The 72089-nt window shown below is 41.6% G+C and overlaps 1 protein-coding gene across 1 annotated transcript; it reads left to right on the top strand.

The window, feature by feature from the left end:
* The first annotated feature begins 5898 nt into the window (after window positions 1–5898).
* Window positions 5899–55222, top strand: ADAMTS5 (ADAM metallopeptidase with thrombospondin type 1 motif 5). The gene is made up of 8 exons (XM_054218014.1): window positions 5899–7701; window positions 19332–19464; window positions 34356–34523; window positions 40530–40813; window positions 42051–42234; window positions 42670–42845; window positions 43692–43867; window positions 47387–55222. The coding sequence occupies exons 1-8, from the start codon at window positions 6772–6774 to the stop codon at window positions 47961–47963; spliced, it is 2628 nt and encodes an 875-aa protein (XP_054073989.1). The 5' UTR covers window positions 5899–6771; the 3' UTR covers window positions 47964–55222.
* Window positions 55223–72089: the final 16867 nt, after the last annotated feature.

Raw genomic sequence — 72089 nt, forward strand, 5'->3', positions numbered from 1 at the left:
TAGATGTGGCTCATGAAAAATTCTAAGGCACATTGCTGGCTGAAAGGTAGATTCACAAATGGAGCTTGGAGGACAGGGAGAAGATAAACATACAAATCTTTGGAAAAATATTTAAAGAAATAATGATAAAAAGCAGTAAGGTTTGGAGGGGTACAAGAATACTTGGATTTATTCAAGTTCTGTTTTTCTACTACAGATGTTCTGCTAACTAGAGCAGAGATGTTCCGAGACCACATATTGGCTGTAAAATTCTAGGACTGAGATTAATTAAATGTCTGCTGCTCCTCATACAAACTAGACTCCAGAGTTTTTCAGGTCTTCTAGTCTTCTGAAAGAACAGCTGTAGAATACATCATGTGCATATCTTGTACTCTTAAAATGTATTTTTATAACAAGTGTCATTTTTTTATAAGGAAAGTTTAACATCTTACCCTTCCTCTGATTATCTTGCTGCTGTTCAGGAAAAAAGAAAAGGATAAGGGTCTGACACTTACTATACTAACATCTGATACTTCCTACAGAGCACTGCCTCCACCCAACACATGTTTTTAAATAAAATTCATAGTAGGTTCAATGGTCGCAGTCATTCACTTGTATTGTGGTTTATGTGAGTTCATTTCTTGCATCACTTGTAGGAAGGTGAAGACCCCATTCCGGTCTGTTCTCTAGGTCAATACCCAGGCAATATAATTTGTCATTTGTGTCTCCTTTTCCTCCTCACTGGACAGTGCCATAGCTTCTTTTGATCAGTGAACTCACCCCTCCTCTGGATCCTGCTGTGCCAGCAAGAGGTATACTTTTATTATATGATATATTTTTATATATGATTAATCTTGCAGAAATCTCTTTTCCTCCTCCATAAGTGGATACCCTAGCAACTTGATTTCTAGCCAGGCCTCAGACAGTTTCCTATTTTCATTTGATACGGTACCCACAAATTCACAATATTCTTGTGTTGTTACACTAAAACAATACAGCTATTTAAACAGTGCCCAGCCCAGCTTTAACACTATACCCCTTATGGCTGCCTCCTTAGCCCTTCTAGAAAAATGAAGCTGATGTCAAATGTAAAATTTTCAGCCTGCTGGAACTGTTATATACTTGATACATTACTTACACATGCCACTTATAAAAACATAAACCCCAAGCCAAAGGCGTCTCCTTCGCTCCCACATGGCTGTAGTTGAAGACGATGTCATTGACCATAAAGAAGCAAGTAAAACATTTTGCCTTAAAGCTACAGTGCTTAACACCAAAAATACATTTCTTACCAAATATAACTGCTTTAAATTCATGATTTTATTGTAACTGAAGACATTTTTATTCTAACACGGGCCAATTGCAGAAACTACAGCTGGTGGTCATCTGCAGTGGTGGCTTGTGAGGGGCACAAAGGTACAACGTGACGAATGTCACCCAGGAACTCGCGCACTGAGGAACACCAGCCCGTGTCTTCATTGTGAAAACACTTTTTAATTGTTTGGCATTCCTCAGGTAAACATTACTTGACCTTTAAATAAATAATTTAGGGTCTATAAAAACCTTGGACTGGACTCCTTAGAAATGCCAGCCGTGTGTAGAGAAAATGTCAGCCGTGGAAATGAGAGAACGTGCAGCCCACAGCAAGCTTCCCGCTACTGCCTTTGCCACATGCAACGTGAGAAGGATGAAGTTAGCTCAGTCTCCAGAAGCACTCAGTTCCCCACACATCTGGTAAGACTGGCAGGAAGGATACACCAATAATGGTGATGTTGGCTTATTTATCAACCACAAACCTATTTCAATATCAACAAGCATGTTAGATGCAGTCAAAACAACTGCCAGGAGGTCTCCATCTGAATGGGTTTTCATAGCATTCAAGCCACGTAAAGACACAGAGTCCAAATAAGGGACAATGTTGACTATGCCGCTGTCCTAGGGTGGGGGTCAAAGGCTGCGTAACTTATTCCAAATGCCAGTATACCTAGTCCTTTCCAGAACACTAACGAAAAATATTCATCTTTAAGAGTTCTTTGTAAAATTACTTATAATGAGTATTTTATTTAATAATGAATGCTTTAGAAATAAATGTCTTCAGTGGTTTTAATGCATCACCGTAGGAAAGCTTTAAAACGAATAGACATGAACATTATAATTATAATGTTTGGATTGTTAAAACTGCTGACAAGACCAATAAACCAGAGCAGATTTGAAAGGCAGCAAAGTATCACTGATAGATTTCTGTGGGATAAAGATGCAAATAGCCTCCTGTTGCAGGCAAGCTTGATCTTGCTGATATGCATATTAAAAATGTCCCAGGAAGGCTTTCAAGGCTTGCAGTTCTCAGGAGGTACAAAGCTGTCCCATGTTAAGGCACGTGTTGCTACAGGTAGATTCTTGGGTAGGAACTTACGCAAACCTGGGTCCAGTTCCCAGCTACAGGCGTCTGTTGACCACACACAAGTTTATCAAATGTTCTTTGTTTGATATCACTTTAGAACACGTTGAGCAGGCACTTTGGTTGGATCTTCCTATAATTCTATAGACAAAACTAGTATCTCCCATAGTAATTGCTATCTCCCCTGTGGAATTACATAGAAATGTCAGACACTCCTAACACCAGAACAATAAAAGCTGAACAGAATTATTTTTTTTTTCATTCCCAAGGAGAAAGATCTAAGCTAATGGTGAAAAACGGGTGGTGTTGGGTAGGACATCTCTGCTAGGCCTCGACCAGGGGCTGTAGGCAGACACAGGACTAATTTGTTGACACTTTGGATTCATGGTTTTCTACCCCTAGTAAAGGGACTGAGAATTGAAAAAGAGGTGATGTAAAATGGGACCCTCCTATAAGACAGTTTGAAGGACACGTGGATAAAATGATTAGCAACTTTCTCAGTATCTCCATGTGTCTCAAGCTATTCCTTCATATAAGTGTTTATAATGCTTAAGGCAATATTTCTGATGTTATCAGGAATCCCCCGCTACTGAGGCTGTTACTCAAAGGATCAATCCTAAAGGGTTTCATGGACAAACCCAAAGGGTGAAATACAACCTTAATGAAAGCAGCTTGCAGCTCCCAGAGACTCAAGAGGACTGCTTCTTTTTACATCAGGATTGAATTTGGCCCAAAGTGTACAAAACTTGCATTGTGCCTTAAAGCTACTTGAGGATTTGCAGCTCTGTATCACTTGTCTGGGAAAGGTCAGCTTTGAGATTTCCAGGTCAGAACTGTTTGACAAGGATTTAGTGTCATCCACAACTTGGGACACGCTAACGGGCTTTCTTGTTCAAAGGCAATGCTGTAACTGTAAAAAAGAGGCTAAGAGGGCAAAACTGGGAGGAAAAAGAAGATGACTCGTTTAAGTGATTTATCCTTACACTTCAAGACTCTCAGAGCAGAAGAGGGTTCCTCCTGTTGAATGAGGCATGACTGACCTGTCTTTCCATGATTGCACTGCTGAGTTACTACAGTTTTGAAATGTAAATAGGAAAGACTTCATAATCTATGGGGTAATCTGCCTGCGCTAATTTGTACCTTCCCGGAAAGCCTGGTTCCTTGCTCAGTGAGACAGGGCATTGCGGAGGCTTAGCCAACTTTTCCTGTCATTTGGGAAATCAAAGAAAACACAAGAGATGAGCAGTGAGATGCACCATTTAATTACCGCTAACCCTTCTAAGCATTCCTGTTTTTCCTAGGCTGGACAGTTGGAATTATGCTGTAGCATGGGAGAACATTACACTGGCCTCTTGTGCACCATATGCCTTTTCACTGACAAACTAACACTTTTTTAATGGGAGTTTCTGAGGTTGTTATCCAAACTACATTCCTTATCCCAGATCTCATCTGTAGCCCCTCTCCCAGAGGTATCTGGGAGTTTGGACCCAGGCATATATGCAAATACAGAGCTTGATCAGGTCCCAGTGAAGACAATAAAAACATTGTTGGTGCTAAACAGATATCTACTAGCCTCAAATGAAAAGTAAATGCCATCCAAGACAAAGTGGGAGACAAATTACAGGTTCTTTTTTTAATCAAAATATGCCTTCTTCTTCTCTCTCCCTCCCTTTGAAATTTTTTCAACTGTCTTAACTTTATAACTAAAGTAACTGAGGAAATGTTTAAATTTTAAAATGTTGAATAGTCCTGGACCAATGCCCAAAAAACGTCATGTGACCTTCCTGATATATAACTCTTAATTTTGGAACTTACTGACTCCAGTCAAGAATTTTTGATGATGACGAAATATTGAAATGTAGAAAAAGAAATACCAGGAGGTTGAAAAAAAAGGAACTTGTGTTCGCAGGTAGGTATCACCATTTCCGGAAAAAATGGAAAAAGAAGAAAGCACACCTGCAAAACTTTGGTGCGTTACATATTTCATAGGCATAACCTCAGGGTTATGTTAATGTAATCATTTACATGGGAATATTAATTTTTGAAACATTTGTGGCATTAGTTAACCTGTTCTTTACAGAAGTGTTAGACTCTCGAAGCAGCTTCTGGAAGCTACAGAGGCGGCTGCTGCCCTGCCACTCTCTGCACATCCCGCCACCACGGTCCTCATCCCACGAGGTATTACAGATGTGCACATCGTTCCCTTGCAGACAGAGCGGTCAGGCTGAGATGCTGCTGGCAGGCCAGGAGGAGACTGGAGAGCTGCATCCCCCTTGGAGTCCTGCAGCAAGAGAGCACCTGCTCCTGCCACCCGTCTGGGGACGTGGAGAGGGAACAGGAGATAATAAGCACTTTTGTTTCCCCGTGTGTCTGACTCACTGCAAGACAAGGCACCTGGTGATGCCGGGCCACGTACCTCTGCAGGAGGGAAGCCAGCACAAGTCAGACTCCTCCGGGGTCCCGCTCCTCTCCCCTTCCCGGAGCCCAGGCTGCCTTCCAGCCCTTGATCTCGGCAGACAGCGAGCTGTTTGCCAATCTCCTCTCACTCTCCGGGCAGCGTTAAGGTGGAAAAGGCGGATGAAAGAGTAAATGCAGACATCTGCCCTTTGGGGTGTCCCTGTCGGAGCGCGAAACCGAGGGGACAGGGTGAGTGGATGCGTGTGTCAGTCAGCGGGGGGGATGATCTAAGTATCTGAAGTCATTCGAAAGGTCAAAGCCAGCATTAACTCTTCCCCGCCCTCTCTCCTCCTCGGGGGCTCGGGGGAAATCACAGCCCGCCCAAACTAGATGACAGCTTGCCGGGACTTAATGACAGGCTGGGTGCAGACGAGCCGCGGCCGCCCAAACAAAGGGAGGAAGTTTGGTGCTACCGCTGACCCCAGAAAGGGGCAGGGGCAGGGGACGAGCCGGGACACCGCGGGGCAGGGGCAGGGTCGGGGGCGCGACCCCCAGCCCGGGCAACCGCTCCGCTCCCCCCGGCCGCCCCAAGGGCGCTCTCGGAAAAGCCCCGGCCTGTTCCCTCCCCTCCGAGAGCCAGGAGTAAACCTGCCTCCTCCTCCTCCTTCCTCCTCCTCCTCCTCCTCCCATTGCAAAATGAACGGCAGCGGCGGGCAGGAGATAGGGGGAAGCGGGCAGGAGGCGAGGTAAGCGCAGCTCCACCGCCCCCGGCCCGCGGCGACAGCTCGAACACCGGGTGACTCTGTGGCTTTAAGCGTTTCGAGGGGAAATCTTGCGTTTTTCATACACCAACTTTTTTTTTTTTCTCTGCCGGTCTCTCTCTCCTCCCCGGCTTCCTCCCTCTCTTTCCCCTCTCCTGCCGCCCTCTCTCCCGCTCCCTCTCCCTCCTTTTCTCCTCCCCCCGCAACCCCCCCCCTTCTCTCTTTCCCCCTCCCCTCAAGTTTCTCCCTCTGTCTGATTAAATGAGAAGGAAGTGTGGGAGTGGTGGTTTTGAAGCTCTCCCTTTAAGAGGCAGCCTGCAGTGACGAATTGTTGAAATTGCCATTGCAGGATGGCATTCCGCTATAAATTCATTGTTCCACCTCCTCTCATCTTCACATTTCTCTCCCTTCTCCTCTTGTTCACATCGTCAGACTGGGGATAACAACAACAACAACAGAAAAGATACAGGGAGGGGGCTTTTACAAAAATCCGGGACGTTTTCCGCTTCTTGCGCCTTTTTTTTTTTTACCTTTTTTTTTTTTTTTTTTTAATATATTCCTTTTTAACCATCTCACCGGAGACGATCGAGGCGGTTTTCTGGTGCCTGAATTTCTTCTCTCCCTTTCTCCTCCTTCTCGTCAAAACAAAAGGGGGCAAAAGAAGGAAAGGGAGCCCACCGGAGTCCGAGAAAGTGCCGAGCCGCAGCAGACCTGCCCCCTGCCCCTGCTGCTGCTGGTGATGATCCGGTGACTACAGCAGAGAAGTGGAAGAGGAGTGGGAAGTGCTCAAACTTCTCTACTTGCCGGGTCCGAGCCTCCTCTCCACCTTTTTCTCTCATCTTCCCCCTCCTTTGCCTCCCCAGCAGCAGTGATTTGGGATTTTTTTTTTTTTTTTTTTTTTTGCGTCTCTCTCTCCTTCCATGTGCTCCCGGCTCTTCCCGGCAGAGAAACACAAAGTTCACACGCGAGCGGCTTTTGTTGACATTTTTTTCTCTCCCACTCACACTTGACTCGAGTTTGGGAGGGAGAACTTTTTCTTTTTTCTTTTCCTTTTTTTTTCCCCCCTCCTTTTTTTTCCCCTCCTTCCTTCCTTCCCTTCCTTTAACTCCCTTACCGCACTCCGCCGGCCGGCTCTTTCCACCACCACTCCCTCCCCAACTCTTGTTGTTATTATTATTATTATTACTACTATTAATTATCACCACGTCCGTGTCCGCTCCTGCCGGCGAGGCAGGCATGCTCCCGACGCTGCTCTCCCTGCTGCTGGCCGCCCAGCTCCACCTCGCTCTGCCCCAGCCGCCGGCACCTGCCGACGACGGAGCCCCGCCGCCCCCCGCCGCCGCCGCCCGGCCGCCGCCACCCCGTCCCCGTCCCGGCCCTCCCCCGGGGCCGTCCCGCGGGGCCAGCGGCATCGTGCGGCGCCTCGACCCGACCTACGCGGGGGGCGGCAAGGCGGGCTACGTCCTCTACGCCGGGGGCCAGCGCTTCCTCCTCGACCTGGAGCGGGACGAGGCGGCGGGGCAGGCGGCCGGAGGGCCGCCGCGCTGCTACTACCGCGGCAGGGTGGACGGCAGCCCCCGCTCCCTGGCCGTCTTCAACCTCTGCGGCGGCCTCGACGGCTTCTTCGCCGTCGGACGCTCCCGCTACACCCTCAGGCCGGCGCGGCGCGGCGGGGTGGCGGCCGACCCGCGGATCTACGGGGAGGGCCCGGCCCGCTCCCCCCACCTCTTCCGCAGGGACGCCTTCAGCTTCCAGACGGTGCCGGCCCGCACCAGCTGCGAGACCCGCGACCCGGCCGGGCCGCCGGCGGCGGGGGACGGCCGGCGGCGGCGGCGGCGGCGTCGCTCCGTCTCCCGGGCCCGGCAGGTGGAGCTGCTGCTGGTGGCCGACGCCTCCATGGTCCGCAAGTACGGGAAGGGGCTGCAGCACTACCTGCTCACCTTGGCCTCCATCGCCTCCCGGCTCTATGCCCACGCCAGCCTGGAGAACCACGTCCGGCTGGCCGTGGTGAAGGTGGTTGCCCTGGGGGAGAAGGAGAAAGGGCTGGAGGTCAACAGGAACGCCGCCACCACCCTCAAGAACTTCTGCAAGTGGCAGCACCAGCACAACCGCCTCGACGACGACCACGACGAGCACTACGATGCCGCCATCCTCTTCACCCGCGAGGTAGGCATCGCCCCCACCGACGACCACTTGCTGTCCCTCCAGCGATGTGTGGTGGGGTGACCGGGCTGCGACGTGGCAGCCCTTCAGCCCAGTGGTTGCCTCTTTGTTCACCCCTTCATCCTTTCCTTCGGGTTGCGCTGCGCCACGGGGACCAGCAGCCATGCACGTAGTGGACGGGGATGGAAGAGGGGCTGAAAACCCACAAATTGTGTATGTGTGTGTACCCCCTCCCCTGCGAGGTCACCCCCCCGGTGCAGGTACGCAGTCGTTCCTGCCAGTGCGGTGCTGGGATGCCTGCCAAGGCAGAGAGGTGGTCATGTGCCTGACTGGGGGACTCGGCTGAGGTGGCATCTTATCTTTCCCAGTGAGATGTTTCACGCACGGTCCCTCTCTCTCTCTCTCTGGGGAGGTGGTCCAGGCAAAGGGCTGATAGCCCTCGCTAGCCTAAATTAGTCCCCCGACAAAGCTGCTTGGGAAAAATGGTGGAGAACACCTTAAAAGTCCACGCGACTTCCTTGTTGAGCGCGTTGAGATGCTATTTCCAGCAAGAACAGCTCCACCACACTGGGAGCCGGCAGCGCTTGTGGTTCAAGGGTAGGACGTAAATGCAAACCGCAGGTAAACAGAGCTGCAGAAGTTGAGGGAGTCGGGCTGGTGGCAAGGGGATGCAGTCTCTTTCCCATTCTTCAAGTGATCAACAGCGGGTCGGATCCGGCCGGTCTTACCCATGCAGAGCTGTGCCTTGCTCCCTGCCCAGTTGTTAATTAATTGCATTGCCAGAGGTCGTTAAGGGACATTGCTCTAGTAGACATGTGGCCGAGTTTATGCAATGAAGTTCTTCTGTAAGAATATCCCTTCAGCGGTTTGGGTTTGGTGTTTTCTTTTTTTCCTTTCCCCAAGTACGAAAAAAATAACTGCATGACTTTCCGTTCGTTTGAGTTCGCCTGCTTTTCTACATCATAGGAGCCTGCCAAAAAGGATGCTTTGGATGGTTTGTGGAAGGAGTTGCTCCAGAAGGAGGAAAAAAAGCGCCTGGCTTGCTTTTAAAGCTGTAAATAGTTGAAACATTAGGTTCTGTGTCAGTCAGGCATCACTTGTACAGCAGGAGCCTTTTTTAGCAGTTTAAAGCCCATCGGTCCGATTTGCAGGCTTTCCTTTTTTTATCATTATAATCTGAATGGAAGCAGGCTACCTAGGCTGGGTCAGACTGCTCTTGCTTTTCGCTATAAACATCCTTTCTAATGGCTTATTAATTAAGCCTGGGCCAGAATCCATCACTTTTCACTAAGGAGCCTTTTTCTCTGCCAGCATTCCCATTCGTTCCCCTGGGATTTATTACAATTCAGAAACTCTTAGGGTGGCAGACTGTGAATCTTAAAGTCAATTATTAAGTTAATTTGGTTTGAGATAGGATGTGAATTTAAAGTGCACTTGCTTTACAGATGCTTATCTGTAATTCTTTGCATGGATGCCCTCCTGCCAGAATAAGAGTGTGCTGCTAATCACTAATCCACTTTCAAAGGCTGAGCAATACATCTTCCATGCGTAGAGTTACTTCTTTTGGATGTAAGTAGTACCTAAACTAAACAAAATGTCACAGTTCCCATGGTCTCCTTCCACTCTTAAGATGCAAATACTGCTTGCACTGTTACTTAGGGATGTAAATGCTTTGCAAGAAAAAAGCACAGGCTTCCGTTTTCTTGGTTTACATTTTAACACGTTTAGCTATGGGATTAGCTCCTCAATGCAATTTAGTATAACTTAATCTGCTTTAGTGATTTGCTTGTGTGCACACGCAGATTGTTTGACATTACATTTCAGTATTTGACTCAATAAGCACAAGACTGTAGTTTCTTGCTACATGTGTTCATGATGTTCTTTGCAGGGAGTATGTGTGAGTCCACACGATTTTTATATGCTTACACTTGAAATGTCAACATGAATCTATTTGCTCCTCTTGGAATGTAAACACGAAAAGGGTTAAAGGATGAAAAAGCAGTAGAGATGTTTCCCGGAGAAAATAGCCCCACTTTGAACTACAGAGAGATTTTTTCCAGTTTAGCTTTTCGATGAGAGTGGCAGCAATTGGCAGGAGCATCCAACTTTTACAACTATGTTTTGAATGTATGAAGTAGGTTGCTTAGCTACTAGACGCCAAGCCATGGCTGCATGTTTTGATGGGCTCCAAATACCGTCATGCTAATTTTTGAACATCCAGATGTCTTCTTCTAAATGGCTTATTTTTTAGGCATGGGGTAAATGTGTGAGGTACATTTTCCGTCTTTGTTTACTAACTGGGACCACCTTGAACTTTGTGTCTCTGCGTCAACAAAATAATATTTGCAAATCGTTTGTCAGCTGAATGCATGTCCTCAGCTGTATGTAACTGTTTATGTGTAGCCAGAATCTAAATTATGCGTGCCTGCCACCATACAAGTCTCTAATAATTATCATCCTTCTGGAGTGACATTTACTTGGATGTTATTTTTGACACCAAAAGAGTCCCTCTGAAAAGATAGCAGCTTTACTCGAGTTCCTTAGAAAGAAAGAATCCCATCAAAATTCAGCACCATCGCTTCCTCCTCTTCTGTTGTCATTACCTGTTTAGAGATAAATTAACAACCATTCATCGACTGAGAGCGTGCTAGCAGCTCTCCATTATTATATCATTAGTACTGGCGGTTCAAATTATTAACATCATCATTCATACTAGGAAGTCCTTCCCATGCAAAAAAAATTTTAGAAGGAGATTTACTGATTCCGGATTAAAACATTCACTCACCTTTGGTCATAATCTGTATTTAGTTTGATAAAGGCTTTAAAGCAATGGTGCTGCAGAGCACAGTAAATAGTAAATAAATATGAACATCGGTTCAGTTCACAGGCAGATGGTGTTAAAACTATTTTAAGGCTTATCAGTGGTGGCAAGAACCATATAACTATCCATTAGCTGCAGTGAATCTGTTTACCCTGTAACTGCAAGGAAGACTACAGCAACGTGTTTGGTCATTGTTATCACCTGTGTAGAAGATTGTAAAAACCCTCAATGGGAACATAAATATTGCAGAAACATAGTTGGGTTCCACAGTGACTACTGAAGTTCCCCAAATCTAATAAGGAGAATTATATTTTCCCAGTAGTTTCAATCTGTTGTTTTGACCCATGATGGCCAGTATCAAGCCCGACAGAGGTCTGATTTGTCACTACCAAAAGGTGATAATTTTCTAATAAATCCTCAGAGAGCTCTCGCTAAAGCCGTTTGGCCTTAACAACCTTAGAGAATAAATGGGTCCCCCGCTGTTCGACTACTTTGTGGCTGAGTCCTTCACAGCAGCTGTAAATTTCTGGGCCGCATGCATCCTCAGAGCATCCTCTGCAGAATACGGTGATGCAAGGATTCGATCGTCTGGTGGCCAGGTGAGTCCTCCACCCCGTGTGGTGGTAGAGAAGCGGCTGTGTGGTGAGGAGGAGGAAGAGCTTGTAAAGCCCTCTTCCCCTGGAGATTAGCTCGCAATGGCTGTGAAGTCAGAGGCAAAGTTAGAATTTAGTCCGTTTTTAGGCTTTTTTATCGCGGACAGTTCTCAGAATCTGGAAACAGGTTATCTTCAGTCTTCAGGTTTTTATGGGTGCAACGAAATACTGGCCAGATTATATGTCATGGTATAAAAAACATATTAGACGTGACTTGCAGACTGCACTTGAACTCAGACTGTTCTTTTCCAAGGTCTAGCCTGCTTTGCAATTGTCCTCTAGAATTCATCCAATCTATTTCATTAGTGACCCTTAGTTAAATTTCATGTGAACTACTGAATGCTTTTGGATGAAATCCAGTTCTCTTCTTCTCCTTTCACCCCAATTCTGAATCATGTGAAAAGTAAAATAGATATTTCTCACAGTAGATACAGGCAGCAAGAGCAAGAAGAAATACTTTCCTGAGTGCTTGTTAGCATCATCTGTGATAGTACCATCATGCCTGGCTCTGACAAAAAGTTCGTGCTAGAGCCAAAGGCCGCTGTCCTGCCTTTTTCTACACAGTAATTATATGGGTCTTGGGTGTGTGATTTAGTTTAACTGTCAATCTGACAGTGCTGTTGAAATTTAACAGTGAGTTTTGGATTATCTCAGCTCTATAGATGATAATTTCATTGCATGGAGCACATGCTTTCTTTGGCTCCAGCTCTTTCTTCTTTTCTTTTCTATATTATCATCTTCCCACAATCATTATCGCATATTAGTAAAGCAGGTCACCGTACCAATGGTCAATAGAATATAGTTCATTAATGTTTATTATTATTACTCTGAAGAAATTATAATGTGATGTGTCTACCAGTTTCGTACTGTTTTCACCAATTTTGTTGCAAATCTAATACATTTAGATAATGTCCCTGGGGAAAATAAAGTGGGACATAGTCTGTGTGGGAGAACTAGCATGATTCACACTAATCTAGAGATGGTGTGGAATTTCCCCACAGAGGAACGATGGGTTAGGCAAGTTAAATGACACATTTTTCCTTGTTCACCAGTCACTGGTTTCATAACTGAAACTTGGTTTTGCTCTTCCCCTCCCCATGCAGAGTCCAAAAGCTTTATGTGCGTTGTGTCAATTTTTTTAAATAATCTGTCATTTACGTAACGCTGATGTATTTTCTTGATATACTTCAGGAAAAAAAGAAGCTTTGTTAATCCATATATTCAGAGTGTAAAAGCTTAATCCAGTTTAGGCTCTATTTCTAATACTTTGTTGCAGAGTGTCCTGGGCTGACGAGTGCCTATGGCCCCCGTACCATGCAAGGACAGAGTAAGAACATGCCTAAATATTGAGTCTGGTGAGGAGGTAGTTTCTGAAGCCATCATACGTAGCATGCACGTACTAAAGTTAGCCCAACAGGATATCACCCCTACATTGGGTTTTCTTGTGTTTCACCTTACCTAGAATTCAGAAAGACAGCTCTGTACATTTGAGATTCAAATGCCCAAAACTTAGTCCTGAATTTAGCTTATTAACCTGAAAGGAAGATGACCTCTATTTTAAGTTCAACTACTGGAGGAAAAGATGTGATTTTTTGTTTTGGTCAGTATGGGAGGTATCACCACTCCTATTTTCCTCGAAAGGTAACTGGACTTCAATCTTTCTTCTCAAAATATGGCCATGGGAGGACCAGCAGTATCTCAGGTATCTCAGTGAGTCTGACAGGAGTCCTTCCTCGCTTCACAGCGATAGCCAGACCCTCTCCCTGGTGCCCTAACCTGGTCATCCGCATAAGCAAGACCTACCAGTGTCTCAGGAAGAGGACTTTTCACAGCAGCCTTCCTCCAGGGCAGCCTTCCACCATTTTGGCTTGTGAAGTCTCTCTTTTTAAGTGTCATAGTATCATTTGAGGGGTAAAATAGACGATTCCCTGACTACTTTGTTCACCAGTTAGCCCTTATTTTCAATAGCTTTGGTGGTCTTTTGTCTTAGGTCTGTGCTTCTTTGACTTGCAGACATAATGCGCTCCTTGGGTGATAACCGTAATACTTTCTATTTGCCTGAACCTTACTTTCCTCCGCATGTGCCGTTCTGCGTTGCTGTGACATTAATAAACTTCCACCCACTTTCCAGAGGAGGGTGGATGTGTGGGTCCCGAACACCGCCTGGCCCTACTCTCTCTTTACAGGCCTGCGGTGGGAACGCTGCTGCAGGAAGTCGGAAAGTCGTATTTAATTCCTTCCTCTGCTTGAGGGATTTTAGGTCTGTATCGCCCACCTCCCAGGAGAGGTCCTTAACCGGTAGGTTGTAAGCTGTTCCAGGTGTTAAGGAAACTTTCCACCCCTCTGACCAAAGCTATGTCAGTGTTTAGCAAGTAATTCAAGATTCATATGGTGAGAAGGAGAGAAATCGTGACCTGAAGCCGCTGACTGGAGCCCACCACTTAGAGCAAGGCGGCCTGTGTTCCCAAAGCACGGAGAGAAGGCTGTTTCTGTAATTTACCGAGGGACTTTTCCTTGTAAAATACAGAAGCAAGATGAGGAACAGGCACAAAATATGAAGTCCCTTCACCAAGCGCCCTAAGCACTAACTGCAGTCAGGGCTAGGGAAACCTTTTGTGCATGGTCTGCTACAGGAGGAGCCACAGATCCCTGCATGTATGTATAGGTGAAGACCTTCACTGTAGACCATAGCCTAGTGTAGACCATAGAGCACTGTCCTAAGAAATGTGCTTCTAAGTATCCTCATCCCTCAAAGGAATTTGAAGCACCTTCTTATTGGGCAAAGGCTTTGACTGATGAGCCATTGGAAAGAAATCAGGAAAGCAAGCGGACAAACACACAGAGATGTAAAAGCTGTGCTTTAAAAGAAGATGATGTGCAGCTGTGCCCAACAGGAAGCCTCATCCTGTTGGTTTCTCATACATCTGATCTGAGAATGTCTGTAGGCTTGAGTTCCCTCAGGGGCAAAGACTGAGAAACATTAAGCGTCACAAACCTAATCGAGCTTTAGTATAAGCTAAGCTGCTCAGGTGAGGTGCTAAGTGCTAAGCTGCCTTTCTGAATTCTAGGTAAGGTGAAACACAAGAAAACCCAATGTAGGGGTGATATCCTGTTGGGCTAACTTTAGTACGTGCATGCTACGTATGATGGCTTCAGAAACTACCTCCTCACCAGACTCAATATTTAGGCATGTTCTTACTCTGTCCTTGCATGGTACGGGGGCCATAGGCACTCGTCATCCCAGGACACTGAAATATATTATTTCACCACTGTAAAAGTGTGGACCTATAAGGCCTTTATATACATATATATATATAAAAAAGGCACTTTGAGGCCTATAAGGTCACAAACTGCAAGCCCTGCAAAGGGTAGATAACTCAAAGACATATGAGCCAGTTTTGTTCTTCTGCCCTTGCATTCCACCAAACTGTCTGCATTGGTGCTTAAATCCTGTTTTGGATCCGGTCCACGGGCTCTGGCCTAATATCAGGTTTCACTAAACAGTTTATTCTTGCTTTTAAGCCTACTGCACAAATCAAAGAACTTCAGGTAAAATAAATTAACTGCTCCAACAGGGAGCCACGACAGTTATCTTCATTCACAACAATGCCACGTATACATGGCAGACAGCCAGCTGCTCTTGATGTTCTTACAAATGCCAAGAAAACTTGGCCTTTAATAAGCTGTCTAATTAACTACTAGTCTTATGATGTACAGCTCACTTTTCGTAAGTCATTCCTTTGCCAAAGCTTAAGTCTTAACATCTATGGCCTCCTGTGTAGCAAATGTATTTCCTTGTCATTCTTTTATTTTGAAACTACTGTAATGCAGATTAAGGGCCAGACTCTGCAATCCTTCTTTAGAAATATCAAGAAACACTTATTCTTCGACGCTTCTGCTGCTATTTGGAGACAATTAAATGAATAGACAGATCTGAGTATGCGATTAACTTTTTAAATAGAAACTACACACCAGAGTGAAATAATCATTGGAAACTAGTTTTAAGTATCTTGTGAGTCCCCTCTTTCTTAGTGCTTTAGCTGGAGTATGAAAAGTTGAGGAGACCCACACAGATTTTTTAGATTGCATCATTACATCAGGGTCTGTTTTTAACAAAAAATTATTTTCAAGGGAAATAAAAACTTTTAATGTACTTCCAGAAACTTTATTTCATAAAAGTCTGAGACTGCTTTCCAAGACTGCCCAAGAAAACTAAAAATTTGGCTATTGATGCTGGTAACAAATAATCCATGTCCAGTACAGCTACAGGAAATGTAAGTCAAAAGAAATTTTGCCATAAAGATTTAAACCAGTGGAAGTGTAACCAGGTGCGATTTTCAATAACATCATTCGAAATCATGCTTTTGGAAAAGGCCATGTATCTGGGGAATGGTGAGTTGACCTGATAGCAAAATTTTCAGAATATTTGTCTCAGAGATGCCACTTGATAGTCTTCGATTATGCGTACGTTATATACTGTGTAAAGTTGAAATCATGCAGAGGCAAGAGAAACAGAGAATAAATGAGAATATGAGTTGAGAACATAATGGAGCTGAGTCTTCAGTATTCTGCCTAAGTGATTATTGATAATGTCAGCAATTAACTTAAAAAATGCATCCTCGTGCAGTCGCTGAGGACTGAAGTCTGTAGCGAAAACCAGAAGGCTGAGCACATGCTCTCTGTTCAAAGCATAGGCAACGCGTGCCCTGCTCTAGCAGCAGATGGGCAACCCATAGATGTCCCTCAAAGCAGCTAAGGACAGAAAATATTTCCAAAACCCTTTAGAAGCGTCCTCCACCACTGCCCAGCTAGGGTTTGGGAGCCTCCTTGCTGAGCCTGCCGGGGAGGCAGCATGGAGGTGGTCACTCCGCCGGCTGAAGGGGATGGGGCTTGACTCTGTCACTCTCCACCGCCTTCTGACCACAGGGTAGTTGCTCTCCTCTCTTCTCCTTTATGGGGATCGTTGGTCCCACGCCACCTGCGGACAGCTGTTTTCCAGCTGTCCCTGGAGTGTTGGAGGAGCTAGGTAATTTTACAGATAAGCAGTTTTCAGAATCGCTTATCTTCTGCTGTGGGATTTCCTAGGAACAACCTTTAACTAATACAGCCCTTCAAGAAAAGCATTTTATCTGACCCAAAATCAAGGTATTTCATAAAGAAAGCATAAAGCTTGCTTTGTTTTGTCTACCCAACTGTTAAACAGATGAGCACTGCCTTGAAAGTTGCTAGTGGCATGTTGAGATGTGTGGATATGTGTCATACTTTCTGGGAAATGATGGAAATAGAGGAACAGTGGTTTGATGAAGTGACTGGAGTTCTGAGGAAGACCCAGGCATGCAGTGTGGTGAAATGTCAGTAACACGTAACGTATGAAAAGTAACCAAACATTGCTATGTCCTTTAGTGCTCGTATATGTACATAGCTTTTTTTTTTTTTTTTTATAATGTCTAATGAAGGTGGCATAATGCAATCCTGTGCATAGCTTTGGAAATGTTGAGGTTAGGATTACTAACCAGCCAGGAGTCAGAAGGGCTGCTTACGGTTAACGTCCCTGTCATAATTTTCCATACTCTACACATCCCATAAGAAGTAACTCTAAGGAAGTTTATGAGATTGCCTGCTTAGAAAGATTATATTTTTTTAATTATAATTGTGTCGTCAGATCTGGAGAATCATAGTGAGGTCTGCTTGCATCTGCTAGTATAGCTTCATACCATATCACTGGCATAGCTTCTTCTTGTATGCAAATGGAAATAAATCATGCACTGGCATAAGACATCTGGGGGCTGATATAATTGTGCCCATACTGGGAATAGTACTGATGCAAGTATCTACGTAATAATGACACCCAAATACAAGAAAAGACCAAATGACACAGAATCTGCATGCAGAGACAAGGCCTGAATTAACTAATGTATTCCTTGGCACTATCAACCTCAGCATAATTTAGACCTCTTCCAGTAAGCTGCTTTCTGTCTGATTTAGGTGCTTTTTGGTACTTGTGTAAGAATTTCAGTTCAACTGCTTGTGTGGATTTAGTTCCAATTGCCCTAGTATAAAAGTATCTTACTTCCTATACAGCTTACACTCATTTATTTAGACCGATTGTATCACCCCGAAAAGGTATTTTTATTGGTACTATGCACATAGGTTTTTTTCTGGGTTTTGTTACTCATGCTGCTCTAGGTAAACCAGTTACAGTTACATTTACATAGAGTGTGCTCTGTGTAAAACATACACTGAGACTGAAAGGGCCAGATTCAGAAGTAAAGGGCTAAATGGACATGAACCTAAGCAAAAGTAATAGGAGTTTAAGGATTGCATCTTCCTTGTATATGCCCCAGATGATAGACGCTATAGTGACACGGTCTCGCTTAGAGCCTCTTCCAGCATTGGTCCAGAGGTGCTGCAAATGATTAGTTTATTTGCCCCCCAAAAAAATGGAAAAAAAAATGCATTCCTTTTAAAGTACTTGAAACAGGGCATCCTTCTTCTGTACCTTCCCATAACTCATGCAGGGCCAGAAGCAAAATCTGGGGAGCTAATTGGATGTCAAGGGTGGGAGCCCGGGGGGTTAGAGAGAAAATTCCCTGCATATTATGTGCATTACTACAGAATGGAAGTTTTTCTTAAACTATGGATTATACCTGTGAACATTTGGGAACTGAAACACTTTTGAACTTTATTCCTTCTCTTCTCTGTGGGACTGTTTTGTCCATTGGTACTGCAACATCTAAATCTTGACATTAAGTAGTACCAAGAGTGCACTTACCAAGAAGAGTTCCCAGACACCTGGAAGCCAGAAGAGCTGATCCTGAATTCTTACTCCATATATGTAATGTTGCTATGTAATTTTAGCTTGACAATTTCTTAATTTCAACGTGGGGGGGAAATTACAGGGTTTTTTGTAAAGAAATGCTCTGTCGTAGTATCTGTGAACTCAGTGTGTTTTTCTTTGGCTTCAGTGGGATTTGAATCCTGTGCATTTTCAGGTTTGCCTAAATTTGAAACTCATATTTAGTGAAGGTTGTTGACCTGGAGCCTCATACAGGATATCTGTTATTCAGATGGATTAATTATGAAAGGCTTCATGAAAGGAAGTCATTATAAAAGGAGATCTCAAGGGAAGAAGAGAATCTTAAAAATTAAGGGGAAAAGGTACTCTTTGATCATTTTGATAATAACATTTGTTAATACTGTCATGTCTTGAAAGTGACATTTTCATTCAACCACAATGAAATGTCTAGGAGTGTTCCAAATGGCACGGTACCTGTTTTTCCTTCTCAACCAAAAAAGCATATATATGTACATTCAGGCTAGTATTCTTCCCTCTGCTTCATTAGAAGCACTGAAAAGTTATTACTGATGATTAAAACATTGTATGTCTGACCAAGGCTGCCTTCATCATTATCACTATCATCCTGGAATGAAAAGGAAAAACCTAATGCTACCTGTATGGTTTTTGGAAACATCCCATATCTACAAGTAGGACTCATGTGATCGAGTTGTTGTGCTAGTGAGACTAGGAATCAAGGGATTTTATGCGCTGTCATATTACTGACTCTTTAAGCAGCCTTTGAGAATTGTTTAAATATTTGGTATATTGGGTAATACATTATTAATCATTATCCTACTTGACAGGTGTGACATGAGGTTTAATATATAATAATCTCATTCCTTGAAGTGCAAGTATAAGGCTTGCCTTTTGAAAAGAAAGGTGATGTCTGGTTCAAGGACTGATCAGGAATCTGAAGCTTTCTCTCTGGGTCTTGGTTCACCTTCTGTAAATAAAGAGAATATTTCTTCTGTTTTTATCGTCAATGAAGAAATGCTTTTACAGCATGTATTTTGAGTACCTGACTCAATGCAAGTTTGAGCTTCTGTATGCGTTGTAGAAATACAAACCAAGAATAATTAATTACAGAAAGTATCCAAATCCTGTTAAAGTCAATGAAACTATTATCACTGACTCTTTACCTGAGATGGTATTGGGTCGTCATGCTTTTAAGCTGCATTGACGTCTTTAGATGGAAGCATATATTGATGTTTTTAATCCAGGTTCTGCTGTTTGCAAAGGGTTGGTGACTTTAACCTGTTGTTACCTATGGGTGTAAAAATCTATTTTAATGATTTATTTTTTTTTCTTCCTTCCTGGGCAGGATTTATGTGGGCATCATTCATGTGATACTCTGGGAATGGCAGACGTTGGGACCATATGCTCTCCTGAGCGCAGCTGTGCAGTGATTGAAGATGACGGCCTCCATGCAGCTTTTACAGTGGCTCACGAAATTGGTATGCAGTGCCTTTTCTGTTCGCTTGCCAAATCAAACACTTGTAACAGCTGCATTAGTAACCAAAATACTTCGCAATTAATTCCAGATTTCCCCTGGTCCAGATACTCACTTGGGGATTAAGGCTGTATACATATGCACTTCAGGGTTAACTAATAAGGGATCAGAAGGCAAGTGAAGGCGCACAGTAGGTGTTTCCTTTCTGACAGTGTCGTTTCTAAGCAGTAGTTGAAGTGAAAATTCAAAGGCTGCTGCTACTGTCCAAAGATGTCAGTACGTGTCCCCCCTGAGAAAGCCCATCTATTGTAATTCACTTGCATTTACTGCATGAACTTTGGAAAATAATTCACGTTTTTGAACTACTTGCATGCTCTACTGTTAATGAAACTTTTTCTTGGGATGTTGTACTACCTGCAGAGAAGGCTTTTGGAAAAAAAAAAAAAAACACAACAGGATTCTAATCTTTTTCTAAGTGTATGGAAATTCCACTTTCATGGTAAAATATGGTACTAATGTGACTCCTGAAATAAGTGAAATAGTATTTAGGTGATAAATGTTTGGTCAAAAAAACTTTCTTTCAGTCTCCACCTCAGTGGACGGCAATTTAATGTAGGAAGAAAGTTCATGTTCTGGGACATTACGTCTGTCATGATATATTCCTTGAGAGACACTGCTTGCCATCTTGGTTATTTTGAATTTACTAATGTTTTCTGAGCTGTGTTCACTGGAAATACATTTGGTATGAGGGCTATTCACTTTGGTGAGTGAACAGCAATTTAGAAGTGGAGAACATTTTCTATTTTTTTTTAAACATTCTTGGAAGGAAATAACAAGGAAAGGAGAACTTTCAGAGAGAGCCAATTTCTGAATTGCCTTGTACCTCATGCCAAACCAAAGTAAAGTTTGCTTTGGGAGTATCATTGCAGTAGTTCAGTTTTCAAGTAGCTAGCAGGTAGAGCCCAAGAGTTGTGTGCCTTATATATACCTGGCTCAGCAACCGGAGGTTACCAAGTATGAAAAAGCAGCTGGCATGTCAGTGACTTGACCCTTCAACAATTAGTGAACCTAACCCTGCTGCTTTTACGGTGTCTCAAAGAAATGAAATCGGTAGTGGCTGGAGAAGGATCATATGTTGCATGAAAACATAAAATATTGTGTCAGAATGAGTCCCCAGGACAGAAAGGCAACGAAGCTGGTGAGGGGTCTGGAGAACAAGTCTTATGAGGAGCGGCTGAGGGAGCTGGGGTTGTTTAGCCTCTAGGAAAGGACTCTGAGGGGAGACCTTATTGCTCTCTACAACTAACTGAAAGGAGGTTGTAGAGAGGTGAAGGTCGGTCTCTTCTCCTAAGTAACAGGTGATAGGACAAGAGGAAATGGCCTCAAGTTGCGCCAGGGGAGGTTTAGACTGGATATTAGGAAAAATTTTTACTCTGAAAGGGTTATTAAGCATTGGAACAGGCTGCCCAGGGAAGGGGTTGAGGCACTATCCCTGGAGGTATTTAAAAGACGGGTAGACATAGTGCCTCATAGGTTTAGTGATGGCTTTTGTCAGTGTTAGGTTGATGGTTGGACTAGATGATCTGAAAGGTCCCTTCCAACCTAGACAATTCTATGGTTCTGTGGTTTGGTAGTAAAAGAAAAAGCCCTCTGGAATCACTAATTCCGAGCATTTGGAGATAAGTACAGCAATACATCAAATACAACTTCACATCAGATGAGTTTAGTGGCATTAAACCTGGATGGTGTGTAGCTAATACCCGTCATGAGCTAACGACCCATCTCACTCTACAAGTGGGGCAAGTAGATTGTCAAACCTAGTCTGTCACTGAAAGGCCAGGCTGCTAGAGGGACTGCTCATATCCTCTCGCGTCCAGAAATAATGCTTACTGCCGAAGGTTAGTGGGCACTGGGGAGGTTGGATGAGCAATCTTCTTGGGATGCCAGTGTTGATATGTCTGATGTGTAAGAGGTGGGTAGTGCATCTTGACTACCATTTTATTGGCAATAAATACATGTTTAGATAAACTAAAAAGGAAAGAACATAGATCAATAAAGGGATGAGCAGTAAATACACATATTGGGACCTTGAATTCCACACAAAGAAAATGTAAACACAAGTGAATTATTTTTGGTGATCTAGAAGCACGTTTTTGAAAAAGAGCCATTTTCATACCTAGAAGTTTACAGGAATCTGTAAAAGCTATAATTTTAATGTAAAAAAGGCATGAATTGAAATGGATAAATAAGTACCGTAATGGACAAAAAAACTCTAGTCTGAGGTTGTTTAAAATAACATCCTTTTTTCTCCTCACCATAAGATTTTAAGAAAGGAGGGGTGTCAAGTCACAGAATGATCTTTGTGTGTGTGGCCTAAAGTGGGAGAAGTTGAGAAGAAAACACAGCTAAAATTGCTTGAGTACTTACATTAAATTAAAGGTCAAAAAAGGATGAAAAATAAAAGTGTGGCATGGATACCCTTTAGTTAAGCACTTTGGGGAAAACCCTGCTTTATTTTATTTGGAGACCAGATTTCTTCCTACAGTTCAGAAGTCTTAAAGTTCCCCCTGTTCTGTGGGTAGGGTGTAGCTTTAATTTTACAGCAGCTTAGTTATTCAGTGGAGTTCACCTGCCAGCATAGGACATGCCCTGCAAGACCGAGGGGATGCTAAGGGCTCTAAGTCAAAGATGCTCCTTTCTGTCAGTAGGAAGAGCGAGGTGAGCTGCTAGGTGAATCAGAGTCACCGTCTCCATTTTTTTAAATAACCCTGCTGTGTGTGCATGTGTAGCAGATGCAGCATCATTAACCTGGACTTGATCCGGAGAATGGCTGTGTGTCCTTGCTTTGATTTCAAGGGGATCTGAATGCTCTTGCTTCCGCTCTGAAGGATTCAAGAGCATTTGTGAGGATCGTATTCTTTCTCTGGAAGGCAACCAAAGTAAATGGGACTGCAGCTCAACTAAACAGGATGATGCACGGACCAGGGGCTCAGATTGGTTACGTGCATAGGAAGCCAAAAAGCAGCCCGCTGTAGAATAAAGGTACTGCCGCTTCTGTTGTCAGGTTGTCTACCACATTATGTGTTAGATGTTTATTTTGTTTCTTTCAGGTAAAATAGATGGATTTTGACCAGTGGTTTTTGAGGGGGAGAGTATGAATAAGCAGCAATAACAGGCAAAATCTCCAAAGAGCACAGAAAGAAATAGATGCAATGAAATTCTTAGTACAATAGACTAGCTGACAGTAAGAGATGGAGATCCATATGTAAAGATTGACGAGGTAGGACCTGAATCTTATGTATGAAAAACAGGAATAATTTGTGTCCAGTGTCAAATGCAGAAAATCAGGGTAATGCAGCAAAACATAGGAGACCTTGTAACTTTGAACATGATAATCCAGTTTCTCCTCAGAATAAAGGGAAGCAGTGCTATGGAATGCTAGGAAGCAATGCTAATGGCATAAACATTATTTTTAAATCACAGCCTGTCAAGACATCTAGCCACTAATGGTAAATCCATATATGGTTATTTTCTAGTGGGGGACATGCTGCTGTCAGTTTGGACAGCAGTAGCTTTGCTGTCACAAAAAATAGTCTTCTGGATTCTTGCCTGAAATCATCAGTTCAGCTCCATGTCGCGGCATATGGAAGCCTTTTTTGACTTCAGGCAACTCCTTCAGCTATGCCTCCATAGGTTTGGAGGGATGTCTTAGCTAGCTTAGGCAAAGTATGTAGACATTCTCCAAGCCTTTGCTTTCATCACCCTATTGTTCGTACAAAAAAAAAGGTGTTTCCTTATTTCATGCACATCCCTGCTTCACAGAGACATCTGGAGAAAAACATTAAAGAACCCATGGTTGCTTGTAATCTCAACATTTATTTAATGTTTTTCATAGCTCAGCACTAGCATATTGCTTCTCCGTATATCCCTTATTAAAATAACCATCAGGAAACAAAAATAACTAGATTCTCACTCTAATACTCTGGACTTCTGGGTTGGAGATTTGTTGCTTTACCATGTTGAGTTACAAGCCATCCTGTGAAGATAAGCATGATCCAACATCACCAACAGACACAGCCAATCAATTTGAAGTTCAGTTTAACATCTCTTGCAATGGGATATATCCAGTACCTGGCAATTCCTTGTTTAGTAGCCTGGTGTTGTGTTTTGCGATGCAGTCACAGTCAGAAGTTTCTGATGACTTTGGCTTCTCCTATGCTGGAGTCCCACATACTTCAGTACAGACAGCCCACCGTTCTAAAGCGTTTGTTTTCTACAAAAACAGAATGAGAAGAGTTCAAGAGAAAATAAGTGAAGCTACTGCTTGTTTTATCAATAGGTAATTTTCTAAAATCACGAAGTCTCAAGGAAAGCCAAGTATTAAACTTGTCTCTTGAGTTTCCATCTAGCCCTTAAATACAAAAGCATCCTTCCTGCAGTCTTTAAGCAGGCAAAGCTCCAGTTTAGCTCAGTGAGAGTTTCAAGTGTCCAATAACTTAAATTATATGTATCTTTATTCTTTCCATCAATCTTAAAGAACTTTTCTTTTTCTTTTTTTTTTAAGAGGAGATACAGAGAAAGCGCTGCCTTTTTGCTGAGTGGTAATGTTCATTTGACCTTTTGCAAAGTTCCTGTTTCTCTGTTATGCAACCACGCTGGCATGCCATTACTCCTTCTATCCTCCTGAGTGATATGGTTTACTGATGTTCTTTCCAAGTGTTTTATTTTTAGAATATAGCTTTAAAATTGCTACATGGAACTAATTAAACCTCTGTTCATTAGTTTTCTTTTATCTTTTACATGTGACTTTAGAGAAGGGAAGGCCAAAGGGGAGGCATTAAAACAGTCTTCAAATATATTAAAAAAATCATTGCAAAAATTTATGTAATAAATCATTCTCCATGTCCACCTGGGACAGCACAAGGGGTAATGGCCTTAAATTGCAGCAAGGGAGATTTACTTTAAGCATTAGCCAAAATCATCTAACCAGAAGGACAGTTAAAGGCAGGAATGAATTGCTTGGGGAGGCTGTGAAATCTTGGTTACTGGAGGTTCACAGGAGCCGGCTGGCTGAAACAGCTGTGGCTTAAGGGACGCTGATCCTACCCTAGGGCGGAGGGATGCACAAGATGGCTTTTCAAGGTCTCCTCTCAGCCTCACTTGCCGTGGTCAGGTGAAGTTATCACAGCTTCCTCCACAGCCCTACTGTATAACACCTAAAATCAAGGAACTGTACAGAAACTAAAACTAGAAAATACCATGCTTAATACCAAATCTTTTTCAGCGTGCCTTCATTCTGTGGCATCTGACACCTCTGAGGACAAAAATGCCACGAGTGCTGTCAGTGAAGTGTAGTGCTTTATTAGAGAGCATAATTTTATGTAAGGAAGCCGTTTTAGAAGTGAGGTGTTACTCCTGGGGTCCCTGTGTAGGTGGTTCATTGAAATACATCCAAATACCATTTTGCTGAATTCTGAGTGGATTGAAAGTATTTATTCAGAGCCCTGAGCCTGTATTTGAGTTGTAGGCCTCTCTAGAAAGAAGGCCATGTCAACCACGTCTAACCTATGTAACCTTTATAGCAAACAAATTCTGACCCTTCTTCAGAAAAAAATGAAACCAAGAACTATGTCTGTGATATTTAAACGGTAATCTTGTTTTTGGTGTCCATAGAAGAGTCAAAAAAATACTCCCTTTCCATATTTTCCCACATGTGCTCATTTTGTATACACTCAAAAAGTAACTAAATACGGTCATCTTTTCTTTTCCACTGTTGAACATGTAGCCCTTTGATTTCAAGGCTGTCAAGATAAAGCAGATAAAGACAAGCTTCAGACTTGACAGGTACAAATCTTTTGTAGCCTTTCATTTCAAGGAAGATACGTTGCCAAGGGCACAGAATCTCATAGGCGCATGAAAAAATGGTGAAGGTTGTCTGACTTTTGTATTATGTTTCCTTCATGACAGACAAAGTTTAGGCAAATATCCAGGTAACCATAATTAGGCAGATTTGCTTTCTTAAAACAACAAAAAAGAGAGAGTTCACTCATCCAAGTCTTCTCTGATGACATACATCAGGAAAATTGCTTGATTCCTTCTCTTTGAACCTTTTTCAAAGTTCTATCTAAACTTCTGCTTGCAAAAGCTGTTGAATTAAGCTCTCATGAACATACTTCCTTTGGTTAGGAGGAAACATGGGCAGCCAAAGCTAAGCCTTCACAAGAGGTGAATGAAGAGTGGGGCAAAAAATTTAACTGATGCTTCAGAAAAACCCCATCAACTGTACAAAAGGTCGCTGGTTAAAATTTTGGGTAAAAATTCTTGCGTTGCCCAACAATGTTTGGATTAACTTATATGTAACAGATAATTTTTCCACCTGCAGCACACATGGTGCTTAAAACAAACTCTTTTTTAGTGAAGCTGACACAGTTGTATGGAAAAGTGGAGAGAATGAGGAGGGAAATTGGTATGATGTAGAAAAAATGAATCCTTGGGTTCTGAATATGCTTGAGCTTCTCTTTATCTACCATGTACATTCAAGTCTGAGTACGTTGGGGGTCTTTGCCTTCTTAACGTCTGTGAAGCGATTCAGACAGAGCAGTGAGGAGATGGAAAGACAAGTTCTTAACCAGAGACTTCAGGAAGCAACTCGGACACAGCACTAATGTTGCCCGAGTTTTTTGAGGTTTTTATGGAGTTTTGCTGATCTTTGTGTATGTGTAACCTCATGAAAAATTAGATTAAACAAGTGCTATGCTTTCAAAAGCTGCTACAGATCCTGAAACATCATAACTTAAAGCCAAACATATAGAGTGAAATATCAGTATCTCTGCAACCATAAGGGAATTGAGAATGAAATGGTGTTTTGCCTAGTGTTTCAGAACAATCATTATCAAAAGTTATTTTAGGGGCATGGTTTAGTGGTGAACTTGGCAGCATTAGGTTTGTGGTTGGACTCAATGATCTTAAGAGTCTTTTCCAACGTAAATGATTCTATGATTCTGAAAGAAGTCCGTGTGTGCCTGAATCCCCAGTCTTCCAGATTTTAGGGTAAAGTAGGGATTACTTTCCTCCTTGGCGTGTAGATGCTACTGGTATGATCACATAGTTTTTGTGCGGAAAGTACTTCTGGTACAGAGGGGAAGGCAGAATTACCCAGCAAACAGTCAGCAGGCAATGCAATTTTTGCATTCTTGTAGTATCTGCTCTCCCAGAGTTCATTCATTTACCATCAGCTAACCATGAATTGTATTATTTGTCAGTTACTCTGAGTTGGACAGATGTGAAATGGGTGTCACCATCTCCCACTTTTTCATTAAAATTATCTTCTACATGCCCCATTAATTAGCATAGCAGATGTAGCATGGACCTCCAAGACCACATCCTTTTAATGATTATATGCATCTGTGTGGACACAGTGGTTTCTGATTGCCTACTCTGCATCGCCTGGACAGAATCTTGCCTGCAAGTTGTCTGTCTGACGGGAGTGATGTATCTGTGATCTCCCACAGAAGTCTGTTATAACAAGCCGTTTCAGCAGAAGTTTGTTTTGTGTAAAGTCTGCAGGACTGGTGTATGAATGTCTGATTGTGGCTTTTTTTTATGTCTGCTCCTGAAAAGAAGCTGCACTTCAGACTGTTGTTTCATTCAGTCTGAAGAACTCTTTTAAGCCAGAAATATTAAAAACTGCCTCTGGGTTGGAGACTTAAAAGAGAGAGTGATTTTTTTTTTTCTTTTTTCTTTCATCAGTGATGGATAGCAGTCAAAGAAAAGAAAATTGAAAGGAAAGTTCAAGTATGAAGAAAGAGGAATAGCCAGTTTTCTATTCTATGCATGTTTTTTGTAAGCTGGCGTAATTCAAAACACTCTGTTTTATAAAAAAACCCAACTTTATTAATTGTTATTGCTTAGGTCCATCATTTTTTATGCAAAATTCCTATGACTTCAAGAGGATTTCTGAGTGGTATCAGTATGCAGTTCTTAACGAGGAGTCAGGTACTCACAGAAGTTAGAAAAACAGTACGTGCAGAAAAAAATGGCTTTATTTTAAAAGAGTTACGGCATGCAATCTTTGTTTAGAAAAGGAGAGAACGAGAGGCTCATGCAGAAGGCATTGGCTGGTGATTAGACCAAGGAATGTTGAGCCAGGAGCTTCCTGAATCCTGATCCCGTGAGAGCCAGTGACTCACTGGGTAACCTTGGGCAAATCACTTGACCTTCTTTTGCACCCCAGTCATCCCCACGGAAAATTAGGTGAAAGGCATGACCTCACTGAAAAACACATGCTTCATCGGAGCTGAGCTTTTCTAAGAAAACAAATTATAATGCCTGCAGCATTTTTTAGCGTGCTGTGTCACTTTGCATGTGTCTTGTGGTCAAATTCAGTGCAAGAGCTGTACTTTGACATGCTGTTCAGTTCAAGCACTAGGGATCTGTGTATGTCCATAAACAAGGTTGTTGGGTTTTTTCCCAGCAGACCCATGATGATTTGTGTTTTAGCAAAAGCTGGGTATTACTTGCTGGACATTGGGGGATGCTTTTTGTTTTCTTTATTCCTATGCTTGAGATACGAGTGGAACATAAATCAGATTAGAGAAATTTTGGCATGCTGTTCACTCAGAGAACCTCTACAGATAGTCTGGCAACATATTTTAAGAAAATTTAGAAATATCCAAACTTCAGGTTTTCTTCCCAGTGCTCCTGAGAAGAAAATAGCTGCAGTGCGATGTGCTTCACCACGTATCCAACATAGCTCTGATGCGCTCCTCATTTGCCTGCAGAGTTCTTTGTGTCCTGGTATTTAGAGAAGATGTAAGTTTTATCTGACTTGTCATAATTGCTTTGGAGTATTCCCACCTTATACTAGAAATGTACACCCCATTCCTACAAGGTGTAGGAATTCTTTTTTAACCCATTGGGGGTATTATTTCCTGTTGGGCTGTAACAGGCATTGGCTTTCAGTAGTTGTTGGGATAGGGAAGCTTGTGCAGTGCAAGGTCCACTATCAGAGATGCAGACAGTGCCGGTGAGCTGGGATCCGTGGGCTGATGACTGCTGTTGACTCCTTCATTTCTTGCTTCAGATTCCCAACGGACTGAGTTGTGCCAAGAGCCCTTTGCAGAGATGTTCCAAAATATGCTAGGGTCTAAAGTCTGCAGGTTGCTTTCATACTACCTGCAACAGTTGACCGACGTAGACACACTTTGTCTCGCCTCACGGGGAGAAGGAAGGCTGCGAGGGAAGGCTGTCAGTCCACGTAGGTTGTTGGTCTTTTTGCTGTTTGGGAAGGAAACAATTTACAAGAAGGTTAGCTCCTCTTCACTTGCACGAGGGTAAACCCTGCCTCCTCGCCATCTGTTTCTTTTACCATTTTGTGCATTCCTACAGCATAACTTAACTAAACACCATCCTGCTGGTAAAATTATATTATGTCATTTTCACTCAGTGGGAACTGTCAACACCAGTAAGATGCTTCATTAAGTAGAAAACATCAGATGATCTACTAGCCCATTCTCAATCAGTCATCATTTTACACAGCTGCTGGGAGCCTTTTTTTTTCTTTTTTTTTCAATAGCCTAGTTTGAAGTTGATAGTAGTACAAAATGGTGTGATGCTGGCATTGTTTTTCAAAGCCTTCTTAATAAGGTTCATGTTCCTTAAGTCTTTGCTTTTGCCCAAAGCTTTCTCTGGATTTATGCTTACATACACAATCACTTGAAGGATCACCTGTAACCTTTTCACTTTGGTTCTTATAAAAGGAAGCACCCCACCAGTAAATTCCAGAAACCACCCTAATGTCCTGAGCAATATGTTTTAATACCAGCATGTTCATACCTGCGAGGGGTGGGGGAGACTTTTCAGGTAGGAAGGGAAGTGTCGCTTCTTTAATTCTTGGATGCAAAAGGACAAAGGCTGCAGGTGTAGAAGTACTTTGTTCTCACTTCTGTGCTAAAAAAGGCATACCCTGGCTAGGCAGTATTTTGAATTTTGATTATTTTTCATGAAATGCAAAAACAGTTTTAAGAGTCATTGGAAATTTGCCATATGCTTTAATCTGCTTTAAGTCTGGTCAGAATGCCTTAAAAGGCAAAGTTAAGATGGTGCAAGATTTAGGTTGTGATAAGATTTAGGAATTTTAGTTCCATAGAATTCTTTGAAAGTTGCATTCATGGTGGTTTTAAGCATGCACACAAAGTTAACTGGCAAATCAGTGTAACTGGCAAATCAGTATGATGGAGAGCTAAAATCCATATATTTAATGCTATAAACAGCTATTGTCCTTACTAACATCACTGGTGGCTAATTTAGAGGCTCAACTACAGACAATCAGAATAATTTATTCTGGAAATTATTCGCTACTTACTACTTCTTTCCTTGTCATGATTTTTTAAAATAATTTCTAAAAAAATTTAAAAATAACAAGAGAGAGTTACAAATACTTCGGGATGCTTCTCCTCAAAAAGCTCAAGTCTGCCAAGTAAGTGACTTAGTTCTCGTCATGCATTAGAACAATGGTCTGATTTAATATGACAAAGTAGACACTGTTAATGAGGTATGTCCTCAGTTCACCCCATTTATCACTGTAAAGTAGAGAAGTTATGCTGTACTCTAATTAAAGGTGAAGTCAGTAGCTTGACACTTTCCAGAAGATGACCCTGTTTCAGTTTCCTGTGCTTTTGCCCGATCATTTGGGATGAAATTTTCTGTGCTGAGTAGTCGCTTGAGAAGCATTTCATTTTATTTTTTTTACTCTGAACAACTCCACAGAGACTGTCTGGCCATTTATGAGAGGGAGACTAGTTTGCAATCATTTTATGCAAAAAATTTCAGTCTCTTTGCTCAAAGTGAAGAGCTTGAAATTTGGCTGCAAGCTTTCTTATATCTGAAGGATGATTTTTTTTTTGTCTATATGAAGGAGGAAAAAGGAAGGACAACTTCAGTCCACAGTCCAGCGGTTACATTCTCTGCAGAGCCAGCACGCCTCGGAGTAGAGAGGGAAGGAAACTACACCAGCTTTAGGCAGGGAAGCCAGGAGCAAGCTGAAGCACAATGTGCTCCCTGGCCTGCTCCAGGGACATGCACATTGCTTGGCTCTAGGATTTCCGTAGTTTGATGTGGTGTGACCACGTTGCTCTGGCAGTAGGTAGTCTAAGCTGAGGTTGCTTACAAATTGCACTGCTGGAGGAGCCGGGGTTGAAAAACACATGTAGGAAAGACAAAGAGGTCTTTCCAAAACCAGGGATGATGAAGTGGGTGCAAGGAGGAACTTACACACACAAAAACTGTGTTAAAAGAATGTCATAGGTAGCAGAAAAACACAGAGATGTCCAAGTTGCACATTCAGAAGCATCATTGTTGGCCAGGCCTGTGCGTATCTGCCCTGTATTAAGCCTTTTATCATGTGCTTATGTGGGTTGTCTGTCACGTAAGATGAACCAAGTTAGGAAAGGTGAAGCACGGTTATGCAAGAAAGGGATTTGTACAGAGAGCAAAGTTGTATCTTAAATGAGTGGACTGTTGCAGAGTGGTGTCAGAGGATGTTAAGGTTAAGAAACTTGAATTCTGCCCTACAAGACTGAATCCTTCACATCACAGAGTTTGGGATAGTTCTGAATGGTGCTATAAAATGTTGAGCGCTCTGAAAAATTAAGTTCTCAGATTGCTGGTTTGCACCCAACTATTATCCCCGTCCTACACTGAATGTGCATTGTGTGCCACGTGGTGTTATTCAGCCAAGCTTCTTAAAGCAATTCTCCAGCTTTTGTTGTTCGCCCAGAGCTGTTTAGTACCAAGCCCAATGGCTTTGAAATGAGACTCCGTTTTCACTGACAGAACCTCATTACCTTATTTCACAAGCATGCTGCAGTGAAGTAATTTCTTGCAGTGTTACAACTACTAGCAGTCTTGGGACATTAAATATTAGAGCATTCTTCCTGCAACCTTTAAGCATACAAGTTGTCTCAGAGGAGATTGCTATAGTGAGGCTTAGATCTAACCAGGATGCTGTTTTATTGCTCGCTGGGCTAATTTTTTGCAAATATTTCTGTGTAATTGATGGGTAGTATATGCATATTCAAGTGCACGGATTCAAGTAAAATACGAGGAACTGGCTGAAACCCCTGAACAGTTCTGCAAAGCAGAGCGTGTGCCCTCCTGATTTAAATGGGGAGCTGCGCCGCATCTTGAGGGATCCGTCAGCAAAAGCTTGAGGACAGGCCTAAAGCCCTCTCTAGTAAATGTTTGCTTAAGTTAGTGAAACACTGGTGAAACATGCTACAAGGAGTTACTTAATGTCAGCAGAAAATGGTTCTAGTTACATTGCTACTAGGCACGTGTTGAGGTTCATTAACCTGTCAGCTCTGCTCATAGTTCTCAGACAAGAGGTGTGACCTGGTACCATTCAGGGCCTTAGGATGAATAAAGGATCAGCAATAACGCTGTATAGAGCAGCGGCCAAAAATAACATCATCTTTAAGTTTCCCGAAGACACTCATTGTCAGTGTCTAGGACTTTGGCAAAGTCAGAGGTAGTCAGTCCTTCTTGGCACAGAAGCTGCTGATTCATTAAACACTTAGGCTGTGACACTTCCACAGAATTTGCTCTATAGGTTAGAAGCGATGCACTGATTATTTGGTTACTCTGTCAGAGAAATGCATCTGTTCGAAATAATAATCTTACTAGTGAATTATTTTGCTCAACACCAGCATTTGGCTTAAATAAAACAAAGAGATTGTCTTCTCTCCAGAGCAAGTATTTATATAGTGCTATATCAGATTGAAACTTGACATGTACCTACTGATATTCAGCCGTGTCTCAGTGTAGAATAAAAATAGCATTATCTGGCCCATATATAATAAGTATTGCCAAAGGAAAGTGGTTTTACCTGTCAGAAAAAAAATAAGCCCAAATCTTGCATATAAAACGCACCAGTAATTAGACATGCCTTCAGTATAAAAGTTTGATTCATTATGTTTTTGCAGAAATTTACCTGTGATACAGCATTGCAATAGCAATTAGCAACAAAAGTAACAGGGAAAGGAGTATTAACCCTCATCATTGTTAACCCAGGTTCCTTGAATAAACTCCTGCTAGCATTTATAATACTACAGGGCCTTTTATTCAAACAGGAGCTGTATTGGAATGATGTTGGTAAACGTGTGCACATCAGGGGAAGAGAGAAAACAAGAGAAATGCCCTCTTCGTTCTCCATCCCACCTCCCCTCCAGTGGGGGTTCAGTTGCTGCAGAAGACAGACTGGCTGTTCTCGGTCACCACAGATAAATCTAGAAGTGATAGATGGAGGTCCTCTTGTCACTTTTCCTGTAGCTCAGTCCTTAGGTCAGGAACGCAACATGTGAGTAAGGCTGCCAGATGATACCTTGGCTTCTCTCACAGGACAGAAACCCTGTTTTCTGATCTCCTGCAGCCTTAATGCAGTCTTCTGGTCAGATAGCTACTTCTTTCACCTCAGATACAGCTCGGCAGTGAGTGCTGCCTCCATGTCTTTCCTCTTGGCTTCTCCCCCAAAGCAGATGAAAACAACGTAACAGCAAGTTTATATAAGGCAAATGGATAAAAAATGCTGGTTTTCTTCTTTTCCAACCTATATTGTAGGTATTTGTATTGTTGTTACCATTGTCATGCATATTACTATGGATATTAGAATATATCCTGCAATCAGTGTCCCTACTCGTGTCACCTTACAGGAGTCTACAGCCGTTATACCAAAACATGAATCTGATGGTATGTAGAAGGCTTTTAATTATTGCAGAATAGTACATTGTGTCTCTTCAGCTCCTGTTTGAGGGCATCAGGTTTATTTCTGTGTAGTTTCTTTGATGGGTGGTCTTTGTCCTTATCATTAAAGCACTCTTGGTCTAGCCCTGGTTGTCTGATTAATCATCTTCTGGCCTAGGTTGAAGACTGTGAGTGTTAAGGTCAGGCTTGAGCTCTCTGTGGCTTTGGTTCCCGTTCAATCTTTTAGCTCTTGGATAGTAAAATAATCCAGTGTGGGCATGGAAATTAAAGTTAAACCTGATGTTTACAGGGGGAACAAAGTGTGTTGCCTGCAATCTATTATTGTTGCCCTGGGACTAGAGAAGATGGGGATCACTGATCTACAGAAAAGGTTGCAGTTGCACTTCAAAGAACTCATCTAGCACTGGACTGAACTCCCCTGGACATTAAGGATTTTTGCAAGTTCCATCATGTGCCGTTTTGTGTGCCATTATTTTGTTTCTGGAGTATAAATATCCAATACCTTATACATTTTATAAAAAAAAAACAACCAAACAAACCAGCAAAACTAAAACCCTAACCAAAGCAATACTAAAAAGCACCCTCCCACAAAACAAGAGTGTCTGTATGGATGTGACTGTTTGAAAATATTCAGATTGTTGATGTACTGTAGAGAGTACTCGCACCTCAGTGAGGAGTGCACTTTAAGAATTTACATACAGTTTGTTTGATTGCTCCATAAATAATAGCATTTTTGTCCATTTAGAAAGACATTGTAGCACCTTTCTAGACAGTTGCAGAACATGTTTACAGAGTGAAGTATTAGTCTTTCTTGCTGAAGATGATTTGGAAAAACAGAACTAAATTGTTGAGTAATATAAAGGAGTGCAGTTCATTTTAGTTCATCAGATTTCAGTTAGCACAGTTCGATGACATGTCAGCTGATGGCATTACTTCCTTTCTATATGCAATAGTGTAAACTGTCACAGCTTTTTTGTCTTCAAGCAGAGATACCCCATTTCAGGTGGCCTGCTTTGGGCTGCTGTTCAAAATTTTAGAATGAATTACACAATTCATTTTACTTTGACTCTGAGCTCCAGCTGGTAAACTCTGTTATGGATAGTCATGTCATTTTATTTATGTGTTTAATTTCTATAGGGCACTTGCTTGGGCTTTCCCATGATGACTCCAAATTTTGTGAGGAGAACTTTGGCTCCATGGAAGATAAGCGCCTGATGTCCTCCATTCTGACTAGCATCGATGCTTCAAAACCCTGGTCCAAATGCACTTCGGCAACTATAACAGAATTTTTCGATGATGGTCATGGTACGTATTATCACACCTTGCCTCAGCTACATGTTAGTTTTTACTGTGATCTGTTTTTTTGGTAAGAACATTTTACACCAGCTTGCTCATTCCTTGCTCATCTTCAGGACTATCTTGGAAGTGCTTGCAAAACAAGGCAAAGGTCTAAAAGGCTGGCAGAGGCTCACCCTCCCTTTGCATGTTTTAAATGCAAGAGAAAAGAAAAAGTTGATGGAGTGTGTGTTGGCAGTAATTTTTTAAAAGCCTGAAATTAGTCTTGTCTTCTCAAATGCCACAGATAGAAGCTCAGAGAGTACTTTAAACTGAGGACACAAGAGAATGGCTTTTTCCTCGCAGAAATTAAAACGGGTGATACAGGCTACTTAATGTTAGACTACAGATATGAGCAGAGCGTATGTGTTCTTGTTACCATTAATGATGTTTATTATGTTTATAACGCCGTTATATTTATTATGTCTATAATGCCATTGTATTTATTATGTCTATGTAGAGGGGCTGTAAGCAAGAATTAAGACTCCTCTGAGCTGTATGTGATAAAAGATTACTTCTTACTTGGAAACTTACCTTCCAACTGATGTGACTAATATTTGTTAAATATGTTATTTACCCTTTGGAGAACAAGTGCAAAACTTTCATTCTCCAAAAGTAGTAATAAAAAAGCATAGTCTTCGCTCTTTCATGAATTTTGCAGTCTTCATTGTGCTCCCAAAGCAACTGCAGTTCTTAAACAAACCATTCAAATTCCAAAATGCTGAGATAAAAATGACATAATTGAGTGAATGGATCAAGTTGTTATGGTAACTGAAATGCTTATGGATAAAAAGTATGGTGTGTCTGCTGAATGTAAAGGTTTTTTTGCTTTTAAATATTTTGTCGGCTAATTTCGGTGTGCTCTGAAATATTTTCTCCTTTTTTCCTCTATTGGACAATGACTTCATTTTTTCTTTCAATTTTATTAGATCCATTAATCTGTACCGTCCTGTTTTATGGTCCATATTGCTCTGGCATTGACTTAATATTACCAAGTTAGTTTCCACATATGAAGAGAACTTTCCTTTTTGAGTTTAGTTACTGAGGTACAGTACAGTTCACTGGGGTGAAAAAAAGGGCCCTCCTTTGCCATCCACGAATGATCTCTCAGAGAGTGCAAGGAACTCTGAACTATATTTCCTCTTCTGTTCCTCTCCTGCTGCAGGCAAGTAGAAAGGCTGTTCTCATAGTTTCCCTTTTTTTTTGTGGCCTGACTTTTTCTCTTTACTATGCATCCAGCTAGCTACTGTCTCCAACAATAAAGAAAGCAAAGAGAGCATTTCTCCCACCCACCTCACCTTTGCCTTGTTTGTAGCTGGGGTGGTGCTTGAAATTTGGACCCTTATCCATGAGTTGGACCTAGTCTCAATGTTCTACAGGTCTAAGATTATAACTTGGCCAGGTTTTTTTCAGTAAAGTAGGTAGGAGCTTCACATCCTCCAGAGCTGCATTATGGTCTCCTTGTTCATCATGAGCGCTGACTTCACAGAATCACAGAATGGTTTGGGTTGGAAGGGACCTTAAAGACCATCTAGTTCCAACCCCCCTGCCACGGGCAGGAACACCTCCCACTAGACCAGGCTGCTCAAAGCCCCATCCAGCCTGGCCTTGAACACTTCCAGGGATGGGGCATCCACAGCTTCCCTGGGCAACCTGTTCCAGTGCCTCACCACCCTCACAGGAAATAATTTCTTCCTGATATCCAATCTGAATCTACCCTCTTTCAGTTTGAGGCCTATCGCTACACTCCCTCATAAAGAGTCCCTCCCCATCTCTCCTGTAGGCCCCCTGTAGGTACTGGAAGGCTGCTATAAGGTCTCCCCGGAGCCTTCTCTTCTCCAGGCTGAACAACCCCAACTCTCTCAGCCTGTCCTGTACAAGAAGTTTGGCAGTCCTCAACTGCTGACGCTTTTCGCAAAGTCATGTATTCTTTGCTGCACGTAAAGGGCTTTGGATCTGTCAGTCTGTTAACGGATGGGTTAGGGTACATTGCCATTTCTAACACTCATGAGTAGTTACTGCTCAGGCATGTAGTTTCAAAGAGTTGTCGATGTGATGAAATAATTCATAGAAAATTTGAACCTCTCATCATAGAGGTCCGTAGTCCTTGGGGAATTGATTTTATTACTGATGCAATTGGTGTGATTTCAAATGTACAATGTTTCAAGAATCTCTTTTCTTGATAGATCAGGTCTTCAGAGACCTTTTCTAAGTAACGGTCTTCCTTTTCTGTTGAAGTTTATCGTTTTTCAGTTATTTATTTAAATCAAAGATTTGTCTTAACACACAAACACTATCTATGAAGTAAAAAGGGAAGTTAACGATTTAAATTGCAGTTTCTTCAAATTTTTGCGCTGAAAGGACATGCGTTCTTTTAGGAAGGGAGCTTCTGGTTTTATTTTCTTCTTCCAGCCAGAATTCATAGCTCCATGATTCCCATTTGTAGTGTACGCTGAGTGTACCAGAAACCACAGGATCCTAGTAGAGCACGACACTGCCTTTCACACGCTGCATTGGGCTGATAACAATACAGTGCAAACATGCCATATTTCTGTGTTTCCTTCAGAATAAGCATGTGCCTGCTTTTCGGGTTGTTCATTTTTTTTACCCTAGCTGTCGCAGATGTACTGTCCTATAGTTGCAGCGTTTCCTCTCCCTTTTTGTTTTCAAGAAGGAGCTCTCCTGCGATCTTCCCATAGAAAGAAGAAAATCCTACCTCTCTCAAGTGCTGTGAGGCAGAGGAAAAAATCGTTAACCATTCAGGTGTAATTTTGAGCAGTGCTGCAGGCATAATGTAGATAGGGACGGTATGAAATAGCAGTTGCAACAAAAGAATACAGATATTTGCATACCAGCCTTTCTTTTAGGATGTTTGCGACCAGATTTTGTATAGTTTCTGTGGGAAACACTGAACAAGAGCAGACTCTTCCATTCTCTGATAGGCAGGATAAGCAGTTTGCACTGGGCTTTTGGTCTGAATGGGCACGAGCTTATGAATTGTGCTTTGTGACAAACAGGGCATGGCAGCATTGGTGTGAGGAAATAAATAAAGTGCTTCATCTGCTGCTCCTTATGGGTAAGCATAATGAATTGTGAGTGAACTCCAGAAGTCTGGATCTGTGGGCAGTATTCTGTTACAAATGGCAACAAATGACAACAGTCAATGTCTTATCAAAGCTTTAAGTAAGTTTCCCATATAGATTTAGATATTCACCCCATACTACTATAATAGAAAACATCACAGTCTTGACTCTCTAATTCCTTAACATTACTTTGTCAAGTACTGATGCTCCTGTTTTCTAAATTTGGAAAGTGATGGTGGACAGCAGACTCATCTTATAAAATGTGGGTATTTACTATGTAGGCAGCTACTCCTGAACAGGGTATTTAAGTTCCCATCGTCGTGCAGAGGGGTCTAATCAATGGCATCGGTTGTTTGACTGATCTCATCAGTTGCATTAGTGGTGCTGAATTACACTATAAACTCATTTGCCAGAGTAGTGAAACATCTGACAGCTGACTCAATTGCAGACACCAGCATTACATACAGTTAAAGTCAGCTAAATAAATCCCAATATAAATGTCTCGTCCAAGGTCAGCCAGGAGGTCTGGGGAGGATCAAGGTGCTGATTCCCTGTCTCCTGAGGCCCACTCTGAGAACTATAAACATCATTGTCATGATATCACCATTTGTTTTGCACTCATGAGATGACCCCAGACAGCAATTCGACATTTAGGAAGAAAAGGCTCAGTTAGTGTCCAGAAGACAGTAACATTTATTTCCATTTGCTTTTAGCCAACACTCTCCTAAGGTACTAATTGCCTTTATTGTCATGCCAACCACTAGGCTGTGGTGTGATTGCTTGCAATTTATTGTGTTTAGTCAGAGTGCTCAGTGCTCTGTGCAACCTGAAACAAGGACTATTTCTATTTTAATTAATTTATATCCTGGTTATCTGCTTCCTGCACAGATCTTACTCTGTCGGGTTTTTTTCCAAGATATATTGCACATAACATTGAGGAGAGATAATGAGATGACTCTAATTAACACTGTCATCAGCCAGCAATGTTGCTCTATTGCAGGGCGCACAGATGTTCTTTGGTACTCAGGACAAAAAATGGGAATAGCAATATCTACATGCTCTGTATGTTGCAGTGTACTGTAGTGAATTGAAGCCCTCTCTTCCCTCTCAATCAGGGCGCCCAGGGCAAACCATTCTCTGACCATTCTCTCTCTAGATTTATATTTCCAGTCATGTCAGTCATGGTAGATCTCGGTGATGGACAGCAATGTCTGTCATGGCAGAATTTAGTGTTATTATGATTTTTTAAAATACTGAATAAGAGTTCCAATTGAGAGTTTGATAAACTGCAGCATATATACAATAGTAGTGTATACTACTGAGTGTTGACATGCTAGTGCCTTCCCATCGCCACTCTAACACTGTACTAGCTTCCTGCCTCACCACAAGTTCTATGAAGTAGGACTTCCACTGTTACTTACTTTTACAAAGTTTCTTTTTGACAGCAATTGAGGCCAATTATGTCATTTTCAGAAACTCCAGAAAAAAAATATCTGTGCTTCCTCTCTCCTCACCGTGTCTCATTAGACAGGCTTTGAACGCTGGAGTACTTTTAATTGTCTTTATCTCATGGCATTCAGCTCATTAGTTAGCATTGGCACACCTTGTCAACATTAAAAAAGTCAGCATAATCCAGATTAAAGGTAAGGCAAGGGTAAATCAGGGTCAGAAAAGGACAAATGGAACAGGTTTAACAAGACAGGGAGTTAGAAAGAGCTGCAGAAAGAATTTGCGTCTGATTTGGCTAATTGGCCTTAGTATTTAGAGGAAAAGAACAGTTGCAGGAAGTGTGTATTCTGGAGGGAAAACCCGGGCCATTGAGAGATGGGGTACTTGGTTTGTTGAAATTCACCGCCATAGCTTGCAATTCTATTCCATTTCATGTAAGTAGTGATGTTTTTATAGATAGCCTTTTTTCACCCATGATCCAACTAAAGAATACTGGTGTAAGTTCCAAAGTGAGGTAGATTGTGGTAAGTTATTTTGGCCAAGGGTAAGTGAAGCTTGCCCAGACCACATATCCCTTTCATGAAGTGTAAAAGAGGTTACACTGAATAAATAGTTCTGCATGTCAACAACTGAGGTTTTCAATAGTAAAAAAAAAAAATCTATCAGTAGACCCTCTAGAACCTAAATGTGAATTCTCATTTTTAGTGTGCCAGATAAATCTTGATCTCTGCAATATATCTCAAAACACATATACAATTCTTTAAGTTTATGCTATTTTTTTCTTTTCTTTCTGTTATTTATGTATTTCTGTATAAAATGGATAGCCCTCTTCAAACTAATTCCAGAAGCAGCCAAGTATTATTCCTTACAAGGAAAGCCAGTCCAAAAAGGAAAGCCAGTCCAGATTTACTGCCAACATTAGTTTTGATACACAGCTTATATTTTTCCTTTGATCTGTTGGGTTTTTTTCTTTTATTTTTAAGTGCTTCATTGGTTACAAGTCTGTTTTTTGTGGGTTTTCTGGCATTCCTTTAGAAGCTTTACCACTTCTGACGTTCTGTCTCAAAATTCAAATGACAGCTTGCCATGAGTCTTGATCATTCCTTAAATCACAGACTGATAAATAGAGTGGAATGTGTTCAGAGTAAATTCAAATAAAGGAAAGCAGGATAAAAGGCCAAAAGGGACCTGAGTAAAACTCATTTACACCCTCAGATTGGAAATAAGCAGCTCAACACCTGGTACGCTGCTGGGTGAGAACACAGTTGCAATAGTATGACCTTCTCCAAAACCAGATGACACCCCAGAGAGCCTTTCCATTCACGTCAGCATCCTTTGAATAAGGTTCGATGTCATTATCGGTCTGTCTGACTTGAATGACAGATTTCCAGCACTGCAGAGAAAACTAGGAAATGAGTAATAATAGGTTGGTTTGCTCTTTTAGGTAACTGTTTGCTGGACCAACCGAGAAAGCAGATCCTGGGCCCCGAGGAGCTTCCGGGACAAACCTACGATGCCATTCGTCAGTGCAAACTGGCGTTTGGACCCGAATACACAGTGTGTCCCGGTATGGATGTTTGCTCTCGCCTCTGGTGTGCAGTTGTGCGCCAAGGTCAGATGGTTTGTCTGACTAAGAAGCTGCCTGCTGTGGAGGGAACACCATGTGGAAAAGGGAGGATCTGCCTCCAGGGAAAATGCGTTGACAAAACCAAGAAGAAATACTACTCAGTAAGTTACCAGCTGTGACCCTAGGGAATTTTAGAAGGCAAGATCCTCAAAGGCGTTGACTTTTGTGGGAGTGAAGGGGACTTTATGGAAGTCAGATTGAAAGCTGCCTTATATTTTGGCATGTAATTGGAGTGTCGTTGGTGAGGGATATAGGAAAAAGGCTGCCGAGTTTCAGGAAGTGTGTTTTCTTCTTCAAGTATGAAAGATTTCATTCCTAGAAAGCTGGGAGCATCCCTTTAGAGTAGAGGATTTGCCCATTCGGTAAGTCATGTCTCATACGGAAGGATTGTCAAGGACCTATTCTTAGCTTCCCAACTTCTTGTCAATGGCATGCAAGGTAAATTAAATCTGTAAATTTAATTTACAGCCCTCATCTGAGAGACCCCAGGGCCCTAACTGTAGTGAAGAGAAAGGTGGATGAAGTTCATCCAGAACATAATTTCTGCAGCAGAAAAGTTTGTACCTCCAATGACAGAATCCCTTCTGTCAACTTTATACATCTGAAGAGTCCCCAGGCTCATGAGAACTGTCAACTGCACAGTTCAGATGCTTCTAACTTTACTGGGTAGACAGTAGCACTGGCCCTTCTGTTACATCCACAGAAAAGGTATGGACTTGTAGAGCTTTGTGAAGATATTTGCAAACTATTGCAAGCGTTCAATCAAGCTACAGCCCTTATAACAGCTGTTTTCATGGAATTATATACTTCTACATGCTGTTGCAATATTCTTTCTAGGTAGCCAATTTAACAGAGTTGCAAACTATATCTGACAAGTCCGTCTCTTGCCGGTAATTCAGAACAATACCTACACATCACAATAATTGCATTTAATTAATCATAGATTAGCCTTATGAACATATTCTGGGAGCCGAATCCCCTGGAGCTAGTTTAATGGCCCCTAATGGTAGGAATAGCAAAAAATAAGACCGCAGCACACGAGACTATGGGCACTATTTCTGGTGCATGGGTGTCTTCCATGAAACAGGCTGAAGGCAGCTGTGCAGAGCAAGGCCTACTATTGCCTTTGCATGCACAGTGCCAAATGAGATGTCATCAATGTGCGGATAAAAGACAGAAATTAACTCTGCTGGGAGCAAGAAGGCTCCTAAGACCTGTTATGTCTGATTAAAATGACCAAGGAATCACCTTCAATTGAGGAAAACATTAGCAGTGTTTTTGAGACCTTTATTTGCGCTTGGATGATGTCCTTACTTCCTGCTGTTCCATATATTTCAGGCTTCAAGCCATGGTAACTGGGGGTCCTGGGGGCCTTGGGGACAGTGCTCGCGTACCTGTGGCGGAGGAGTGCAGTTTGCTTATCGTCACTGCAATAACCCAGCTCCTAGGAACAACGGCCGGTACTGCACCGGCAAGAGGGCCATCTACCGCTCCTGCAACGTCGCACCCTGCCCAGCAAATGGTAAGTGCCTTCGTGCTCCAGCCTCTATGTTCCTTGATAGTAAATATTGAACAGCTACTGTGAAAGGAAACAACAAAGGTGCATTGTAGTTTCTGCAAAATGTATTTACCAAGGCAAGACATTCATCGTTAATACAATACTGTAATTCTTCCCGCATCCCCACCCTGACGCCATATAGAAAGGATACTTGAATGAAAAGGAATTTCAGTCCTGGAAAATGAACCGTAATGCAGACTTTAGTCCTTTAATGCTTATTATGTCATGGGAAGATTTCCAAGCTAAAACAGTTGAAGGATTTGAAGGCCAGTTCTAACTAAAGAGGTGAAGTGACATAACTTAAAAATCATGTAAAAAAGAAGTTGGAATAATAGATGGGCATAATGATATTTGCAGTGTGGTCTGAAATAGTCACTAATGATGTGAATAATTCTACAGCTAAATCTTTCCGACAAGAGCAGTGTGAAGCAAGGAATGGCTATCAGTCTGACGCAAAGGGTGTCAAGACATTTGTTGAATGGGTCCCCAAGTACGCTGGAGTACTTCCCGGAGACGTTTGCAAGCTCACCTGCCGAGCCAAAGGAACTGGCTATTATGTGGTATTTTCTCAGAAGGTAACGGCATCTCCAATCATGATTTCATGCTCCAGTTTAGAAGTGTCCTGTATCTTAGAAATCTTTCCCTATAACAAGGCAAAAGAAGTTAATCATATGATTCAAAGATTTAACTGCGTGATTAGATTTAATGGTTTGATCCACTGGTTATATATTAGGGCCAGAATTGGCCTCTAGAATGAGATAAGTTTTTCCACATCTCTGTATGTAGAATCATAAAAAATATGGGTCTCTTAGTGCTCTCTGCACTACTTTGTTTTCAGTAGTAGATAAAGGGTTTTCTACCTGGAGAATCATCTGTCATTCTGGGGTTTTCTGGAGAAGAAAGAGTAATATGAGCAAAAGAATAAGTCTTACCCTGACTTATGTTAAGGGAGTTGAGAGTAACTCTTATGGAGCTAATTAGTTTAGAATAATTAGCCAATTACCATAGATGTAACTTGTGGCCAGTTTGTTATATCAGATGCAATTCAAACTGAAATGTCTCCCACACTTATACTTGCAGTTTTCGGCCTCGAAATGTTATGAAAGTCACATTTCGTCCTGGATAGCTCAAATGCAACACTATCTACAAGTACTGTTATTATGAATAAGCTGTGAGATCATCATTAAAGCCAGGGTCATTTTAGAGCCTTACAGTGGAGTTGTCTGTCATTACTTTCAGCCTTTTGCTAAATTTCATCAGCTTTTGTGCTGGGAACGTTAGAGAAACTCAGTCTGGGCTGTCAGGGTAGGCACTCTGTTCTGTATGGGGGACATAAATAAGCAACTGGGTTTTGCCAGTCAGATTCACAAAAGCAAATCTTTTCCCTGGTAGTTTTAACTAACTGTCACTTGATTGCCTAGGTAACTGATGGTACTGAGTGTCGACCGTACAGTAATTCAGTCTGCGTCCGTGGAAAATGCATCCGAACTGGTTGTGATGGCATCATTGGTTCAAAGCTCCAATATGACAAATGTGGGGTGTGTGGAGGAGACAATTCCAGCTGCACAAAAGTCATGGGAACCTTTACCAAAAAGAGGTATTGATCTTGAGTATTAGTAGATGTATCCTGTTGTGCATCTGTGCCATGTGCTTGCTTGCTTTCTGTCCCGAAATGCAATTTACTTTCACATGAAGATTGAACAAAAAAGTACATTGCCTGTGCTTTATTGCGCTTTCCAGATGTTTACAGCTGGCCTCTTAACTATACCCTGAAAATGCCAAAAAATCAACTGGCAAAACACTGTACCCAGTCCATTTCTGACACAAAGTGCCAGTGATACAGGTGAGCCGCCAGTAATAGGAAGTTTGCGTAGAATAAGCCATAATATCTTGTGCTGCTTGCTAATCTTGCTGGTCAGATGGCTTGTGGTTTCTAGACGAGAGGAGGAAGGGAAGAGAGGAATGAATCAGAAAGTTTTTGGAGTCAGAATAATCTGGATGTATCCAAACCTCTGCATTTCCCAGATGATGGTGTGTTAGAAAGTACACGCAGAGAGCATGTTTCATCTCATCTGATGTTGAATGACAATGAGGACATCCCACCTGATTGAGCGACACTAATTCCTTGTGTAGTTTGTGGAGAGAAGCAGACAGCATTAGAGCACAGCTGTAAAAGTCTTCCTTCATAGCTGAGAGAGATTATACCCTAAAAATACATTCATACTCCTGAGCATATGTGGAGTTTAGATGACCAGATGAGATGTTAAAAGTAAACATAGGCTTAAACATGGCATTTCCTATATCCCTTCGTGTCCGTTGGCATAATATCAATCTCCAGATGGGTTGGTTTTTTTAAGTCAAAATATTTATAGCAGTTATCCATGAGACATCTTTCTGTCAGAGTTCAGCTTTTAACTGTAATAAAACTTAATACAAGTAAAATAGAAGGAACTGCCCCCATGGTGTTCCCTGACCATATTGAGGGCATCAGCAAGCTTTGTAGGGAGGTACCAATGTCAAGTAAGTCTGCCTTCTGTCTGAACTCTTGTTACCCTCCCTCTTCAATTATAAAGATTCATAGGAAAATGAGGATTTTTAGTTATCATTTATACAGATTCTAAGCTCTCACAGGACTGCTGTAGTGATCTACTCGTAGAAACTTTCAGTTGACAATTTCTACTCGGTATCTGTGACTCTATTAGTGTACTATCTTTTCAAATGTACATAAACTTGATTTTGGTTTATATCTTCCAAATTCTTACATAGCATATTGAAAGCTACCAGAAGTTGAAATCTGACTCCTGAAATGACCTTTTATTTCTATACATTTTGACATACTGATTAATAGCAGCCAAAAATGGCTTTGAAAGTGAATTTATTCTAAAAATAAACATAACTAATCTTCTTCCTGGTAAACCAATGATTACTCACCTAAGGATGCCAAAACACCTCTGCCAAAAAGAATGACTTTCCATCCAAATTAGTTATTATATAAACCAAATCTTTTCCAATTTGTAAATATTGAAATGTCTGGGATGTCTAAATGAAGAAGACAGTGTGACATACACTTCATGGGATTCAGTAATGATCCTTTGCTGGAATCCAGGCTCCAGCAAAAATGTTAAAGGGACTCCATGAGTTTCAGTGTGGCCAGATTTGTAGCATAGATAAACTTGGAAATGGTGAGATTCTATTATAATTATTCCTGTGAAGTTACCGTCTTACTCCTCAAATCATACCTTTAACTTAAGTGAGACTGGTCAGACAGTAAAATACTAATTCAACCTCAATGCCTTCAAAATATTGTCCTGTTTAGAAAGTAATAGTCAACCTGTAAGTAACAAGCATGCTCTAACTTGATTTTGATTTAATGTTGGGGTGACGAGGATTTATTTTTTGCTGGAAATATTGCTTGAGACAATTCCCTTATGTGAGCAATTGACTTTAAATTAAACCCCTTATTAAAATAGTGAAAACTCAATTGTCTGTAAACTTGTTTATGCATATAAAATGGCAGTGGCTATAGTAAAATTATCTTTTCTACACTGAAAAATAGCAGCTCCTACATTGCTGTCCATTAGAAACCGAACTGTAGCAACCTGTTCATTAAAATGTACTGGGAAACTATTAAACGTACAAGGGGAAACTAGTATTTCCCGTTGCAGACAATTGCCATAATAACATTTGTTTGTACTTTTTTCTTTTAAAGCAATCAAAACATAATCTTCTGGAAAATTTGTTTCCTAAGAACTTTCTTAAAAAGGCAGTAACGCCAAATAGTCAGAAGTTGTGAAACAGGAGAATTAAGTGCTTCTTTCTGCACGTGGAGCGTTAAAGTTCTTTGTGCACATGACTGGAATTCTCCAGCTTTGCTTTTAGTTTTTAAACAAACGATTTTGTAACTTTAATAACATTTTTAATGTTAATAACAGAGTTATTTTGGCAACTGTTACGTAAAAATATGTATGCGGTACTGTAGAGCAGAGTCCCCCCAGCCTGTTTTTTGCACCATATACCTTCAGGTTTATGGAGGTGCTAAATCAATAGAGTTTTATTCATTGTCCCATAGTGGCTGGCAATAGCAGGGGAATAGCACAAGCGTTTAATCTGTAGTCTGTGCGGTCTCTACAGCCAAAAAATTCTTGAAATTATCAGTATGTTCTTTAGGCAATCCCAAGGGAGACACCTTCACTTCTATATATTTTTAGTATATTTTCTCATCCCTGTTTTTCTAAAAGTTTCAGCACTAAACTTTTCAGATATGAGATACTTGAAGAATGTTTTGTCACAGGTTTAGAAACGAAAAATGCATGTCTCCAAAGTCCAGCTGGTAGCTTATAGCTATGTGTAGTCTTCAGATTTTTTTCTATATATCAGTAAAGTTAAAACAAATAACATACTTGAGATAATGATACGTTCCAGCACACTTGCAGGTTTTGAATGCTTGTCACTTTCCGTAGAAGAGTTAAATATCTTTTTCTAATCTGCATTAAGTTACTTCATAAGTAGCAACTGAGAGAACTCTGTGGTGGTACAAATTAAACATTTGGGTGCACCTCGTATTAGACACTTGACAATTAATCTTTGGCTTTATGAATTTCAAAGTAAACAAATTTTTTCTCAGTGATCAAGATTATTTTTATATGATCCCAAGGTACCTCTATCCAGCTGTTACTCTGCTCATGCTTTCCTTAATCATCATTATAGCAAAGACAGCAAGAAACAGCTGTAACCAATGCATATCTCATTATCTTTCCTTGGCAGGCAAAGCGTGCATCGTATTTCATATCTCCCACCCTTTGCTGAAATATATAAGCTATCTGTTATTTTTCATTCCTCTTGTATCTGACTCACGTAAAATCGTTACTAAAACTTAAGATTAAGCAACTCAAGTGTGGTAGATATTTCTTCAAGAACATAAAGAACAAATCAATAGACAAACAGTGGAACCTTGTTAAACTAATCTTAGATGAGCCTCAAGCCAGATGGATTCAGGGCTTGAACTAAAATGAAGCAAGATGTGTCATTCCAGTGACTTCACTGGGCTTTCCAGTAAGACCTGAGGTTTATTTCACACCAGCTACTGAATACTTTTTTTTCTTCTCCCTTCATTCAGCAAGGGCTACACGGATATAGTGAAAATCCCGGAAGGGGCAACCCACATCAAAGTTCGGCAGTTCAAGACCAAGGACCAGAGCAGGTTCACTGCCTACCTGGCCCTGAAAAAGAAAAACGGTGAGTACCTTGTTAATGGAAAATACATGATCTCCACTTCAGAAACAATCATTGACATCAATGGGACTGTCATGAACTACAGCGGCTGGAGTCACAAAGATGATTTCTTGCACGCGATGGGACACTCTGCCACAAAAGAGGTTCTTATTGTGCAGATACTTGCGACTGACCCCACTCAACCAGTGGATGTCCGCTACAGTTTCTTCGTGCCAAAGAAGCAAGGGCAAATGACTAACTCTGTTACCAGCAGTGGCGGCGGCAGCAGCAGCAAAGTAACTCCACAGCTCACGCAACCCCGCTGGGTTACGGGGCCGTGGCTTTCTTGTTCTCGAACATGTGACACGGGATGGCACACCAGGACTGTCCAGTGCAAAGACGGGCATGGAAAATTAGCTAAGGGATGTCTTCTCTCGCAGAGACCGTCAGCGTTTAAACAGTGCTTGTTGAAAAAGTGTTAACCTGTGGTTGCGACCTTCTTTGAAAGAGGTTTGATTAAGCCATTGTTGACATACTGGTATTAGGTCTGCCCAGAGAGAGAAGCAAAGGCTTCAATGTACTTACATACAGTCTCAAATTATGGGCAGAATCTGCCTATTTGGACCAAATGAAGATGTGCACTGCTTTAAGTAATAGTAGGGTGATCTTAATATGTCAAAAAACTAAGCATTAAAGTTGTTATAAGCCCTCTGTGTCTGCAAAAGTATAAAATAAAATAATGCAAAAGAAGAAAAACTAGTGAATGGAGGATCCTGGGATATTTGAAGGTTACAGAATCATCTCCCCTTTTTCACCTACCTCTAATACAGTATGTGCTTAGAAAGCGTCACATGTACTCATGATACCACAGTAGCTTGTTTTATACTGTTTTGTAAATATCTTTCATTTGGTATGTCACTTTATATCACTTGGTTCTATTAAAAAATCAAAAGACAAAGTACATAGGCAAAGTGATTGACCAAAGTATATCTGCAGCCCTTGTGGACTCGATCCATTCTTCAGAAAGGGCCGCAGATGTTTTACTGGAAAACGAAGAGCTTGCTGCTGGTTTTAAAAAACAATACCTTTTGGTTTTGACAAAAGGAAACACATTTTCGTGCTAGGAATTTCCTGACAGCAGATCATTACTCTATGACAAATACTGTGTTTCCACCAAGTAATTCTGAGAAGGAGCAGTGCAGCAGCTTGCAGACCAGGGATTCCCACATGTACGTTGCTGAAATACCAGCACCATCAGTGACTCCTCACCCTGTGTGTGTCAGGTGCACACAGGAGGAGGATTTGGCTGCTAGAAGGAATTTGTGTACACTTTGCTTGTCAACCTTCCACTAGTTCCAGCTGTGTCGCAGCTTGGGGTCCGGGTTGTCGATGAACAATGGCTGCCAGCTTCTTCTTTCCATAAAACAAAGGCATACTGTATTTTGTAGAAACTAGTTAGAGAACCAAAAATTACAGGTAAGATAATCAAGTGTCTTCTAACTCAGATATTCTGAGGCTGTGTTCAACTGCTTTCTCTGTTATTTTCTCTATGGCTTCCACCTTGAATCTAACAATGTGTAATGTACCTGGATCTTCTGAAGAGGCTATAAAGGTCAAAAAAACACAGCAAGCAGTTAATATTTTATCACTGTTTTGTCCATCATGTCTAACTCTGGTATTCATCTTACCAGCAAAAGTTTGTAACTATTTGTCTTTTTTGATTGTTGTGTGTGTGGTTTTGGTTTTGTTTTGTTTTGTTTTTTTAAAGCTACAGAAGGCATTCATGTTTTGTATGTCTACCACATCTGGGAGGAAGAGGGGTGACTAGGAAGTCAAACCACATCAGGATGTGGAGGACTTGCCCGATACCAATAAGACTGTTTCCACAGTACAGGCAGTAGCTGTACTGTAACAATTACCGTACTAGTAATTGTTTTCACTGGCAGCAGCTTCTGAATCCCATTCTTGTCTGGTGGAAGTTCTGTGACCGAGGATGGGCATTTCACCTTATGCAAGTAACAGGTGGAGGCCTCATAGCAACCCTGTCAAAATCGCTTCCTTTTGTATCAGCAGGCTTTGAATTAAGCTCTAAAATAACAGGTACCAAAAGAAATAGTTGTAATAAGTGGATGAAAAAAGAATCTCGTCTGTTTTTCATTCCTCCCTTCATCCCCACAGGTGAGTATGAGACTGCAGGAGGATTTTCAGACGAGCCTCGCAGCTGTAAGTCAGTGGTACTGGAGCGCTGAAATACCCCAGGCGCCTCTGAAAATCCCAGTCGTGAGATCAGGAGAGAAAACTTGTTGGCGCGCATAGCAAGAAGGGCAGGTCTCACTCCAGGCTGACACAAACATGTTTTTGCAACTGTGGCATGTTTGTATGAACTCTAAGAAAGCATGTGATGGTTTCAACACAGCATAGAATTGCTACATCTACAAGTATGAAACCTGGAGAAGTATCTATTTGTGTAGCCTGTTCTAAATAAACAGTAATAGGGGCAGGGCCTCTTCCTCTGACAAAATGAATTGCCAGCGAATGTTACTAGTCATCTTCAGCTTCCAAGAATGGTGTGGCCTTTTTATTAGGAGTAGGACTATGCAAAATTGTGGATCTTGAGGAAAATTCCCCACTTAGTCTGTGATCCCACCCTAAGAACTGAGATCAAGGCTCTGAATAGTTGCAGAGTTCTAGAAAGTTGACTTATGCCTTCTCTTCCTATTAACAGAGGATCATTTTGAAGTGTCTTATTTTCCTTTCAAATAATCTAATTTTTGTACTTATATATATGTATTAAACATGTTCTAGAACCTCTCAAAAAAGTTCATAACAAATAGAAACCATCATGAGAGGAAAAATACGGAGACTTAATGCGTCTCAGTGTAGACTTAACATCTGTCTCAACATAGAACTGCTGTATTAAGTGGCATGTGTTTTATCATAATAGAGACAGAATGTGCAAGTATTTGTGTTTGCATCATAGTAATAATTTATTATATATTCAACAGGATGAGTAAAGCTTTTGGATGCTATTCAGGCTCCAGAAGAGTAATACCATACGCGGGTATAAATTTAATGCTTCCTTAGATTGAGTATCTTTTTTCATAGAAAGAGTTTATTTATAAAAAATAAATAACTATGAGAAGAAACCACTAGAGTGATTTTTCCCTTTTCACCGGTGTAGTAACAAAGCAAATTGGCATGAGGCATTCACCTGTTCCAGGTGACCCTGCTCTGGCAGGGGGGTTGGACTAGATGATCTCCAGAGGTCCCTTCCAGCCCCGACCGTTCTGTGATTCTGTGATGAGCAAAAAGCAGTTGCCTTTAGATGGTGAGAGGGCAAAGGAGACAGACCAAGGAAGCAACCCTAAAAGTGTAAGTTATACTAGGTCAGCCTGCTCTAGTTTGCACTTGCTTTTGAGCTGTTCTCTGTAATCAGATTCCAGTTCCAAACCTTGCTTGTGTCAGTCATGGCTATATCTCATGTAACTGATGAAAAGAATTGGTGCAAGGTATGTGACTTTGTCATTTCAGCTTCTGTTCTCAACTAAATTCCTTGTCACTCACACTGTTATGTCATTGTTTACATTACCACCGAGTGTTGCCAAACAGGATTCAGAAAATGCATCCAGGGGATAGAAACCCGGAGCATTGCTCTTTGCTGACTTTTGGGGACACACATCTCCAGCACCTTTGGGTGGAGTTGTACCCGTAAACATCGGTGGGTTTTAGAGCAACTGCTTCTCAAATAAGACAATCTCACTAGGAAAAAGCCTGTCATCTTTGGTTTGACTGTATACAAGAAATTAAATTTAGCTGCCCTCCTGTGGAAACAGTTTTATCACAAGGGGGAGAGGGAATAATCTTGTGGATTAATCACAATTGTAAAAAAAAAAAAAAAAAGCAACACAGCACTGAAAAAAATAAAATAATTTATTGTTTTTACAACTGGTATGTGAACGGATGTAATGAATTTATTTATTCTTATTTAACAAAAATACCAATTGTGCAAATTCTATATTTAAAATGTTTTGCTATCGTCTCTGTCTCTCTCTTTCTTGCTCTCTTAATTTATGCTTCAAATTTGTGTTGAAAGTACACCTTGTGAGTTTACATAATGTATGGCACTGGTTATTTTTTGTATATTTTTATTTAGAAAGCTTTCTGCATGAAACAGGAGTATATGTGTATACATGTGTGCACACTGTATAGATGTATATTCTTTTTCTGCTACCATCTTTTTCTTAGAGAAGTCGTAGATTTTTGATTTTGTGACACCTCAAGCTCAAAGCTCCTCGTTACGCTTTGCTTCTAAAATCTCTCAACTAGCAAGTCATAAAGGTCTCTGGACCAAAAAAAAAAAACCAACCACATACCATCTCCTAAAGAAGTCAGACAACAGACTGACTTCGCACAGGTGCCTGCGGTTCATGCTGCACGCCTCCGGGATTTACCACCAGAGCTGGTAGGAGTCAATGGGAGCAAGGTCAGGCTTCTAGTCAATGGGAGTCCTCTAGATGGGAATGAAGTTTCTCTGAGTTGTCAGGGTGGCAAGGGCGTCTTCTCTCATGCGGCTTCTTGTGTTGAAGTGAAAACGCTACAGAGAAACTCCTGGGTGCCTCTTTAAAAATAGAGCTGAAACAATGTATGATTTGATTTACGAAGGATGAACCATTCAAAAAGCTACTTTTTCCATCTTTCCACCATTTATATACATATATAAATATGTATATATGGCTATAAAAAGTCAAAAACCCAATTTGGAAGGCTTTGCGGTGTTTTACTTCGTTGTATTCTAGCTCTTTGCACCACGTCAGGCAAAGTTAGACACAAAAAAGCCAGCAAAGCACGCATTCCCGGTGTTTCCTTGAAAATAAAAATATCTGTTTGCTTCCACTTTTCATCCAGTCCAACTACTGCTGTACTCAAGGGAACTTGTTTTGGGCCCAGTGTAAGGGGAAAAAATGCAATATAGACAAACCTACAGCTTTTCTACAGTCAGTTTATTTAACAATACAAATGTCTTCTGTAGCTGCTTCACCATAAGGGCAGTACTACAGACCCCAAATAATCTATTTCAGACTGTTGAAAGCTATCTTGCTTCTCAGTGCCCACATTCACACGAGTTAAATTCCAGCTCAGCCTCTCTGCCCAGTGTCTGCTGCCACCCAGGCACCCCCGAAGACCCAGAGCCAGCCACAAGGCTTTAGATGAAATTGCGATGGCCAGGGGGTGATGCTCCCTCACTTAAAACCCACTCCAAAATGCCAGGGAATTACTATAAGCCTTGACTTTGACCATCCTTAGGGCAGGCCAGGCTTTAAACTGGACTTGTGAGGATGAAGCCTTAATAATTGTGGGGTTTCGGCAATGTGTTCAGGTGAGTGTTTCTCCTCGGGCTAATGAATGCCGTGGGGTTCTGTGTCACTGAGGCAGATGGAGCCTATGGCAAGAGCCAAGATTAGATTCTCTGAGCATGGGCTGCAATTTTAAGAAAAAAAGTTGCTGGTTTGGAGGGGTTTGTTCCTTTTTTTAATTTTTATAGAGTTGCCAGAGTGCATCATTGCATTCATGCTTCTCATTGGTAACATTTTCAAAAGGGTTTTTTACTGTGGGTACACTGATACTAGCTTGTATAGTAAAGCGACTTCAACATTCTTGTTTTGAATAACGCTGCAAATGCAGATATTTCTGGTTTATCATGTGTACCGGTAATGACTCTTAACGAAATTGTCAGGTCCTCAGCTGGCACCACAAAAAGTAACTTTGTAGTTTAGAAGATTTTATTACCAGTGCAAGCTTTCAGTGATAGCATACAAAATTTAAAACGCCCCAAATACATTCTTAGTCTTTCCAGGTGAGTGGTGTAAGAACTTCTCTCCGGACACACTGTACCACACATGCTGGTACTGCCCCGCTGCTCAGGGCACCGCAGAGTTGCAGTTCGAAAACAAAACTCCCAATGTCATTTGCCCTGAAAGTTGTCTGTAGAGGCTCCCGGTCACTGTAAGGACACTAAAATCATTTCCACGTACTTCAGCCTTGCGCAGCCCGTGTTGAAACACATAGATGGGCACATGTATAATTTATCTGTGGCCAAATGCATATTTTTTTGTGTGCGCGTGTGTATGCTTGTGCATATATAAACACAAACATGTACATATATACACAAACGAGTATTTGGGTCTCCATTACTCCCACTTACAGGGTAAAATAGTTACACCGGTTTTACTTATACCTGTGTAAATTCTGAGTAACTTCATTACATCATTTGGCTTTGCAGGAGCTGCTTCAGACTTATACCACTTTAAGTGACAGCATAATTTGTCTTTTAATTTATAGGAACTGGTTTACACAATTTATCTTATGAACTGTGAAATTTTCAGATAGTTTATCATATGAAACATACTCATTGACAGTCAAGCATATATGTGTTGTTAAAATCCCATCAGATACAGGAAATAATAGACTGAATTCAAGTAAATTAGAGACGGCGTAATACTCCTGTATAGCAATAAATCCATTTAATTGCTATTGCCAGGTCATCTGCCTAACATCAGATAAGATAAAACAGGAGAGGTATTGTAGGGAAGACTAATGGGAAAGCACAACGTTTGGTTTTGCTCGGTTTATTTCATGGGCCTCTTTATACACTCGGCATATTCTGGAAAGTGTCGCTTTGTGCATTGCAGATAACTTGGATGAAATACCAGTACCCTTTGAAAAAACAAGATGTGTCAAAACCCTTTTTTCATTCTAGTACGTGTCTAATCGAAGAGAGTTAACATTTATAGAGCACTGCTATGTCAGCCAGTTTACATCATAAATATTATGCAAAATATAAATTCATTTGAACTGAATTGTACAAGGTCTACACTGTACTATGACACATTGAAGGCCAATATTTTGTTTTGTAAACTATTACATATGTATAATTTACCAGTTGTAATCTTAAAACATTTGATTCTGTGATCTCAGTAAAAGTAATAAATATAAACTGTATCATAGGTCCAAAATACTTGTTCTATATGGTATATTTGTGGGCTACTGTTTGCCATTTGTGCCCTCCTAGAGACAGATGAGACAGTGTGAGCTGATCCCTGCATTAAGGCATTGATATTCTTTCTGTGTGTAAACACTGCGCTTTAGTTGTGGTGGGGTGGAGTGTGTCTGTGGGTCGTGAAATAGAACAGGAGAGTGCAGACAGCGGCATTTTAGTGCCTCTCCAGACCCTTAGACGAAGTTCCTGTTTGTTGCAGCTCAGAAAGATCGCATATACCTGTCATCTCCTGAGCATCCCCAAAGCCCCCCGTGAAATCCGTGGCTTCTGTCCAAACGCAATGTCCCGCAGAATTCGCGGATTAAGATATTCAGAATGAGATTCGTCATTAGCCATATAAACCAGTCTAAGAGTAGTAAATACCTGCCAGAACGGGTAGTGGCGGTGTACGCTGTGTGCAGCAGTGGTGGTACCGCATATGTGTCAAAGGAAAGGTAAGAGCAGTAAGTAGGGGGCTGGGCTGGTGAGACAGTTGTGCACCCCTCCGATTGAACTGCGGCTCTTAACAGGCGTTATTACCAAGATTTACTTTTCTAATAGAACTGTATTATTATGCATTATAATTCAATTTGCACGCTGATTTCTTGCTTATCCTTTCTCATTCCACAGCGCTAAGTTGAAGTTTTTCTTGTTCCCGAAAACAATGCTTTCTTTCCAAAAGTAGAAGTAAACTCATCCTGTCTAAATCTTACCCCATGTGTGTGTCTAATCTGTTGATTCCTGGCATTTTTATGAATTTGGGATTTTGCCTTTTTTTAATGTGGAGTTTTTGCTGTATTTCATTTTGCAAATTGTAAATGAAATTGACTTTTATTTACAGAAACAATTTATATATGCCTAGGAATAACTTTTCTTCCTAGGTTGTTCAAGCAACGGCAGTGAAGCTTTACAGAGCTGCCGGTACCAAGGTCTTCAGAAAAATTTGGCTAATCTGTTACACTACATATAAATCTGCTTGAACCGCATTACAAGAGAGCTGTTCTGCTACTCCTTGGTACATTATATGTCTCTATATATATGCATAATATTAGATATTTGTAATATTACTATTACATAGTCTATATAAAGATGTTTCCAAAAATCTTGCTTTTAGATTTACGCTCGATAGTGATAAGAATGGTTGCTTCCCTTCAGAAAGAACACAGTGGTCAACAGCAGCAAAGGGTGAAGTGAAAAACCTCCGCTAGAAGGCAGTTTTACCATTTACCCTGTCTCAAGGGTCTAGGGACATGAATTATCTGCTACGTTCTTCGGTAAAAATTGACTAACAGGTTTTCATCCCTCCCTGTGTCCTTCCTCAGCCAGGAGGCTGGGACAGAGCAAAACCTCCACCAGCTCCTTGTCTCCTCCTGCCCACCTGCAGGTAGAAACAGCAGATGTGCAAACTATGCCACAACTTTGTCCTCTACTTTTACTTAGAGAACTCCACAGGTGTTACCACCTCAGAGATACTTCAGTACCTCCTTGGTATTTTTGTCTGTGTAGCAAACTTCAATGTCACCGAGTAATTATGGCAGGTCATATCTTCCCAAAATTCCATTTTTATTTCCCATTTTAAAGTTTGCAGTAGCTCAGAGAAGGCCCTTACTGGGAACGGAAATCCATTTGTACACAAATCAAATAGAGCAGAGACAGAAGTATAGACTTTCTCAAATGTCCAACGCTGTCATAATCCCATTACTGTGCAGGGACTGTTCTGTATCAGGAAGATGAACTCATTCTCTCTTAATGTATTTTCCATCTCTTCATAATGTGACATTTCACCTCTTCAGAAACTATACGTAATTATATATGAGGAGGGAGACTTCTGTTCCCAAGACTCTCAACTTGCAGACCCAAATCTCATTTTTAGGTGTGGATGCACGATGGATTTGATCCAATTTTGTTCCTCTAGCCAAACTGATCCTTTTAAAAAAAAAAAACATAAGTTTTGGAAACCTCGAAACATATCGAATAATTATACTAGAAAATATTCAAGTCTTTCCACATTGTTTATGCCGTTACCTCACTCTCCTTATGCTGTGCTCTGCAAAGTTTAAAGTAATAAATTCATCACACTTAGGCCACTCAGCATTCTACTCTGACCCAAGGATAGGGTTGAAGAGTAAATGCGTGGGAAAAAATAATTTAACAAAAGCCGAGGAAAAATTATTATTTTCCATGCTGGGAGGACCAGGGCGGCAGTCTCTTTGCTTTCCCTTGATTATTCTGGGAAAAGTGCATCTAAGTGAAAGCACACTGACATTTTCTTAAGCAGCTCCTCAAGAAAGCTTTGTTGGAGCAATGATGTGCAACCTAAGGGTGAGCTTATTAAAACAGCCATTGTGGCCTCTGCCACCATGGCCTCACTGCTCCAAGTGTTGCTAAACAAATAGAGTAAGACAGGATAGTCGGATGAAATTCTGGAGAACGCATGTTCTCCATGCATTCTCTCACAGCTATGGGAGAGAGAGGGGTGCTTCAGAAGGCATAAGGGGTAAGAAGTGTTGCTTTCTGTAATCTTTACTGTTTTTAATGTATTTTGCCACAGGAAGCTCGTAAGCATGTATTTTTGCTTACCTGTAATTTGGTTCACTGATGTGTCTTTATTTAATTTCTTCCATCTATTCCTCTGTCTCAATAAGACTTTACCTAAAGCACCCAAATCTGCCAAACCCTCCCACACATCTCTGACTGCGTAAGCTTGAGTTCTGCTAAACAGACTCGTGTTAGCAGAAATGCTTCCTGGGAAGCCGTAATTGCTGCCGGACAGGCACGGAAGGAACGGCACCCCCTGCCCTTGCAGCTGCCAGAAGAGGAGGGCAGGGGCACGAGCCTGGCAGTGCCGCGACAGAACCCTGCTGGCATCAGCTCTCAGGCTGTCTCAAGGGCTGAAGCCGGCTGAACTTTCAGATCCTGCGTATGTGCAAGGACAAGCCTGTCTCTAGCTCATCTGAGTGCTTCACACAAGGTGTGTACCATAAATTAATTCTTTTTATAGCGCTGGCTCTGCTAATCACCTTTTTTCCTACTTACACATTTGTGGTGTTACTTTGATAGAGCGCAGTCAAAACAGATTTTACATTTTCTGCTCTGGAGGCACTGAGGCCCTTACTCCATTTAAGCTTTGAATTGCTGCAGTAGCAGGCGTTGTGTCCAGGCCCTCTGCTGATGGGAGCTGGAATGGAATTATGGAATTATATGGAATTATTATGGAATGGAATTATGGAATTATATGGAATTATTATGGAATCATAGAACTGGTTGGAAGGGACCTTAAAGATCATCCAGTTCCAACCCCCTTGCCATGGGCAGGGACACCTCCCACTAGACCAGACTGCTCAAAGCCCCATCCAGCCTGGCCTTGAACACCTTCAGGGATGGGGCAACCACAACTTCCCTGGGCAACCTGTTCCAGTGCCTCACCACCCTCACAGGAAAGAATTTCTTCCTAATATCTAATCTAAATCTACCCTCTTCCAGTTTAAAACTGTTATTCCCCATCCTATCGCTGCAATCCCTGATGAAGAGTCCCTCACCATCCTTCCTGTAGGCCCCCTTTAGGTACTGGAAGGCCGCTATAAGGTCTCCCTGGAGCCTTCTCTTCTCCAGGCTGAACAACCCCAACTCTCTCAGCCTGTCTTCAGAGGAGAGGTGCTCCTGCCCTCTCATCATCTTTGTGGCCCTCCTCTGGACTCGCTCCAGCAACAGGTCCATGTCCTTCTTGTGTTGGGGGCTCCGGAGCTGAATGAAGTACTCCAGGTTGGGTCTCATCAGAGTGGAGTCTCATCCTCATGGCCATGGATAATTTCTCATATTTTCTCATGCCCATAGATAATTCTGCTTATCTGCTGTAATGATCGAAGGCCATACGCCCTGGTGAGGTTTGCAGATGCAAATTCTGCCCTAGCTACGCTGGTAACCACAGAAGGGCCATACGCATAAAGTGCACATCCTTGCAAAAAAATATGCAAATTGCCCTCGACTGGCAATCCAGCAGAGAGGCCCATTGGAAACTGACCCTGTGCAGCCATAAAGCCCTGAAGGTACCACAGAGAAACATCTGCTTGGTAAGCAGGAAGGCAGCAACGCGGTGAACATCGCTACGGTCCCGTAGTGCCTGGGAGCATCAGGTAACTCACATCTTGAAATAGTTGAAAGCTGGCAGAAGGCCACCTAGGGAATTGCTTAGATGGCAGCTCCCCAACGGGTTGGCAAACAAGCTTAGTTACCTAGTAAAGGTGGTCCGTAAGTAAAGGGTAACGAAAATTATACTGGAAACTTTCAGAGCACTTTAAAGTGGTCAATTTAAGACAGGGCCCTGCCCACTGGAAGTGGTCCTTTGCTGAAGGCCTCGCTGTACTTAGGGATGGTTTCATCCAGAAAAAACAGTGTTAGATGCATTCTGTGTGGGCTGGGAGGAATGTTTTTACACTCATATTTATGTGGCATGCGAAGATCTGACAACCATCCAGAGAGAGGTTTCGGCCAATACTTCATTTTAAATACATGCTGCACACAACCGAATAAAAGCACGTGAACCCGCGTTGCTTCTGAGGGGTAGACTGAATGGCAGAGTGACCGCAGATAGCTGAGACAGACTCTGTATGGTAAACCAACAGCTACGGAGATACAGGTCCTTTCGACAGGAATTTGAGCTATGAAAGGATTTAAGGGGAAATTACCAACCAGTCTGGCATTCAAATGCCAAAACACACAGTCAGAGTCCTGGCCATGCAGACACGCTGTAATGCTCTTCAGCTTCACTTCAAAGGGAGAAGGAAAGTTGCAGGACTTCTCTGTGTAAACCTCAGCCTCTTCATGTCTGCCGGAAATCACCATCAAAATCCTAGCCCTTCATCGGATTAACATGAAATAGTGAACTGAAATATATATGAAGAACTTTTCCTTCAGAGGAGAGGAGAAAGAAGCAAAGGATGTTTCGCTTCCCTCTCCATCAAAATAATTATTATTTTGGGATGAGTTCATTGTGTATTTTTGGCTATTTTTTTTCCCAAAAATAGCTTCTTAAGGCAAGGCAGAGCCAGAGCCAGAACCAAAGACAAGTTGTGAGGTTACTGTGGAACAACTTTGCCTCCAAAAGGTCTCTGCCTGCCTCAGCCTGCTGAAGGCATTTCCAGTATGACTCCTGTCTTGGGCTCCTGTTCCCCAGAGCCTGCACTTTCTACCCCAGGAGCCATTTCCTTTGGCTGCATTCACAATGTTTATTTAAATCATCACCTGGTTTGTTTTCAGACCTAGTCAGATTTCTAGAAATATGTAAAAAAGGATGATAATGACCTAGTAGATTAGGAAAAAAAAGACATTGGCAAAAAGATTAGGAGATGTAGTTACTTCTCATTTACAACTACAAAAGAAAAAAGAGGGGGGGGAATCTCTAAGAAGGAAGAGTATCTCCAAACAGTATCTCTTCTATCTTGAATCTGGATGTAAGCCATAACCAGGCAGCATCCAAAAACTTTGGAAAACTCAGGCAGTTAATTTGGATCTTGTAGAAATCCCTATATTGGGGTAAACTTTAAAATATAAAGCAGAACAGCTAAAATAAGAGAATGGAGTAGCAATAGAGGAAAAAAATGCTTTACTTTTCAGTTAAGTACAGCGAGGGACAAGAACTAACTAAGAAAGGAGCTCAGACAGTTTAAGATAATTTCATACAAGATTAAACTTATCAGATAAATGTAAGGAACATTTTGGTTCTATAAGAATAAACATGGATTTCCATTAGAACTAGTAGCTGGAGACTTCATAGCCTGATTATTTATGAGAATGCGGATATTGTTACTAAAAAAACCTGAAAATTGCAGTCCAAATGGTTTTATATTTTAAGCCTTTTTAAAGCTTGAAATAAAGTCTTACTTGATTTATTTAATTAGATATGTCAAGAGGTTCCTACTCTTGCTTAGAAGCAATTGTAGCTGAAATATACATTAGAACTCACAAAGGGGTGGGAGTAACTTGGTCATTCCTAGTGTACTTCCTAGTGCCACACTTGCCTTTGAAGCAAAGGGTTAGTAGGTAGGCTAGAAAGCGTCTTTGATACACCCGCTCGGGTCAGTAAGATGTACCATAGGAAATGCACCTCACAGACAAGGGATTTAGGCTTAAGCTTGATTAACAAGCACCCCAAGGGCTCTTGGGGTCATTACACAAGAGAAAGCTGCTGGCTGAACGAAACGGGAATGTGAGAGCACTTCTCTCCGTGGGACCAGAGTAAGGGTCCCAGCTGAAGGTGCACCATGACCACGGATTGCAAAGGCTCGTTGAGGGACAGTCCCATAGGTGATGACCTCAGAAACTTGGGAGAATGAAGGGATAAAACCTGTCTGAGAACCAGTGTTTAAGCAGGGATATGAGTCCAATTCACCTGACTAGTTCAGTAAAGGTCTCGTGAGCTTGGTCATTTGGGACATGTCTCAAAGCACTGCAGGAAAGTAGCTAGAGGACCACAAAAACTACGTTGGTATCCCTATGGCAATAGACAGAGCTTATTTTAGCAGTGTGAAATGTTTTGTGATTCCAACAACACCAAAAAGAAAACTGCCAAAGCAATTTGCCAGCGACAACAACACGTGGTGTAATGTTGAGGATGAAAAACCTTGGGCTGGGTTTGACCCAGTATAAACCATCCCTGGGTCTACTCTGGTAATATTCAGTGTTAACCAACTATATCTTTTTTTTATTTGAGTAGCGTCTGTCACTTGAATATAGATAAATATTAAATTATGCTTACACTTAAGGCCGAATCCTTAGTGTTGACTTAAAATGTAACTCATGTTTCTAAATCATTTCAGTGAATTTGTAAATCCCATCCCTGAAATTTTTGAAAAACATATATTATTATTTTTTTAGTCTGCTATTTAACACCATAGTGTGATTCTAGCCAAGCCCTGAAATCCCACGCAAGGCAGATTATGTTCAGTTCTCTGGCTGTCTACATATTTTCCTCCCCTATGTACCTTACAAGCCAATGCCTGAATATAGCCTAAAACCGTATCCTTAGCCTACACCCAAGAGACCACATTCAGCATCCTGTCACCCGTCATATTGAACTGCTTGATTCTACCAGGATTGTTAATAAAAGCATAATTTCAAAAATGTCTCTTTACTCAAAGCATTTTTTTTTTTTAATGGTATAGTAGTTATGGCAACTGCTTCCTGCCACCTCTGCTGCCAAAAGCCACAATCCATCCATGAAAAAGAGCTGCTCCATCCAAACACATTTTTCAGTGGACAGCAGCATTCCCTGGCTGGAGCACACTCTTCCCTTCCCTTCTGGCAAACTGGAAGCCAAACAAAATCTGTAACAAATGTGAGCTGAGAGTGAGGAATTAAGCGCACTTCTTACAAGTGATTTTGTATTTTTACACATACATACAAGAAAAAAGAAAAAAACTCTCGGGGGAGTTGGGGGAGAAAAGCCAGCCACCCCTCCGGGCTCTTCAATGAAAGAAAATGTTTTCCTTTCTTGAATGCACGTTTGGAATTCAAACTCTCTTAAAAGTCTTGGCATAATAGTAATTAAAAAATTGGTGAGTTATTTCCCCTTCTCTCTCAGTTTTATTCTACCATAGAGGTCAGTGGCAGGATTTCTGAAGTCTGGTGTATTTCCTGCATGATGATCAAAGTTTGCTTTATGAATTTGAAAATAAAATATTCCTTTTCTTTGCTAGTACCAAAACTCTGCTTCTATGAGTAGGCCTTCTGGTCTTGACACAGAATAATTCTTATATTTCCTGTTTGACAACATGGTAAAGCTTTTAGAAAAGCTTTAAAATTATATTTATGGACTGCGTTTATAAATATTATTTTCCCTCCCTAGGTGTAATTCCAATGCACAGTTATGTGGAGCTTGCTTGTCTTTCCCTTGCCCTGTTGGCTGTGACCTTTTACCCACTCAGAAAATAATTAGCACATTTTCCAGCAGATAGTTGGATGATTTCATGCTCTCTTATTATGAGAAAACATTGCAAGAGACCACTTCAACAAACAGTCTAATGTGCTAGTCTTTCAAGCCCCTGTAGAGTGAATGAATACAAATGTCTAAGAACATCAAAAAATGGAATGGATCAAGAGTCTTGATAACAATGAGATGAACAGCCACTTACAAAGCAGGAATTATCCTATAGACTGAATTTGGAAGTTTTATTAAAATGCAACACAACCATCATGATACAAGTCTCTGAGATTTTTGGCATGGTGTAAGAAGAAGGTAAGACTCGAGTTCCAGCACTAATTAGGCATTGCACAGATTCTGATGATTAATCATTTCCACCACAGTAACTTCAGCCTACAAGATATTTTGCAAAAAAAAATTGCAGAAACACAGTGTAGACAGTGTAAGCACCCAAAAGCACATACACTACACAAGCCTGAAATTATGAAAATTAGAGGGGAAGGAACAGTAACAGCAGAGACACTGGTCCAATCCAAAACTGTAAGGCTGATACTACTACGGTTTTAATTCCAAGCCCAGTAACAAGATTGCATCACCTAGTACTCTGTGTCAGTGCAGTTTTCACTGATCAAAACCCTTTTTCTCCCCATGAGGTACCTACCTAACAGACATTTTTGCCTTCAGAATGATTTTCACTGCCTCCACGTGTGTGATGTATTATATGGCTATGTTAGGCATTTGAGCTTCTTTTATACAATAAACAGAGCGAGCTATTGCAAATAGCACTTCAGAGTATTTAAAAACCCCTTCCCACTGGTTAGCTTAATGGCTTGGAGTCATCAAGTGGCCCCCTCACGCATGTTCTTAGTGTGCAAGTGAGTTGTGTGGCTAATGGTGGAGTTACACAAGCTCTCTCTGTGGAGTAGTTCCAAAAAAGAAGGATGTACACCAACAGGGATGTCTGCTCCTGCTTTTGTCTCCAGTTCCCAAATTTGAGCCAGCGTGCATTGCAGCAACAGAAGAATGAAAAGAAATAAGAAGAAAAGGCAAAGCATATATATATGGTGCCGCAAAATAAAATTAATTTTGTATCTCCAAGGATTCACTGATAAATTCATGGCTTGGGTTTTCTCCCAAACAAGTTACGCTTGGTTGATCCAGGACCAAGCTAGCTAAAAGAAAGTGTCACTATTTGAAGCATAATTCTAATCAAATATCCCCAAGTTTCCCTTAATTCTGAAGTTGAGCTGCAAGATTTGAGAATTTGCCTGTGCTTGACACAGGTCAAATGAAGTGGTGACAAACAAAGAGGCATCAGAAGATATCCTTACCCCTGATTCGCAGATGAAGCAACTGGAAGACATAAAAGTCATCATTACCCTGTTTTAAGTCACACAGTGAGCAAAAGCACAGCCAAGAACATACCGTGGGCTTCTAGGCTCTAAAATAGAGATATAAAAAACAACTGTTCCTCTTTTACCAGGATTTTTTACAGCTGCTCTCAGCATCAAGTTGACGTTCTCAGTTATTTTTTTCATTCAAGTCCCCTCTTGCAGCTGCATCCACGGAAGCAGTTCCCCACGGCAGACAGAAGCACTGGTCCTGCCTACAGCGATTCTTGAAGTGCCTTTAATTAGTCAGCCCAGGCACCTTTGCTAATTGACAAAGAAAAGTAGGCACTTGAAAAGTATGAGACTTGTGGCTTTTGCCATTGAGCTTAGGATAAGATGAGCTGTGCCCCACAGGCTCTTGTTTCTCTCCATTGGCTGTAAAGGGGGTGGAGAGCATCTAGGTTGTTAGATGTGGAGAAAGCTTCCACCTTTGATCAGGCAAATCCATCCCTGGCCTCAGACTGCTCTACAGACTGCTTTATGATACAATGGTTGACTTCTATGCAAGCTGGTCCACGAAGAAAAACAGTGCTGTCATAAATTATTCTGCTGGCATGTTGTCTGCCAAGAGTGTATTACACTGTTCCTCTTATTAATTTTTTAAAGTCTAAATACATAAAACTGTAGCAACTGTTTCATAGCCTTTCAAAAACTAAAAAAAAATATTTTGAAACTGGGTAGGGGTTTCCTCTCTCATGGACTTTTGAATCTGCATCTGAAACGGTCTTTATAGGTGCCTTTCAGATTCAACAGAGAGAAAACGGGCACTTCACACATGCTATTCATTTCACCCTACAGTAGATGTCCATAATAGCTTAGATGAATTCCCCATTACAAACGTGTATTTCTTTCCAGTGACAAAGGGACATAGGGTTCAGATGTAGACAGCTACAGTGCAGATGTCTGAAGCTGAGTGAGATGAATCTCATTCCAGGTCTCAAAAGGGCTGAAAGTACTTGGGAGCAGTATCCTGTTTCCAAAGAGTTTTCAAGTGAAAACTCCGTTCCAAATGGCTATAATTCTTTCCAAAAATTGACTGGATGAAGGCAGGTTTGTTCTGCAGCATTTTTTTTCACTGAGCTACCATTGTGAGAATTAGTAATGTTCTAGTTCAAACTCTCTCCCTCCCTATCATCCCTCCCCCTTACGTCCTCCAGCTCTTACTTCATTGCAAAGTTATCTTTAAGCTTGTGTAAGAAACTATACATCCTCTTTGGTACAAAAAATATCTGCAGTGAATTCAAAACCCCTCAGAATGTGAAGGTTATACACATTGCAATGATTTTCAGAAAAATACTTTGCTCCCCGCCCCTCACATCCCCCTGCAATGTATTCCTGTGGAGTGATCTAATTTTTTTTTTCCAAGACTTACTTGCGTAATTTTTACTAATATGAAGTTGTTTAAAATAAAATTATGAAGGCCTTGGAGAGACACAAAGGTATTTGTTTCATTTAGGCTTAATACAAGATATTAAAATTGCATGTTAATACAGACCTTTTAAAGTTAATGATTGAATTTTATATTAGTAGTGCCTATAGCAACTGCGTATCCCTATTACACATCTAATCTTGGTAAGCCTTTAGTTTCAACAAGCTGTGACAATGAGATCCAAAATGTAACCGTGAAATCTATGAAAACACTGCGGTGGCTCTGAACAGTGGGCGTTGTGCAGAATCTCCTACTTGGCAGTGAGTAGATCTCGTTCCTGTCCTACAAGAACAAAGAGAACCCAGCTCCTCACAGGAGGAGTATGCACACTACACGCACTATACATTGTGTGTATACTTCCCTTGTGTCTTCTTTTTTTGGCTTTCTGGTGACTAAAAGTAACCAAGCCAGCTGGTGCTTCCTTGTCTGCACACAGCTTTTCCACAGGTGCCACCAAATTCTCTTGAATATGCTCCAGCTCATTCCCTGAAGAAAACCCTGACATTCAAGGTGTTTTTTTTTTTTTTTTATTATAGCCATATTATAAACAAATGATTATATGAGCCATATGCCTTACCTGAGCAAAATACTAAAGACTTGTCAAGGGGACAAGCTTTGGAGAATGTGGTGAAAGAAGATTCTGTATCCAGGCAGATTTTATACTGCTTGATTCCCACTCCCAGTTCCTGGGAAGTTTCTTTTTATCCTTCTACTCTAGCTGTAGGTTAACAGGCAACCACCTTCAAAAAAGAAGCCTCATAATACAGGGGAATCAAACATTTGTGGAAGGCACCAGCTCTCTCAACTCCTTTTGGTACCCAAATGATTTCTGCTCTAAGCAAAGGTGGTGTTCTTTCATTTGTAATGTTTATTATGAACATGTGGTATTTGATTAAAATCATGAAACCGAAGCCATATTAAAAAATTACTCCTACAGGATGTGAGGATTCCTCCTCCAGCACTTTTTCTGAACGCTCTCATCTTTAGGGTTTATTATACATTAGATCCCAGGATTGAGTTTGTACAGAGATTAGAAATATGAAAGGGATTCTTTTCCCCCCTTCAACTATTCCATCATAAAATGGAAAGTGACTAGTGGAAACGTGTCTTGTTCTTCCCACTACAGACCAACTAAGCTAATTTAAAAATCAAAAAAGGTAGTGACGATATGCCGGAGCTTCCCCTTGCTAACACTTGTTATTCCATGCAGCCCTGTGGGCATCGGTGGAATGACTCCACGTTGCACTCGCATAAATAAAAGCACTTCTGGCCCAATAACCACAGATTTACAAAGGTCAGTATACAGCAATGGCATCAGTAGCTCCCAAAGAAACAAATATTTTAAGTGCAGTGCCCCACTTCCAAGTAAATCTAACACATTTGCGCTGCTCACCAACTGTCACAGTGTCATGTTTACAAAAATACGAATGCTTTCATGTGGGTCTAGAAAAGTAATATTTACAGTGCAAAGTTCATCTGCTTATATAAAAGTGTTTGTCCACAATATTCCTGTTGGTCTAACATAGAATTATCTCAAACCAGGAGAGATGACTTCTACTTTTGCACACAAAATTACGGAATTAAGCTAGTGAACTATTTCTTTGCCTATTATTAGCAAATTTCATGCGAGTGTATGTGTGTGTGACTAAAAGTTGTTTAGTGCCATCTTTTGGGTGGTCCTAATACTACAGAACAGCTTAATCAGATCAATTACACATTTGCCGTCATTCACGTGGCTAGGAAGCCATGTGTCACTAGTTCCCTAAACTTGTTTCTAGAGAATTTGGGGGGTTAATCCTAGACTACAGCTCTCCATAAATTTTGCTTTCTAATGTGTATGAGCTCCCTAAAGAACAAATGGGCAGCTCCGAAGGGGGCTGCGCTTGTTTCAAGCTGTACTATTTGGGGGTGCAGGAACGGGGCAACTATTTGCCACCGTGGGACCAACCTGCCAGAATCAGTGGAACGAAGGCGAGGAGTACAACCGGTGGCAGCAGGTGCAATTACACCACAGAGGCAGACTGATGCTCACCAGCTTGCGCGAGAAAATCCACACTTAGGCCTCTCTTGCTTGGCGCGAGGCGGTTGTGGAACTGCTGGATATGGGAAGTGCGTGTATCCATATCGTACCAACCAACTCTCGTACCAAATGTGTTGGAGGAGCCTTGCCCACAGGAGCTCTTTGCACTGCAGTTTCTTTAGGGTACTCCTGTGGTGCAGGAGTATACATGCACGCTCGTAAAATCAATCAAATTTCACCCTCTGCTTACATTGTTCGGTTCATGATCTCCACGAAATGATCTTGATAGGCAGCAGACACCTATGTAATGGTTTAAAAAGGTATGTGGCTTTAATTATGAGATTTCAGTCTTCTTACAGCATCAAAATGCTTCCAGCCCTCCCCACACCCAGAGTTACATGAAGACCATCCACGGCTGAGTGGCAGTAATCAGATGACAGAGAAACTCAATGTGAGGATGAATTGTTAGGAGTGTTTCCACGCTGCGTAAAGAAATCCCCCAGCCCTTTCTTAGCACACAAATCCCCAAATCCCCAGCAGCAAAATATTTTCCTATTTAGAAACATTGTTTTTTTCCAACTTTGGCCAATGTTCATGCTATTTTATAAGATAACTATCTATGTATCCCAGTCACGCCCTATATCACCAAATTTCTTTCTTCTGACTCCTAACATAAGACCAACAGTAAACTCATTACATTAATTGTTTATATTCTGTCTTTATTCTGTATTCCCTGCTAGCTCCAAAAACAGGTCATATGTCAAAAATTAAAAAACCCAAAGCATCCAAAAATCCAACGTAACACCTACAGAGATGCCACAGAATTAAAAGCATACATGAAATATTACGCCCATGGTACCTGGTATGTGGTAACTAATAACCAAATCTAGCCATAAACCCCTGCCTTTTCCACAGATTGTCTAAAACAGGATTAGATGACAAGGTCCCTTTGAAAACTGGTCAACTGGCTTCACCCTAGGCAAGACCAAATTCAGTGTAGTGAAGTAGGTAATGCTTTCAGCAGGGTTTCCTTTTCCCTTAATGAGATGACGGGCCTTTCTACCCCTTATCTCATTCTTCCCTGGGACAAACAAGCTGCTTCCCATAAGCAAAGCCTAATTTCACATGTGATAGGGAGAGTACAGGCCTTGGAGGTAGCTGGGCTTTGGATATCCCCTTGCCAGCAATATAGGCCCACAAAGAGCAGGTCAAGGTTTGTACTGTGTTCCCTGACTCATGGTCCCAGAGACAGCACAGGCAGAGCCAAAGGAATTACTCATGTGTGGAACAGCTTTTATTGTAGATATTTACGGCACTTGGCCTTGGAGTCTAGAGCACCAGCTGATCCTTTTTTGCTAGCTGTTAGGGTTGAAATGACATGCACACACAGCAAAAATTTGGACAAGGCAGCCTCCCCAACAAAATGCTGATGTCTGCAATTAAACTTATCTCTTTGTGGAAATGTTCCCCAGGCACCGCTTCCTAGTCCAAGTGCTTGTTGGAGACTTTTTGGAGGTGTCAGAGGGTTTGCATTCCCCTACTCTTGGATAATCAAACACTGCTTGCAAGCTTGTTTGGATGTTGAAATAAGCCCAAGCAGAGAGTTTATGCATGTATGGCTCATAGCATTTTAGGGACTTGAGTCTGGAAGGTACTTCCTTCATCAGCGTATCCCTTCCTCTGCTGCAGTAGGAGACAGACACGTGTAATTCAGTTCAGAAATTCATCAAGTTCAATTTTACAGCCGTTGTGCCCTTTGTCTCCATCCCTCCTGTTGGAAAGCAGGTGTGCACCTACAGCAGGCCTTATCATGAAACTGCACCCGTGAGAGGCCACATAGGCTCCAACATCAATAATCCGGTCTCTTTTCATTGGCACCAATAATTAACTGTCTGGCTTGTGGACAACCACCATTTATACTGCTTACAATATAGTGAATAGCTTTTGCTGCTCCGCACATCATAACTGTACGATCAAATGATCTGATGGGGCTTAAACACATAACATATTTCCATAGCTCTTTGCAGGACTTCAGTAGTCAAGAAGAACTGCGCTGTGCTAAGAAAGCGGCAGGTGTGTGCCGGGGCGCTGCTGTAGACAGAAGCTAAGAAGATACTTCCAGCCACAGGGATCAAAGCCCTCGAACGCAAAAGAGATGCTCAAATGACATGAAGTCAATGGGCCTCTGTTCAAGCGCAGCTGTCTGCCGATACATGAAAAGTACTGTGGGATTTGGGCCACAGAGATTAACATAAAGCCACAATTGCTGGCAGTTTCGGCAGCGGGTGTCCTCACCTTAATTGACTTTTGCTTTTCTGCCCTCCCTGAAGCAAACAGCACGAGTTAATGTTGTCACTTCTTATGGTTTCTGAGCTTTTAGTGTCTTATGTCATAGCTTGAGTGTTTATAGTTTTTCAGCTTGTTTCCGAACTATGTTTGAGTTTGAATTCTTTTGAAAAGGTAAAAAGAGAACATTTTTCTTGGAGAGCTTTGAAATCCACATTAATAAAGCTGCCAGGGCCCTCTCTAGTTAAATTTGTTTTCACTTTTTTGTCTTATTAGCAATTTCTTTACACAACCTATTTTAGCTCATGTATTTACCATATAAAGCAATGACAGCTCAGTTGGCATCACTAGAATTATATAAATGTATGCTTTTATTAAGTGGAAGTTTTTTACTTCTCTGTTTGCTAAAATACCCGATGATGTTGTGGTTTTAAAAGGTGTGCTACATGTAACAGCTGTGCATATTTGTGCTGTAGCTTGGATTTTTATACTACACCAAGTGCATAAATGTTATTGAGCAACAACCTGTGGGATTTTTAAATAATCAGAAAAGCAAATGTTGGTGAGAGAAACAGCACAGAATAACACTTTTTTTCTTCTTTCCAGCTGATTAGGGATTGTGCTGTTTTGTAAGTGTAAGAATAAGCCCAGACTCAGAGGGAGCCCTCCTATGGGACCTTGGAGGTCTCAGGGAAGGGGTTTCCCTAGCTGCTTTCATTTATGCCTTTGAAGCCACATCATATACAACCAGACCATGCTTCCCCTAGGGATGTCGCCCTCAGAAGCCCAGAAAGTGTCCTCCAGTCCATGTCCCTCATTAACTTCCACAGGGCTATCCCGGGCTGCCCCTGGAGCAGCCCAGCTCCTCCCTGCTCTTGCCAATGCACCACTGAAGAGCAGCCCATTGGTGGCCACATTACTCCGACCGGCAGCTCTTCCAAGCCCGAAATATCCAGTCACAGCTTGTGGATTGGCCACAAGCAGCTGGAGGACACCCACGTGCCTCTTCACCCACTTGCATTTTGCAAGGGGTAGGCAGACGTCCCTCTGCCCAGGCTTCGGCACGCAGCTGAGGCAGGCAGAGGAGACTGCAACCCAAGGAATTTGGGGTTGCCTCAGCTGTACTCCCCACGGATCCTAGGGAGACAGCGGTCAAACTAGGCATCAGACCCAGACCTCTTTCCCAAGAGGAGAGGACATTGCCAGTAACGGTAATGGTATATGACGCCTGCCTTCCAGTTATGCCCAGTTTATGATCAGAAATGACAGCTGAGTTTGTGCAAGCAATAAAATTAATTATTCTGCTAAAAAAAAAAAAGATTCCATGTGAAACTATTATGCATTTTTCTATCTGCAATATTTTAATCACATATTTAAATGTATTTTGAATTAAAATTTATAATCCTCTAAACAAGCAGAAGGTGGAACTCAACAGTAAGACACTGAGTCAAAATACTGAGATTAATTGGTAGATAAAATAATATCAAGAAAAGCTTTCCCCATGCCTACTTTACCCCTTCCCTCTCTTCTTAGACCGATATATTCCTAGAAGACTTGAGACATTTCAAAACCTGTGATATTTTTCCTTGATCAACCTTAATCATATACTCAAACCTCTACTTTTGCCTTAAGTATAGCTTTTAACTTTAAAGCATGCCTTTGGCAATCTGAACCATTCAGTCAAACATGCTGTGACTTACCCATGATACTCATGAAAATAATACTGAATGAAAAGGTTTCATGGACATCCTTTGCTCCCTGATTTTAGCTCTTTATCACCCAAAATAATAACATATCTTGTATTATACTGTGCAAAAAAGAGTTGGTTACATAGCGAAGGCAGCACAGCAACAAGGGCCCCAAGCACCTCTTGCAAACCTGTGTTCCCATGCTTAGCTTTATACCCACTGGAAATCAAAGCGCCTGTCTACACCATGACAGTGAAAGCTTTGCATAAAGGTTTGCTTATCAAAGCCAAGAGGATCAATTTAGCAATGCTAAACGGAAGTTAAAACAGAAAGTTTTGTTGACTGGCTTTTTGGTGTTTAGTCTTAAGCAGGAATGATGTTTTTCCAGAAGGCCTACCGGTAGCAAGAGTGCAAATGCAAATCTGGGTATTGGTTTACTAATGTCTGTTTATTTCTGGCCACGCTCTTTTATAGTGTCTATAGTATAAACTGACACAGAGGATGGATGGGAGGGTGTTTTGTTTTAAAAATTTCATTTCTTGTATAAGCCGTTGCACATGCTTCCTCTTTATATCATTTGTAAACAGAATATTTTAGCCAACATTCTATTAAGTTTTCAATCCTGCAAACACTGGAGGGGTTAGCAAGATGCTAGAAGTTAAGCCTAACTATAAATATTTCCAGGACTGGGGCCTACGTGTCTGCTCCAGTTCTCTTTGTTAACATTATGTGATTGAGCTACGTGTTACATCGCTGCAACGAGGGTTGCTCACGTGGGCAAAATGTATTAATAGCCTTAATACAGAGTTGTGCAAGCCAGGTTATGTGCCAGAGAAGCGG

This window comes from Rissa tridactyla, chromosome 1, assembly GCF_028500815.1.
Source record: "Rissa tridactyla isolate bRisTri1 chromosome 1, bRisTri1.patW.cur.20221130, whole genome shotgun sequence".
Classification (NCBI taxonomy): domain Eukaryota; kingdom Metazoa; phylum Chordata; class Aves; order Charadriiformes; family Laridae; genus Rissa; species Rissa tridactyla.

Excerpts from the sequence above, each read along its gene's own strand:
- ADAMTS5 (XM_054218014.1), top strand. The coding sequence starts at position 6,772 with ATGCTCCCGACGCTGCTCTCCCTGCTGCTGGCCGCCCAGCTCCACCTC. Across the intron at positions 40,814-42,050 it reads CCAAGAAGAAATACTACTCA|GCTTCAAGCCATGGTAACTG; the intron begins GTAAGTTACCAG and ends CATATATTTCAG. Across the intron at positions 42,235-42,669 it reads CGCACCCTGCCCAGCAAATG|CTAAATCTTTCCGACAAGAG; the intron begins GTAAGTGCCTTC and ends ATAATTCTACAG.